Source organism: Ipomoea nil, unplaced genomic scaffold (assembly GCF_001879475.1).
Source record: "Ipomoea nil cultivar Tokyo-kokei standard unplaced genomic scaffold, Asagao_1.1 scaffold1129, whole genome shotgun sequence".
Classification (NCBI taxonomy): domain Eukaryota; kingdom Viridiplantae; phylum Streptophyta; class Magnoliopsida; order Solanales; family Convolvulaceae; genus Ipomoea; species Ipomoea nil.
The window spans coordinates 1,066,043-1,138,131 of NW_017617557.1; the positions used below are offsets into that span (position 1 = coordinate 1,066,043).

The 72,089-nt window shown below is 37.5% G+C and overlaps 3 protein-coding genes, 1 long non-coding RNA gene and 2 pseudogenes across 7 annotated transcripts; 3 read left to right on the plus strand and 3 right to left on the minus strand.

Moving 5' to 3' along the window:
• Positions 1-11,885: 11,885 nt before the first annotated feature.
• Positions 11,886-14,031, plus strand: LOC109183494 (annotated as a pseudogene).
• A 7,987-nt stretch (positions 14,032-22,018) lies between these two features.
• On the plus strand, positions 22,019-22,444 carry LOC109183495 (DELLA protein GAI-like). Its single transcript, XM_019333599.1, has one exon. The coding sequence runs from the start codon at positions 22,019-22,021 to the stop codon at positions 22,442-22,444; it is 426 nt and encodes a 141-aa protein (XP_019189144.1).
• Positions 22,445-26,034: 3,590 nt separating this feature from the next.
• On the minus strand, positions 26,035-29,859 carry LOC109183546 (annotated as a pseudogene).
• Positions 29,860-36,539: 6,680 nt separating this feature from the next.
• On the plus strand, positions 36,540-45,959 carry LOC109183459 (biotin--protein ligase 2-like). The gene is made up of 11 exons (XM_019333557.1): positions 36,540-36,674; positions 36,758-36,950; positions 37,396-37,476; positions 38,357-38,418; positions 38,492-38,640; positions 41,435-41,555; positions 41,990-42,145; positions 43,660-43,705; positions 44,032-44,104; positions 44,291-44,367; positions 45,872-45,959. The coding sequence occupies exons 1-11, from the start codon at positions 36,560-36,562 to the stop codon at positions 45,915-45,917; spliced, it is 1,119 nt and encodes a 372-aa protein (XP_019189102.1). The 5' UTR covers positions 36,540-36,559; the 3' UTR covers positions 45,918-45,959.
• A 565-nt stretch (positions 45,960-46,524) lies between these two features.
• On the minus strand, positions 46,525-49,707 carry LOC109183460. 4 transcript variants are annotated; one of them, XR_002054548.1, is made up of 4 exons: positions 49,392-49,707; positions 48,962-49,298; positions 48,063-48,118; positions 46,525-46,905 (listed from the first exon to the last, which is right to left on the minus strand). It is a non-coding gene; the product is annotated as an uncharacterized LOC109183460 (long non-coding RNA). The 4 variants fall into 4 exon arrangements; XR_002054549.1 differs by having other exon boundaries at positions 48,928-49,298; XR_002054551.1 differs by having other exon boundaries at positions 48,912-49,298.
• A 1,878-nt stretch (positions 49,708-51,585) lies between these two features.
• Positions 51,586-57,085, minus strand: LOC109183508. Its single transcript, XM_019333613.1, has 2 exons — positions 56,924-57,085; positions 51,586-52,241 (listed from the first exon to the last, which is right to left on the minus strand). The coding sequence occupies exons 1-2, from the start codon at positions 56,953-56,955 to the stop codon at positions 51,695-51,697; spliced, it is 579 nt and encodes a 192-aa protein (XP_019189158.1). The 5' UTR covers positions 56,956-57,085; the 3' UTR covers positions 51,586-51,694.
• Between the last annotated feature and the right edge of the window lie 15,004 nt (positions 57,086-72,089).

Genomic DNA, 72,089 nt, shown 5'->3' on the forward strand with positions numbered 1-72,089 from the left:
TTTCCAAAGATCCTCGAATCCGTGTAGAATAAAGGAGACATCATTTTCTTCCAAGAAGAACCAAAGAAGACGATTAGAGTCTAAGGGACATTTCGTATCATAGTTTTGTGCATCCACCCTACGATCGCACGTTCAAAGGAAGTGTAAGGAACACTCTGGTATCCAGACCTCAATTACCCTAAAGATCAAACAAGGAAGTAAAACGACTCGCAAGGATCGTTAAGTCGTTTCATAACAAGAATCGTAACCGACTGCATTTTAAGAAGGAGGGAAGTGTGCTAGGAGCTTTCACTACTGAGAACATCACCAAAAAGGGGCGCAACAAGCCAAATTCCAGGAGGGACACGAAATCTTGCTAAGAACTTCATCTACCAAGGAAGAAATGAAATTTAATAAGACAAAGGAGCCAACCCGAAGTTCCTTGACCCTTAAGGAATCTCAGCAAGAATCGGGAGTTGAGACCCATGGATTAACTTTGCTAACCGACTAGGTCAAGACTTTTGAGCATTTTGGGAAAGTATGCACGGAATTCATCATGGGAATTCCTTCAAAAGCGGTAAAGATGGATAAGAATTTAACTTGGGAAGAAAAGATCAACTGAAATCTTAGAGATAGGCGGTGCCAAGACTAAAAGGGGTCGTCAGTTCGTCGTTACCTCATAATTTAACGAAGCTACAAATAGGAATAATCGCTCGAAGTCAAGAATCCTTAACCCCATTCTAGCCAAATTCATTTCCTTTCTCTGTCTATCGAATACCGTTTCGTTGAGGGACCCATTCTACCATTTCAAAACTCATTCTTGATTCCCTATTTCAAATGATACCATACAAGGTGGCAACCTTACCTCCTAAGTTGCAACTTTTAAAACTTTGATCCTATTTCCTAAATTGACTTTGTCCTCAAGTTTGAAACCCGAATCGTCCACTCTCATTATCCTTCCAACCCAATCCTTCCCAAAACCTAGTATGCGTAGGTATATAATTATATAGATTCTCCCCTGTAGGATATTTTCCCTTTTATAACCACCGTACTAGTTTTGACTCCTTGAGCCACGTTTCCCCAATTAGAAGACCAAACTGCATGACACCTAGGAACGAGGGGAGTGATCTCTGTCTAAGCTTCGGGGACGAAGCTCCTTGTAAGGGGGGAGGGTGTAACATCCCGTGTTACGGCCTCCGTATCCGGACTAATTATGAAATTAATTTCGTTAACATATAATTAAAAGGATTTAATTAGATTAGAATTCCCATTAATTAATTAGTATGGTCCATAATGGATCATGGACCCTTATCCTTAACCAAGTTTTTAATTCTATTAGGAATAGGAAAAGTGGGCCGTTACTACTCAGATTCTAATTAGAAATCCTAGACCTATATACCTGTTAGGAATAGAAAGTATGTCTTTACTATTCAGACTCTGATTAGGATTCCTAAATCTATAAATAGGGGATTAGAAAGCAATTAGAATCCTTAACACCCATAGTTATATTACGCGAAAATATTCCCGGAGATTCCCCACCACCAAGCCTAGGGAGATCAGTCGGATGGAAATCTTAGAGAAGAACCTTAATAGCCAATGGAGGATTAATTAAGGCTAAGAGGTTACCCATGTTTCGACAAAACCTATTTCCCTTGCTATATCTTATTCATTGGCTCCTTTGATAATCGTACATGTAATTATGTGATTGAGTCTTGATAGAGCCTTATTTAGGGTTTATATTGTGTTTATTTGATAATCTTGATGTTCTTGATATTGTGATTGATTATATGTATGTTATTGTATTTTAATTATGTCTAGAGCCCTAGGGTTTATATCGTGAATTTCGTATTATGATGTTCTTGATATATTTGGGTGGGATTATGCATGATCGGGTGTTGAGTCTAGCCTAGGACTTGTTTTTAGGACTTTGCATATAGATTCCTTGATGTTCTTGTGGTTTCGGATGCTCCTGAACCATTATATGATTAATGTTGGGTCTTGGCGTGTTTAGGAATCGTGTTAGAACGTATTCGGTGTGATTCTTGATTTAATTCCGTTAATTAAATCCGTGGTGTTGTCGTTATGTGTTTGAATGTGTCTGGACATGATTTCAGGTTCCACGAGAGATCCCGGGTCCGAAAAGTTGCCTGTGAGTCAGGAGGGGGTAGGGGTGCCCGCTGGCCGTGTACTGTTCCAGCGGGCAGCCGACTGCCTGCCAGGCACCCGCTGGAACAGTGAGTCACTGCCGGCGGGTGGTCTTCCACCCGCTGGAACGGGACACGGGGTCATCCTCCACCCGCCACCCACCCGCTGGAAACCGGTCATAGTTCATGATATTTTTCCCCGTTTGATGTTTCCCCGTGTCCCGTTGTACCCCGTTTGTCGTGTAGGAGTCTCGTTTGATGTTTTGAGTACCGTTCTAGGAATTTATGTGTAGTACGTGTCATTGTTGTTATGTCTTGATTTTTATTAATTGATTATGTGTTGCTTGATTGAATGATGATGAGTATCGTGGTCATTGCGCAATGGCCCGTGTGAATGATGATGATGAGATTGTGATTGGCGGAAATGAATTATTGGCGGTTGGCACCACTTGTAACACCCCGTGTTACGGCCTCTAACCCAAACTAATTATTTAATTACTTACCCTTAAAAGAGAATTAAATTCCCTTAATTAATTAGGAAGGGTCCACCATAGACCATGGACCCTTATCCCTAAACCAAACCCTTAGTCCTATAAGGAATAGAATTAGTAAACCCATAACATTCAGACCCTAATTAGGACTCTTAGATATATACAAGGACATAGGAGGCACCTAGAATTCACACCACAATAGCTTTCACCACACAAGAATTCCCAAGAATTCCCCTATCACCAAACGTAGGAGAAATCGAGAAGAGGAGATCTTAGAGAAAGAACCTTAATAGCCAAGGATTCTAATTAAGGCTAAGAGGTAACCCATGTCTCAACAAAACCTATTTTCCTTGCTATAATCTTCTTCTTTGGCTCCTTTGATATGAATTCCTATGCTTGTGTCTTGATAAATCTTTTATGATATGATCTTGATGTTGATGAGATGATCTTATGTGTTGATCTTGATAATCTTGATGATTATGAGAGGATCTTGATAATTGTGTGTTGTTCTTGATAAATCTTGATGTTCTCGATTTTAAAGATGAAACATGATTTTGTGATTTAAATATGATTAGAGCCCTAGGTTGAATCGTGAATTTCGTATTGTGATATTCTTGGTATATTTGGGTGGGATTTCGCATGTTCGGGTGTTGATTATGTTTAGAAGTCATGTAGGATGTGTTCAATATGATTCTTGGTTTTGATCCATTATTTGACTACGTGGTGTCATCGTTTGTGTGTAAAAGTGTCTAAACATGGTTTTGGGTTCCACGAAAGATCCCGGGACCGGAATATTTCAAAAGTGTCAGTGGGAGGTAGGTGGGCGTAGGGGAACCCGCCACCTACCCGCTGCCCAGCAGTTCGCCGCCGGCGGGTGGTCCTCTACCCGCCGGCCACCCGCTGGAAATTCCCAATGTGGGATGGTGGTTTCTCCGTTTGATGTTTCCCCAACCCCTGAGGTGTCCCAACGGACCCCGTTTGTCGTGCCTGAGTCTAGTGTGATGTTTCGGGTACCATTCGTAGGATAAAAGAGTCTTGTGTATTGCATGCTAGTTGAATTGGTATCCCGTTGGCCTAGGTGAAAGATGTATGAACTCCTTAGGAATATTCCTAGTATGTGGATGACCACGCATAAGTTTATTATACGTTTTGTCCCCCTTCCCAATGTGCTAATATGGGTTGCCTATGCTTGCTATGTGTTATGTGTGCATGATACCCCAATTTGTTTGCGAACAAATTGGCTATACGGGCAGTTGGATGGGCTGAGAACCATCGGCTGTTAACCAGGCCGGTTGCGATCGGTCAGGTATATAAATATTATACAGGGTTGCGGTCCATCGTTTGGGTGCGATAAAATGTTATACATGAGCTGCGACTCATAATCTGGTTGCGATAAGAAATACACTTTTTGGGCTGCGGTCCACCGTTTGGTTGCGATCAAATGTTACGATGAGCTGCAGTTCATCGGTTCGTTGCGATCAACCCCTTCGTATTGCGATACGAGGCAGGGTGCTGCAGAGCCGTGTTAGCGCTATAAGCGCTGACCCTCATGTATGGGCATGCGATTGGTCCTGTGATGCCACCAAAGTGTGCTTATGTGTTGAGATAATGATGGAATAATGATATGAATGATGTGAAATAATCTTGTGACTTTAGGATATATGCTAGTATCTTTAAATGCATGATTATAACTGTTTAATGTGATTGTCCCTACTTGTTGAGTCTATTCTTGGTTTTAAAGCTAGAGTCTCCTAAGTATATATCTTCCGGCTTCAAAATGGTTTTCCTATATATATATATATATATATATATATATATATATATCTGTGTGTGTGTATTCAAATGAGGACAAGTATATTATAGAGGACTGTGAGAACAAATGTAGTGTGTGTCATTATCCGATATGTCGTGTAAATGGTCGATTGTAGTCGTGTGCCACAGTTTGTATGTCGCGTGCTAGATTTGTTAATTTATAGAGCCTGAGTTCGAAACCTGATGGTTACATGTATTCTTGTGTGCCGTTATGTATTAAGTTGTGTGCCTGGTATTAATTTGTTGTATGCCCATATGTATATATATGTATGTATATATATATACACACATATATATATATATATATATATATATATATATATTTATATATATATATATATATATATATATATATATCACTTTGAGAATATGACTTATTAGAAAAGCATGACTAGAATGTGTTGTTTGATCAATGGGATTTGGAGGATTTGGAGTATATTTTGATGATAGAAATATATAGAATATGATATGTTGCAAGTCGAGCGTGATATTGTATTCTTGAGAATTTTATGATCTATATATATGGATTTGAAGCATGTTGTATAGTATTTGGCATTCCAAGTATATCATGTTTCAAAAGTGCATAAATGGCCAACGTGAGCCCTAGTACTAGTTTCAAAACTCATGAGCATGTGGTATATCATTACTTTGTTGCATTGTGAAATTGTTGAGTTGTGGCATGCATAAGTTTGGTGCATGAGAGATATATTTATATATTATCTATATCAGTGAGGTTTTGGAGGACCCCGTTTGGACTATGTCCTCTCGGATGATTTTTTGGACATTGCGGTACCAGTATATGTAACGCGGTGTATTCCCACGTTACGAGGTTGGAAACTGCTCGCTAGGCTTGGAATCCTGGTCAGGGGGTGTGCACGCTAACAGTTCGATACCTGATTCCACAGAGTTTGAGCATAGAACCAAGAGAGTGGTTCGGTGGACGAGCAGAGTATAAGGTCGGCTAAACGCTGTGCCCGGATAGGTTCATTCACACTATGGTGAAGTTCCTACCTCGTCCATTTATAGAGAAAGTAGCGAGTCATTGCGACTCTAAGAAAAGAAAGAAGTGAGTCATTGCGACTCAAAGAAAAGAAAGAAAGAAAGCAAGTCTTTATGACTCAAAGAGAACTCTACAAAAAAGTATTCTATTTTTATAAACGAGTGTATGAGTAGACTTATAGTATTGCACGAGATTTCATATGAGTATAGTATTGCATGAGTTTGCATAATGAGAATGATTAGCCGAGTTTGTTTATTAGTATGATTGCTTAGTTGCATTTTGAAGTCTTGTATATCCTTTTCGCATGATGAAAATTTGAAAGCATGATAATAGTTTTCGTATTGTTTAATATTATGAAATCGCTTGTAAGCATGAGTTCTTTATGAGGGGTTTGTTGTGATATTCATGTGTTGGAGTATTTGTGTTGTTGAGTCATTTGTATTGAAGCATGCCTGTTGATATTATAGGTTGCAAGCATCTAGAAAGTCTGTGATGTAACTATAGTTGCCTACGTGATGAGTTTGTTGATTATGAATGTGAACAAATGTTTTTCAAAAGTATACTCTATAGTACTTTACTGGGTTGAGAGAGGTTATACTTAGCTTCGTGCTAACGAGTGTTTTCCTATTTGTCTATGTGTTGTTTGTAAAACCCCTTTCAGGTGGGCCCAACGTTGAGAGGTGATCGACTTAGACTAGTCTAGTAGTTCTAGTAGTCTAAACTCTTAGTACTTTTATCATGATGTTATTTTGTCGGATTTGTAGACTTGTGTTGTTTGATGATGTAGACATCGGGGAGTGGTTTTTTCCCATTATGACTTTCGATTTAGTTTTATAGATGTTAGTTATTTTATTTTTATTCTAGTTCCATCCTTAGCCTGTGCAATCACCATGGAGTGGTGGTTGTGGCGGTGACATCCCCACTAGTTAACTTATTAAGTTTTTTATCCGCTGCTTAGTTTATGTTAATTATGGTTTAGTATTGTAATTAAGATTTTGAAAAGTGGGGTGTTACAAGTTGGTATCAGAGTGGTACGAACCGCGGGAGACTTAGGAAGTTTGACTCTTAGGATTGAGTATAGAAACTCTAAGTGGAAAACCTAAGAAGGACCGATTAGGAAATGACCTCTAAGTTGGAATCCTAAGTAGGATAAGTTAAGAAGATGAACTTAAATGAAATCATAGGAAGGAAAATATTAGGGAAAGAACCCTAAGTTGTGAATTAAGATGAGAAAGCCTTAAGTTCAGTGACTAAGTGTGAGATTCGATGTTATGAGAAGCTCTAAGTATTAACTAGGAATGCGGTGACGTTGTGAGTTCCTTGCTTTGTTGTAAATTTCTTATGTGTTTTACCAATGTGCTTATTGTGCTTTTGTTATCTGTTGTGAGCAAAGTAGAAAAGTTAAATGTGGGAAGTTGAAAGAGAAAAAACATGTGTTTGAGAGTTAAAGTGTAGAAGAGAAGTTTGCCTGTGAGAAGTTGTTAAAGTAGTAGAGAAGAAGTGCCTTTGTTTGTTTTGTGTGCTTTGCTTGTTGCGAGCTTTATCTTATGAGTAGAAAAGTTAGAATAAGCTAACCCTTAGACGTGCTAACAAGAATGATCTGTTCTGGTCATGTTCAAAGGACATCGCAATGCCGCCGCGAAGAGTTAGTGAGGAATCTCCTCGCTCCTCAGGACCTGGAGCGTCAACATCTACTGACCTGACAGAGAGCCTGCGCCAGCTCACCCAGTTGACTCAGACTATCGGAGCCGCCTTGCTAAATGGAAACAATGGTGGCGGAGATATGTCTAGGAGGATCACGGGACGCAACCCACCGAGTTACTTAGGCCAGGAGGATTCGGAGGTTCTCGAGAGTTGGATTCGTACGTTTGATAAGCTGTTCGATGTGGTAGGTTGCCCGATGGATCAGCGAGTAGAGGCTGCAGTGTACTACCACCAGGGAGAGGCCGATCATTGGTGGGTGATGGAGGGACTGACTGCTCAGGCGAGAGAAGGGTTCGACTGAGAGATGTTCAAGACGGTACTGAGGGAGAGATTATATCCGGAGCATGTTAAAGCTGCTAAGTATGAAGAGTTCTTGCATCTCGAGCAAGGGAGCTCGACTGTCCATGTAACACCCCGTGTTACGACCCCTAAAACCAAATTAATTAATTAATTACTCACCATAAAAAGAGAATTAAAATCCATTAATTAACTAAAAGGGGGTCCACCATAGTCCATGGACCCTTATCCCTAAAACCAACCCCCTTAGTCCTATAAGGAATGGAAGTGGCAAGCCCATACCATTTAGACCCTAATTAGGACTTTTAGATATATAAATAGGGACATAAGAGGCACCTAGAACTCACACCACAATAAACTCTCACCACACAAGAATTCCCGTAGGAGAAATCAAGAAAGAAGAAATCTTCAAGAAAGACCCTTCATAGCCAAGGAAATTAATTAAGGCTAAAAGGTAACCCATGTCTCAACAAAACCTATTTTCCTTGCTATAGTCTCCTTCTTTGGCTCCCTCTATATGCTTGCGTCTTGATGAATTCCTTTATAATAATCATGATATAATCTTATTTGATTGATGTGATAATTTTATATGTGATCTTGATGATCTTGATGTTAAAAAGAGGTTCTTGATGTTTATGTGATAATTCTTGATAAATCTTGACGTTTCTTGGTGTTAGAGACAAAATATGATCTTGGTAATTTGGATGGGAATTAGAGCCCTAGGTTGGATTGGGAATTTGTATTGTGATGTTCTTGATTCATATTTGGGTGGGAATTCGCATGTTCGGGTGTTGTTATGTTTAGAAGTCATGTTAGGATATGTTCAATATGATTCTTGCTTTTGAACCGTTAATTGCCTATGTGGTGTCGTTATTTACGTTTAAAAGTGTCTAAGCATGGTTTCGGGTTCCACAAGGGATCCCGGGACGCGTTATTTGATGAAAGAGTCAGTGGGGGTAGGTGGGGGTAGGGGAACCCGCCACTTACCCGCTGCCCGAGAATCACCGCCACCGCCGACCACCCACTGCCCGGAAGATCGCGGCCGGCGGGCAGTCGGCGGGTGGCCCTCCGCCCACCGGCTACCCGCTGGTGTGTTACCCACCCCGGGTCCTCGGCTTCCCCGTTTGATGTTCCCCATTCTCCATGGTGTCCCAACGGACCCCTTTTGTCGTGCTTGAGTCTAGTTTGATGTTTCGGGTGCCATTCGTAGGATAAAAGAGTCTTAGGAATTGCATGCTAGTGAATCGGTAACCCGTTGGCCTAGGCGGAGGATGCATGAACCCCTTAGGACTACTCTTAGTATGTGAATGATCACACGTAAGTTTATTTATACGTCTCCCCCTTCCCGATGTGCTATTACGTGCTACAAGGTGTTATGTGATGCATGATTCCCCAATTTGGTTGCGATCAAATTGAATGTTCCTGAGCTACGGTTCAGAAGTTGGCTGTAGTCAAATTGGTTACTTATGAGCTGCGGTTCATTTTCCTGGCTGCGGTCAGTGATGCATTTCTTGGGCTACAGCCCACATGGGCCTTATGTGCAGATGGTCCACCGACTGGACGCGCCAGCAGTGTGTAGGGCCACCAGCCTGAGGAAGGTCATAGCCCACCGAATGAGTGATCAGGCGGTGTGTAGGGCTATGGTCGGCTACGATCCACCGAGTAAAGGGCCAGCGGTGTGTAGGGTCGTAGTCTCCGAGGATCATCGCCCACCGACTGAGTCTCTCAGAGGTGTGTAGGGCTTGATTCGCTACGATCCACCGACTGTGCTCGTCAACGGTGTGTAGGGTCGTAGTCCCCAAAAGAGGATCGCAGTCCACCGACTGAGCGCGTCAGCGGTGTGTAGGGCTGTGATCCGCCGTCGAACTATCGGCGGTCTATACGGTTGGTTGCGATCAACCCCTTCATGCTGTGGTATGAGGTAGGGTGCTGCGGGGCTGTGTTAGTGCTATATGCACTAACCCTCATGTTCGGGGCATGCGATTGGTCTCATGGCGCCACCAAAGTGTGCTTGTGAAACTTGAATGATGATTGAATGATGTTGTGAATAAATTGAAATGGAACTGCGACCTTATATGCTCTTTATGATACTATCTCTATGCAGGGATTGAAGAAAAAGAATGAGGGCGTGGATTCACAGTCAAACAAGGGGCACAGGTTCAATCCGACGAGCAGGTTTGACAACCGAGGCGGCGAAAGGAAAAATCTGACGATGAGACAGGGAGTTGGAGCTGGAGGACCACCTAGTGAGAGGGGTACGGTGTGCCCGAGATGTGGCAAGGACCACCCTAGGACCACTTGTGGAGGGATGCCCGTGATTTGTTTCCAGTGTGGAAGGCCGGGCCATAGAGCTGCTACATGTCGATATCCGAGGACGGAGGGATCTCATGGCACGATCCTGAACCAGCCACCTAGAGGTCCGATGAGTTAGGCACCGTATGAAGCAATGGGTCGTGGGTATCCACCGAGAGGAGGTCCGCACAGGAATGGGAATCATGGACGAGGTGGAGCGCAGCAAGGACGTACAGGAGGAGCTGGACCAGGGAGGATCATGGTCATGGGACAGACTCAGGCTGGTGGCCACAATCTTGAGAAAGGTAACACTCTAATTTGGAATGAGTGTGTTGATTCTTGCATGAATGCTTAATTGGGTGTGTATACTTGAGAAAATTGTTGCAAGTTGTTGAAAGTTGTGCTTAGTCTAGATTTTAAGAAAGTTAATTAGGAGTGCTTTAGAGAAAGTATTGACATGAGTACTATGAATAAATGAACAAGAGATTAGAAGAATAAAAATAGGTCTAAGTATGAATGAAATTGTTAGGAAACGATTAAAGTTCAACTAGAAGAGTTGTTTCCCGAAATAGAAGTGAAAACGGGGAAAAGAAAGAAACGACGAGGAAAGATTTGGATAAGAGTCTAATTTAAGTTTGAATTTGGACAAGCAATTCCCGGAAAGGATTTAAAAGTCAAAGGATTGACTAAGAATCTGGGTTTATTAAAGTCGAGGACCATATCCAATTTTGACCCGATTTGAAGATTTGACAAAGTCGGAGGACCGAAAGAAGTTGGGGCCAAATACCCGACCCGGAGGGCGGGTCTAGGCCACGGGCCAGAGCAGGCCCCATTCCGTGTAACGGGATGTGGTCACGGACCACGTTACGGTTCGTAACCTGAGGCCGTATCAGACTCGCTGACAGCGGGCCTCGGACCGGGGCTCATAGTGTCGTGCCCTAGCCCCGGTGGAACCCCCTTTTCCTCCGCTCAGTTTTCCCCTTGCAAGCAAAATTTCATCTCCTTCCTTACGTTGCATTCTGCCTCTACCCCAACAAAAAACCTATCTCCTTCAAAACACCATCATTAATCAAGGGAACTTCAAGAGTTTCTTCCACAAGCTATCCTAAGTGCAAGAAAAATACTAGTTAGGTCATCCACTTCAATTTGAGCAAGTTCAAGTCAAGAAGCTTTAGACTACAATGGCAAAAGGAAAACAACAAGTGGAGGGAACCAGCCAAGAAGGCTCTACCTACTCAGTAATAGGAGGTAAAACTTATTTTCCTGAGCAATTTTCTGAAGATTTTAATAGTATACTGGAGAGTCGGGGTTTATTGAGGAAATTTTTGAGAATTCAAGAAGAAATTTATCCAGATTTGGTGATTGAGTTTTATGAAAACTTGTCCACGAAGTATAAGAAGGGTGTGACTATGATTACCTCTAATGTGAGAGGTACAAAAGTCGAATTAACACCACAGAAGTTGTCCCATTGGTTTGACCTACCATTAGATGGACTGGACATGTATGACCGGGACGATTGGGTTGCCCACAAAGGGTTGACGTATCATGAATATTTGAGATATATGACCGGTAGTAGGGAAGAATTCCCTAAGGAATACCGCCCTGAGAGACCCACGTTGACCGGAGAGAAGAAGTTGTTGGTATTATTGATAGAGGAGTACTTGTTCCCATGTAGGAACAACTCCACAGAGATTGGTAGTTGGACTTGTACGATTGCTTTCATGTTGAGGTTCGGACGTGGGATAAATCTGCCAGTTTTGATCCTTAAGCACATGTCTTACTTTAAATCGGGAAAAATTTGCCCTATGGTATGATGTTGAGTTGGGTTTTTAAGAAGATGAATTTGCCCGAGTTGAGAGAGAGGATACAAAGAACCACCAGGACGGCTTTGAATGCCGCAAATTTGCGATACTATGAGTTGTACCAGACCACTAATAACAAGTACCTGACCCTGGCGGACATTGCCAAGAAGCCTTTGGATGAAAGAATTGCTCTTGTGGTTAGTTTGAATGTGCCACAAAGAAAGTGGTCGAATGTTAGGATTGAATCTGGGCATATAGTTGAGGCTAGTGGTGAAGGGAATGCTATGGGAGCCGATCAAGGAATGGGGATGATAATGAGGGAGCACCAGTTGCAGCCACCCCGTCGGGAACACAAGAGGGATATATGAGTGGACCTCGAGGACCCACTTACGAGGACTTGTATGCCATGATCAATAACGGATTTGACAATCTGAGTGCTCAAGTGAATTATGGATTTGCCAATTTTGATCAAAGGGCAGCTGTGATGGAAGAAAGAATGGAAATTGAAAATGTGCAAAGATGGACTCCCTACGGATGGGATCCTAGGTACATGCCGCCAGGAGGTTCTTCGGGAGGCTTTGATCAAGGCAATTAGTTAAGCTTTTGAGCTCAGTTAATAGATTCGTTATGTGTTTAGTTGCTTAAGTTTTAGCTAAGTAGACGAGAACTCAGAGATTCCTAAATCCTCCAAAAATGTTCCAACAGAAATTCCTAGCCTCTTTGTTGTATCTCCTTCTACCCTTTGAAAATTTGACCTACTCGTTTCTTCTAAGTTTCGGGACGAAACTTCTTTTAAGGGGGATAGAATGTGACAATCCAAAATTTAATTTTATAAATTCAATTTTAAGAAATTCCAAAATAACCATTTGCACTCCATTAAAAAATTTTTGCGATAAATTGGTGTTTGAATAAATTATTTTGAACACATTTTAAATCAATTCAACACCAAAACTTATTTTATTTCCAAAATCCTAAATTTTCGGGTACTTCGTGTACCAAGTTTTAAACTGAGAAACCAATCTGAGTGAGATCGGGAGAATTCTAAGAAGCGTTAAACAAGTGTTCATCTAGAAAAATTTTTGGAAAAATTCCTTTTCAACCCCAATGTATTTTAAATAGCAATTCTAGCCCTTGGTCCATGGAGCATGGTGGACCACTAGACATCCAAAACTCTTCCTGATTCATCTTTTAGCCAAAGGAATTACACTTTTGACATCAACCAATCATATGGGATCAACCTAGGGTTTTGTGCTCCTATAAATTGAACCCTTATCAGACAATTGCCTCTTTGATTCCACTCTTTGCTTCCCATATCTCAGCTTTGCAAATCAAGAGATAACACAGTAAGCTTCTTCATCTTTCTCCATTCAATCCTAGCCTCCCATTTCTCTTAAGCTTTCTTCCTTTCTCTGAGAACTTGGTAGTAAGTTAATGTGTGGTTTGTTTGAGATGTTTAGGAGGTGAAGGAGGGTGTAGCTAGTTTGGGAAGATGGGGAATCCAAGCAAGAAGAAGAAGTCTACAAAAGTATAACCCCATGGACTCCCTCTTTAATTTTTGGCTCTGTGAAGCCTAGTTTCTTGAGTTGAAATGGAGTAAATACCCAAAATGGTCCCTCGACTATAGCTAAATTCACAAATTGGTCCTTGACTATTAATTTTAACCAATTAGTCCTTAACTTTTCAATTTTAACCCAATTAAGTCCTCCGTCTATTTGACCGTTTGTTGACCGTTATATTTAACCCCTACGCTCGACTTTAACAAGTTTTTCTCTGCTTCCTACACCCTCCACTCAGTTCGCTTCGCTGCTCGGCGTCGTCCTTCTCCGAGAAGCACCACATTAGCTGTCCCAAATTGGATGACGTAGTTGAGCTCTTGCTTTTGCCTCTGCAGTTAGTGCTCTTCCCCGGCACAATGCTTCCGCTTCATATCTTCGAGTTTCAATATCGAATCATGATGCACACTCTGCTGCAGACCGATATCCGATTCGGGGCCATTTACTCCGATAGCGCCACCGACGCCACCGAGGTGGGCTACGTCGGGGAAGTGGTGAAGCGCGGGCGCCTCGTCGACGACCGCTTCTTCCTAATCTACAAAGGCCAGGAGCGGTTCCAGGTCACAAAGCTTGTCCGGACCAAGCCGTACTTGGTGGTGGAGGTCACGTGGCTAGAGGACCGACCACGTGACGGGGAGGAGGATCTCGAATCGCTCACCCTCCGAAGTTGAAACGTATATGAAAGACGTGATCTCATTATCCAACAGGCTTAACGGCAAGCCGGAAAAAGAGGTGCAAGATCTGCGGCGGAACCTTTTTCCGATGCCGTTCTCGTTCTTCGTCGGAAGCACGTTGGAAGGCACGCCCAGAGAACAGCAGGCGTTGCTGGAGCTAGAAGACACGGATATACTGCTAAAAAGTGAGAAGGAGCTTTGCAATTACATAAATATCCTCAGAGATAACGGTCTAATGGACGGAGGACTTAATTGGGTCAAAATTGAAAAGTTAAGGACTTAATTTGTTGAAATCAATAGTCGATGACCAATTTGTGAATTTAGTTATAGTCGAGGGACTATTTTAGGTATTTACTTGTAGAAATGGTAGATTTTTGTTGTGTGTGAGCTAGGAAGTGATCTATTACTTGTCTATGATGTGTTGATAATGTTTTGGATGTGTTGGAATTGATTTGCAGATGAAATGGACCATCTGGTGCACAGACAATGTGCACTAGATGAATACAACGGCCCTAGCTAATGACCCATCAAGGGGACCGTTGGCTAGAGTTGTGGCCAGCCGGGCCTAGGGCACAGCCCTAAGAGAGGGCCGTTGCCTAGGCCCGGCGTTGTAGCGGCTTGAGGGGGCGGCTCTTGGTGAGCCCCGCCCCCTGGTCCCTGAGTATGGTCTGTGCAGTGGCCGGGCCCTTGTGGCTCAGCTACGTGTCGTTTCGGGCTAGGTGTCATGGGCCCTTGTGGCTCGGTACCTCGAGGCCGTCTCGACGCACGTTTTGACTTTGATTTCATTGAATTTGGATTAGAAATAAGCATGTTATGATGGATTTATTGATGAATTTGCTTCACAGTATGTATATTTGAAGTTCACTGTAATGAGAAATGCTTTGCTTTGTTTCCCTGATGATTATTTATGTGTTTGAGTAGAGAAGCATGATCACTTTGAGAATATGACTTATTAGAAAAAGCATGACTAGAATGTGTTGTTTGATCAATGGGATTTGGAGTATATTTTGATGATAGAAATATATAGAATATGATATGTTGCAAGTCGAGCGTGATATTGTATTCTTGAGAATTTTATGATCTATATATATGGATTTGAAGCATGTTGTATAGTATTTGGCATTCCAAGTATATCATGTTTCAAAAGTGCATAAATGGCCAACGTGAGCCCTAGTACTAGTTTCAAAACTCATGAGCATGTGGTATATCATTACTTTGTTGCATTGTGAAATTGTTGAGTTGTGGCATGCATAAGTTTGGTGCATGAGAGATATATTTATATATTATCTATATCAGTGAGGTTTTGGAGGACCCCGTTTGGACTATGTCCTCTCGGATGATTTTTTGGACATTGCGGTACCAGTATATGTAACGCGGTGTATTCCCACGTTACGAGGTTGGAAACTGCTCGCTAGGCTTGGAATCCTGGTCAGGGGGTGTGCACGCTAACAGTTCGATACCTGATTCCACAGAGTTTGAGCATAGAACCAAGAGAGTGGTTCGGTGGACGAGCAGAGTATTAGGTCGGCTAAACGCCGTGCCCGAATAGGTTCATTCACACTATGGTGAAGTTCCTACCTCATCCATTTATGGAGAAAGAAGTGAGTCATTGAGACTCTAAGAAAAGAAAGAAGTGAGTCATTGCGACTCAAAGAAAAGAAAGAAAGAAAGCAAGTTTTTATGACTCAAAGAGACCTCCACTGAAAAATATTCTATTTTTATAAACGAGTGTACGTGTAGACTTATAGTATTGCACGAGATTTCATATGAGTATAGTATTGCATGAGTTTGCATAATGAGAATGATTAGTCGAGTTTGTTTATGAGTATGATTGCTTAGTTGCATTTTGAAGTCTTGTATATCCTTTTCGCATGATGAAAATTTGAAAGCATGATGATAGTTTTCGTATTGTTTTAATATTATGAAATCGCTTGTAAGCATGAGTTCTTTATGAGGGGTTTGTTGTGATATTCATGTGTTGGAGTATTTGTGTTGTTGAGTCATTTGTATTGAAGCATGCCTGTTGATATTATAGGTTGCAAGCATATAGAAAGTCTGTGATGTAACTATAGTTGCCTACGTGATGAGTTTGTTGATTATGAATGTGAACAAATGTTTTTCAAAAGTATACTCTATAGTACTTTACAGGGTTGAGTGTGGTTATACTTAGCTTCGTGCTAACGGGTGTTTTCCTATTTCTCTATGTGTTGTTTGTAAAAGCCCTTTCAGGTGGGCCCAGCATTGAGAGGTGATCGAGTTAGACTAGTCTAGTAGTTCTAGTAGTCTAAACTCTTAGTACTTTAATTTTATCATGATGTTATTTTGTCGGATTTGTAGACTTATGTTGTTTGATGATGTAGACATCGGGGAGTGTTTTTTCCCCTTATGACTTTCGATTTAGTTTTATGGATGTTAGTTATTTTATTTTTATTCTAGTTCCATCCTTAGCCTATGCAATCACCACGGAGTGGTGGTTGTGGCGGTGACATCCCCACTAGTTAACTTATTAAGTTGTTTATCCGCTGCTTAGTTTATGTTAATTATGGTTTAGAATTGTAATTAAGATTTTGAAAAGTGAGGTGTTACAAGTTGGTATCAGAGCAGTACGAACCACGGGAGACTTAGGAAGTTTGACTCTTATGATTGAGTATAGAAACTCTAAGTGGAAAACCTAAGAAGGACCGATTAGGAAATGACTTCTATGTTGGAATCCTACGTAGGATAAGTTACAAAGATGAACTTAAATGAAATCATAGGAAGGAAAAGATTAGGGAAAGAACCCTAAGTTGTGAATTAAGATGAGAAAGCCTCAAGTTCAGTGACTAAGTGTGAGATTCGGTGTTAAGAGAAGCTCTACGTATCGATTAGGAACGCGGTGACGTTGTGAGTTCCTTGATTTGTTGTAAATTTCTTATGTGTTTTACCAATGTGCTTATTGTGCTTTTGTTATCTAAAGTAAGCAAAGTAAAAAAAGTTAGAAGTGGGAAGTCGAAAGAGAAAAACCAAGAGTTTGAGAGTTAAAGTGTCGAAGAGAAGTTTGCCTGTGAGAAGTTGTTAAAGTAGTAGAGAAGAAGTGTCTTTGTTTGTTTTGTGTGCTTTGCTTGTTGCGAGCTTTATCTTAAGAGTAGAAAAGTTAGAATCAGCTAACCCTTAGTCGTGCTAACAAGAATGATATGTTCTGGTCATGTTCAAAGGACATCGCAATGGCGCCGCGAAGAGTTAGAGATGAATCTCCTCGCTCCTCAGGACCTGGTCGATTCTCGGCAAGGGAAAGGGATCCTTTGGGCAGGCCTTATTAAGGTCGGTGTAATCGACACACATTCTCCAAGCGGGCGGTTTGGGCACGAGTACCACGTTGGCTAGCCAATCAGGATATTTTACCTCACGAATATGGCCAGCGACCAACAATGTGTCGACTTCCCCTTTTACGAACTCACGCTGGTCGTTAGCCAAGTATCTTTTCTTTTGAATTACGGGTTGGTGGCCGGGATCCACCGCGAGTGCCCACAAATAGCTGCCAGGCCCACGTCTTTTGAGTGTTAGACGAGTCGCCCCCTTCTAGGCCACCAACGATCATGTTAATGACCCGTTTTTGCTTCCACTGCACCTCGTCTTCTGCGGAGGCTGGTCGCTTGCCACGATCCAGGTCGGTTGACCCAGAGGGGTCGTCGTTTACCAGAGTTTGGGAGGATGTTTTCCTCCGCCACTGTTGAGAGGCGGAGTCCCTTGCTGGATGATCCCCTCCATGATTTTCTTCAAGTAATAGCACTCCTCGGTGTTGTGGGTGTACGACTTATGATACCGACAATACTTAGTCGATTTTTCGGGGTCTGTTCCCTCCGGGCAATCACTCGATGGAGACGGCGGCGTCGGTGCGTCGGCCTTAATTTCATGCACCAGACACTAGGGTGGCGATCGATAGGAAGGCGCAGCGATTCTGTCGTAAGAACGTCTTCCCTCTTGGTGACCCGGCCGATCACTCGGATGCCTTTCTCTCACCTCACCATTCGATCGCTTCCCTCCAGAAACTCCGCCGACCTCTCGCTATCGTTTGTACTTAATTGCCTGCTCTGTGTTAGCCCGCTTATTGGCCATATGGATGGCCTCCGCATATGTGGCTGGCCGATTGTCCCGCAGGTCGCGGTACAGCTACCCGGATCGTAGCGACTCGATGAAAAATGTGAGCACGGTTTGATCCTCGACCCCCCCTATGGCATGGATTTCCTTTTGCCATCGGGCCAAATAATTTTAAGCGGTTCCCCCTCGTCTTGGTAGATGTCACCGAGGTGCGTGAGGTCTTTCGGGGCTTGATATTTGCGGCGTATTGGCTCATGAAATGGTCTGCTAGACCCTCAAAACTGCGGATCGATCCTGATGGCAAGGCAATGAACCACCTCTGCGCGGGCCCTTTCAGGGTCGGCAAAAAGGCGCGACACATGACCGGGTCTCTAACGCCCAACACCTACATCTTCGCCTGGTAACTCAAGAGATATTCGTGTGGGTCTCCCGTCCCATCGAAGGTAGCCTGCTCCGGGAACTTGAAGTTACCGGGTATTTTGAACAACATTATCTCTGCTGAGAACGGCAAGGCGGTGAGCAGAGCTCTACCGGGCTTTTAAACTCTGCCTTCCATCTAGTCTTTCAAGTTGCGTATCTCTTGGGCTAAGTAAGCCATCTTGTCTGGGTTTTCGGTACGATTCCCGGTGGACTCAGTGCTCTCCCCCACCTAGGACTCGTCCTGTGGGTTTTCCTCTGTGGCGTGCCTTCCAGCTTGCTAACCCCGAGTTCTGGTTCTTCTGGAACGGGTTTCCCTTTCTCGGGCGATCCCTTGATTCTGTCAACCTGACCGCACTTGGCTGGGTGCTCCTCTACCCAACTATTCTTTTGCCGAACGGCGAGCGACGTTTGGGCCTAGCCTCGAATGCAGAGATCAGGCTGGCGGGTCATCCGCCCTCCAATTCTCTTGCCTATCACCATCAGAATTCTGGGGCGGATGTTGGTTCTATGGCTACGGGTTCGGCGATCGGGAGATCGATGGTTCCCTTGGTTCTCAAGTCTGCGTAGCCACGGCTCGAGCGATGGCGTCAATCTGTGCGGGAGTAAGAGGCATTAACGGCGGAAGCTGATTCCGAGGTGCCGAATCACCTCCCTGACTCTGCGAGTTTTGTTGGTTCAACTGATTTCGTAAGTCTGCCCTTGGTGCGCTGTTATAATCCGAGGCGTGACTTCGATCCTCAGCCATTGCTTCTAGCCTTTACCCCTGGCGGCTTGGCTTTCTGCTTTATCCCTCGACTCTTCTCTCGATCACGGAAGCAAACGTAACTTTTTGTCGTGTCCCCATAGACGACGCCAATGTTGGTTTTAGGGTTTTTGGGCCTAGGGAGGTCCAACACAACCGTGGTTGGTGGATTCACCTTTCAAAGTAAAGCTAAGTGGTCCACAAAGGGACTGAGTAAAATTGCTAAAGTGTTTCTGACTTTTCTGTGATTCTTCCACCTCCAAAAACTTGCCCTTACAGTTTGATTGGGAACCCTTTTTATAGTGGGCTATCCCTTTATTTAAATGCGTTCATAAAGGCCCATAAATAGGCTCATTAACTACTTTGGGGCCGTTGGGCTATCGTTACTGGGCTTCCCAACTGCTCGTTTGACCAAGATTTAAAGAGGCATCTTCAATGCTAACGGCTACCCTTCCGGTCGACCCCCAACTCGCGCCGACTGGAGGCTCGTGCCGACCTGAGACTCGCGCCGACTCCTTTGCCATGTTTGCGCCCGTCTTTTAGGCTTTCCCTCTCTTGGGCCTATCTTTCTTTCCTTCCTTCTCTTCTTGGGTCGTGGGCCCTTGTGGGTCTATATCCCATCAAATATAATTGTCGATTATATTTCTTGTGAAATATTAATATATTCATTTCCTTTTTCCTTAATAAATAATTATAATAATATAATTGCCGATTATATTTTCAGTGAAATGTTAAGCACCTTGTGCTTAGATGGCATGTAGTGACCTTTCTCATATGGGATGTCATGAGATCGAGCCTTAGTGGAGACGTTGTTGGTTCTTTGTGCTTTAATAGGTTGAGAAAGTATGTTTGAACACATACTACAATAGAAAAAAGAATTAGAATCTGAGCCGAGCCGTGTGTAATATTCATTTCCATTCTTTCTCATAAATATGCGTAGGGAAAACTGCATCCTATATTCATTGCTTGTTTTGCTTCTTTCTCATAAATATGCGTAGGGAAAACTGCATCCTATATTCATTTCCATTCATTGCTTGTTTTGCTTCTTTCTCATAAATATGCGTAGGGAAAACTGCATCCTAGAATTTTCTCACAACTGTGTTAGAATAGAACTGCAAAACTGCATCCTATATTCATTTCCATTCATTGCTTGTTTTGCTCCTTTCTCATAAATATGCGTAGGGAAAACTGCATCCTAGAATTTTCTCACAACTGTGTAGAATAGAACTGCAAAACTGCATCCTATATTCATTTCCATTCATTGCTTGTTTTGCTTCTTTCTCATAAATATGCGTAGGGAAAACTGCATCCTAGAATTTTCTCACAACTGTGTTAGAATAGAACTGCAACATATACCTGTAAGTGGTTGTTTTGTGTCTATACAAATTAGTAATAACCACAAAAAAAAAAAATAATAATAATAATAATAATAATCCTGTAAACATGCCCTTCTTTAAATCTCTTCGAATACTTTTGAACATAATTTTTAGGAATATGTGCATGAAGAAAAGTTCCCTGAAATTGAAGTGTAAAAAAATGTAATAAAAACCATATGCATAAACAAAACCTTTTGAAATGAAAAAATATTCACGCGATAGTACAAATACAATACCTCTTCATCGTGGAATATGAACTCTATAGACTTGATTGTTTAAGCACCTATCTTTGGAATCTCATAGGTATGCACCACTCTAACCTTGAATGCATTCCTTTCGTTTCTTGGAGAAATTTCACGATTAAAGTTGAAGCCATGCCTCTAGAGACGCAGAATTTTGTTGGAAGTTTACAACTATATGTAAATATAATAAAGTGTATAAATAGGAAAAAGAATTCATATTTACACAAATAAATTAAGAAATTCATCTTTACGCAAATCAATTAGAAAGGGAATCTTCTATCTTTACGCAAACAAATGAGATTCTAGCTTTATTTACTTTATTAATAAATTAATAAATTATTAATACCCCATTTGTTTCTATTATTTACACACAATCTTCGTTATAAATTTTTTATATCACTGATTCTTTTTCATTTTCCCTTTTTAAGTATTAAATTAATAATATTTTAATTATTAAGCCATGTATAACATTTTGACTTTAATTTGTTGTGCCAATTCATTAGATATTAGTTAATTTTCATATATAATTTTGATACCAATTAAGCTTTATTAATATTTATATTAGAGTAAAAGACATTTTTGGTCCTAGAATTATATATAATGGCACAGACAAGTTTAGCCCTCTTTAAAAAAAATTAGAAATTTGTGGACACTCTTATTGTGACAAGGACAATTTTGGTCCTCCGTCAATATTCCCGTTAGATTCCCCGTTTGGGAGGGGCTAATTGCGTCTTTTCAACATTATTCTCTCTTTGCTTTCTTTAAGCTCACGCCTTCTTCACGAGCACTCTTTTTTTCTCGAATCCACAGAAACTAGAGAAAATAATAATAGTAACCAAATGATTAAGTAACCCCCCAATCTGAAATTGATGCAAAAACCCAGAAATTGAAAAGCTTGGGAACTCACATGAAATGATCTGGCTTTGTTGAGCAGAAATCCACAGTAAATTTCTCAACTTTCTGAAATCACAGAGTAGAATGAAGAGGGAACACGATCGACCCAAGGTGGAGAGGTCGTTAATGGGTAAAGGCAAGATTTGGGAAGAACATCCGCCGGATGCCGGAATGGATGAGCTACTGGCGGTGTTGGGCTACAAGGTAAAGACTTCGAATATGGTGGACGTGGCTCAAAAGCTTGAGCAGCTGGAGATGGCCATGGAAGATGGTAGTAAATATTATCAGCTTTTCCAGCAATAAGCACAACAGAAATGGTAGTAGGAGGATTTGTGATGATATTTGAGGGCGGTTCCAAGCGGCGCTATTTTCGGTAATAGCACTAAGGGGAAAGAATCATCGTCTTCGGAGTCTTATAAAATACAGAAATCCTCAGCCGGATATGATTTTAGCGGTGGAGAATCGCTGGCAGAGATTGGAGGCGGAGCAGTGGCTATAGAGACTCCTCGATCGGTGATGATGGTCGATTATCAAGAAGCCGGTGTTAGGCTTGTCCATGCGCTGATGGCTTGCGCCGAGGCCGTCCAGCAGGAAAACTTCAAGCTAGCCGATGCCCTAGTCAAACACATCAGAATCCTCGCCGTGTCCCAAGCCGGCAGGATGAGAAAAGTGGCGAACTACTTCGCCGAAGCCTTGGCTCGTCGGATTTACAAAATCTACCCTCAAGACACCCTGGAATCCTCCTACACCGACGTCCTCCAGATGCACTTTTACGAGACATGCCCCTACTTGAAATTCGCGCACTTCACGGCTAACCAAGCCATTCTCAAGGCATTCACGGATTGTAGCCGAGTCCACGTCATCGACTTATGCTTGAAGCAAGGGATGCAGTGGCCGGTGCTTATGCAAGCTTTGGCTCTCAGACCCAGCGGCTCAACGGGATAGGCCCTCTCCAGCCGGGTATGAGTTCTCTGTGTATTGAGAGCACTTACTGAAGAGAGTAATGTTGAAAAGACACAATTACCCCCTCTCAGACAGGGCATCTAAACGGGAATATTGACGGAGGACCAAAATTGTTCTCGTCAGAATAAGAGTGTCCACAAATTGTCTGATTTTTTTAAGGAGGACTAAAATTGTCCGCGCCACTATAAGTCTAGGACAAAAAATGTCTTTTATTCTTTATGTTATTATTAGTTTGGGCAAAAAAGTTAATGAGTTTATTAATAGTATAAATTGACAAGTCTTTAAAATTATAAGACATCTACCGATATTTTAAGTACATCAATTCTTCTTATGTAGAATACGTTGTACTATTTAGGACCGTCCCCATCCTACATCTATGGTCATTTAATAATTTTTTTCTCATGACTTGAACTCCAACTTCATCGTCCATTTATTTCTGCTTGGCTTTAATTTAATGACCACCTCAAAGTGTGTCACTACCATAACGTCATGTGTATTAACACCCAACACCAACTCTCTTTGCTCGACTTTAAATGGCCACCAAAGAGTGTGTCACTACCACAATGCCTTGTGTATGAGCTCCAAAAAGCTTGAGCTCATACACACTCACGAGTCACGACTCGAGCAACGATTGTAACTTCAAATGCTATTTCAGATTAAAGTCGGGGTTATGATTTTAAAATAAAAAATTAGTGTTAATTACTTCCAACTCGATCTCTTATGTGTGTGTGTGTGTGTTGGGCAGAAAATTGTTTATACTATGAAAATTTTCTTTTTTTTCTCTACGAGCCAAAAAATTTTCTAAAAAATTATACCAATACTTCCGGTAAAACTCTAAATATTCTACTTTTAATTTGTTCTAATTCGATGAATAGTATATTTGAGTGCGCAAATATACTATTGTAATCCATTATTGTATTTTGGGAAACTGACGCTTCAATTCAACACTTCTAACGCACTCAAGAAAGAGCGAATCAATTTTAAGAAAAGTGTGTTGTCACATTGCGCCATAGATTAATTGAGAAATTAACGAACTAATTTTTTGAATTATTTTTTTTTAATTTCAAATTATTGTGTAAAATTCCCACATCAACACCTAACAACAACTCTTTTTGCTTGACTTTTGATCACTTCAGAGTGTCAACCCACAACGTAACCACAATGCATTGTGTATGAACACCTAACAACTACTCGAGAATCATTTACAGTTATGTGTAAATCATTTCTTGTTCCCCAGTGGATCTTTTTCACAACTAACAAATGAATGCATTAAATAGCTACAATTGATTGATTGCTAACAACTTTAGTTGAAGTCTGCTTCTATTTTATAAACCAATCAAATATTCGAAGTCAATTTACTTATTATTAGAGAATTTTTTTTTTAACTTTTTAGAAAATTAGAGAATTGAAGAACAAAAATTAGAAAACATGTTTATTTGTATAGTTTCTATTTCAAACACTGAAAAGCAGTTTTCCTATTTTCTAGATTTTCAAAAAATTGAAAAATGCTTTTTTTTGTTTTTTTAACTTCAAATGGAAAAATATACCTACACTATAGCTACGTATATTCATTATCATATCATATCATATATATATATATATATATATATATATATATATAGGGAAGGGTTCAGGTGCGGGGATAGCTTCCTGTGCGGTTGTGCAGTTAGATCTTAGCCGTTGATCAAATTTAGATCAACGGTTCAAATCAATGAAAATTTAAAAAAAAAAAAAATTCGTGTCTGGAAGAAAGAAGCATAAGCTAAAAATGGAGCACCTTAAAGTGATAGAAACACGCACCTTAAGTGTTAGATCTTAAGCAGAAACTCACGTACATTAAATACAAAACCCACACACATTAAGCACAACCTCACGCACATTAAGCACAAAACCCACGCACTTTAAATATTAACTCACAGACTTTAAGTTTCAACAACTACTGACATTAAGCACAAACTCACGCACATTAAGTACAAAACTCACGCACATTAAGTACAAAACTCACGCACATTAAGCACAACTTCACGCACATTAAGCACAAAACTCACGCACTTTAATTATTAACTCACATACTTTAAGTTTTAACAACTACTCACATTAAGCACAACCACACGCACATTAAGCACAAACCTCACGCACCTTACGCACAAACCTCACGCATCTTATATACAAAACTCACGCATATTAATCACTGATCCGCTCACCTTAATTTTGACCAAGATGCAAAAATTACAAAATTGCCACCGCGTTTTTTTTTTTAAAATTTTGGTAATCCTGGACGTTGATTTAAGCGAGATGAATGGCCCAGATTAAACCGCACAACCGCACCTGGGCACCTTAACCAAACCAAAACCTAATTTTATATATATATATATATATATATATATATATATATATATATATATATATAGGCTAAAGTGACATCCCGCACTATGAACCTTTTCCGATTATTAATGCCGCACCATGATCTTTAATAAGTGATATTTAGATCCACAAACCATTATTTTTCTTTCGTCTAGAACTTTTTATAGATTTTCCGGTAATCCTGATGACATGGCACGCTAATAAGCTGACGTGGCCTTATTTCTCTGTCCATTAAGCATTTTTAATTAATTAAAAAAAAACTACTCCAATTACAAAGAAGATTTCGTCGACCAGTCTGTCCTCTCCTGGCGATGCTGCCCCCTGCTGTAACGCGTGGACTGTCCGCCGTGGGAGCTAACACCGCTTGACCGAGAAGCAACCATAGCCTCGGGAGAAGGAAGCAGTCCATGCATCGAATCATTGTCATCGGCGCACCATTGACAGCCAACGATGAAGCGACGGAGCGGTATTCCGATTGATTTATAAATGCAGTCATTACTATTTGACTATATTAATTATTTGAGTTAATTCCAGCAATGGTCCTCCGACTATATTGATTTTTCAAAATTAGTCCTTGACTTTTAATTTGGACACTTTAGGTCCCTTGACTTTCAATTTCTTTCCAATTCAGGTCCTTTCGTCAGAATACGGTTAATTGAATTTTAAATGAAGGGGTAAACTCATCATTTCACCCGCCTATGTATTATTCTTAGTATTTCTCCATTGTATACTCGATATATATGAAGATAATCTTAGTCGAAACCCTAAAATGTTCCTCGTCGTTCCCCATTTGCTGACTACTCGTGTGTGCGTTCCTCTATTATTGAGATGTTTACAAGGTATAACAGTGAAATACGAAGGGAGAAATACGAAGAATAATACATAGGCAAGTGAACGGACGAGTTTACCCCTTCATTTAAAGTCTAATGAACCGTATTCTAACGAAAGGACCTCAATTTGAAAGAAATTGAAAGTCAATGGACCTAAAGTGTCCAAATTAAAAGTCGGGGACTAATTTTGGAAAATCACTATAGTCGGAGGACCATTGCTAAAATTTTTAACTACTTCGAATTTGACTATATTAATTATTTTGACTGCTTCGAATTAGACCAAGAGTATTCCGGATTAGGCTTGGTAACTTATCCAATTATCTTGTCACACACATCGTGACAATTTTAAGCATGTATTGAATCCATGCCCGATGGTACAAAATGACAACAGTGGTTCTATAAGAAAGACTGTAAACAACAGGGCCGCCTTAAGATTCATAGTTTATAGTTACAAATGTCTGCAAGAACAAGATACCATTCCCAGTACAAAGAAGACAGGCCTAAAAGATGGCGAAACAGAACACTGGTATCTACAACACACACTGCATAATCATCCCTACCAAAATCTCTTACCATAGATGAACACGAAAATGCAGATTTCTATAAGACTGGAAATAAAATAATATGCTACGGTCGCTTAATAGCCTACAAGAAATTGAAATTTTATGTTACTTAGAATCGAAATGACCTCGTTTGTTCCACAGCGCACTCAGATCAGGGAAGCACCATTCTATCATATATCCAGCTGAATGGAATGGCGGGCGCTTGTTTGGCCCTCCCTTGAGCTCTCTCTTCCAGTCTTCTGATTCTAGGGGGCAACCTGCACACATATTCTTGAGCTTTTCTACCTTCGGATGATAGTCCGGTCAGATCTTCTACTCTCCATCTTCCCACAAGAAACTCCAATATATCTGCGTAATCTTTAGCAGTGTAGACACCGAGACGCTGAGCCACCGCAGAGAAATTGAAAAGGTTGTCATCACGCCCATCGTACATCAAATGCGCTGGCATTGAAATTTTCTTCTTCATCATATCCGCAAAAGCCAATACAGTTCCATCAGGGTCTATCTCAAAAAGCTTTTCTACTATCTTGGTATATGCAGTCTCATGGCGTTTCTCATCTGAAGCTATTGTGCCACAGATTTGGGCCAGTTTCAGGTCTCCATATTCCTTGGCATGTCTGGCTGTATTACCATGAGAGATAAAAGTTGCTCTTTCTTGAAAGGATGTATAGATAAATCCTATGTAAGGATTGTTCTCTGTCCGAGGATCCTATAATGATTATTTGCACAAAACAAAATCATTAAAAAAAAAAAAGGTTAACACGAGAAATTAGTATATGGAAAAGAAATTGTAATTTATGCCCCTCCATAATATGTCAATTATCAATGTCACCCCTGAATTATTAGTGGTGTAAATGTTGCCCCCCAATTTTCAAAACGGTACATATATTGCCCCTCCCGTACCGTACAGGAGGGGAAAATATATGTACTGTTTTGAAAAATAAAAAATGAGAGGCAACATTTACACTACGGGAGAACACTATATGTACCGTTTTGAAAATTGAGGGGCAACACTTACACCACTAATAATTCAGGGGTGACATTGATAATTGGCATATTAGGGAGGGGCATAAATTACAATTTTCTCGAAAAAGAATGATAATGGAATCTGAGGCAGATAAAATCATGAATATTTAAGTAAACATTTATAAAAGAGTGACAGAGCTACCGATATGTTTTCCATCCACAAAAACCCAATAAAAGATTTTGCAGCAGGAATACATTCACACGTGTATACATGCTTATTATTAAGATGGAGAAATGGTTCATGTTTAGATGAATTACCAAAGAACAAAAAGCCTACTAATATTCACTAGAAGACAGACGGGTCAACATAATGTCTCTCGTCATCTACTTCTCTTCACCATTATAAGCACATGTTTAATGAAGCTTCAGAGAGCAAAATTTTGGAAATGGTTTAAATGGACATCAGAAAAATCAGTTAAAGAAAGCCTAAGTGATCAAAAACTTACCATTCCCGATCCAATCAAGTACTGAATTGTCTTCTCAATTGCTCTCATGTCAACTCGCCCAGAAAGGTAGAGATACTTATTAAGGAGGTCGCCATTCCTGTTCTCTTCAGCAGTCCAGGCCCTTGTCCAAATAGCCCAAGAGGTAAGGCTTGCACCTGTTTCATCTCTAACCCCATCCAGGGTGTTAAGAATTGTTTGGTATGTTGGAAGGGCTTCTTCTGTGACCATATCCCCAACTAGAACAATAAAATAATCATCGGGAATTTCCACAGCCCTCTCCCTTAGTTCCTGGACTTGATCGTGAAATCCATCTGAAGCAGGGTCTGGTAGAAAATCATGTGGTTGCCAGCACTTTTCAACTGGTTTCAAAAGAGTCAATATATTTTGGTCAGCCCAATCCTCGAGTGCTCTGAAGATTAAAATTTTCTGTGGCGGCATAGAGTGTGTTACTTGAACATGCACCTCATGTGGAGGAGTAAAAGGCTTCTTCAAGTTCTCAACTTCACTAAAATTCACGACGAGAGATGTAAGGATTTGATACTTGATATGTATACAAAAGAAACGAATGACAAGAAAGCTGATTTAAAACTTTAAAAAAAAAGTAAATTAGGAAGTCAATTCATGCTGAAGTAAATACATCATAACAAGCTGGCTCCATACCTCATCTCACACTTGTCGGTACATGTAGATTCATAACAGTAAACTGTGTATACCTTAAAGTAGCCTTTCTGTACAAGGATATATAACCTACTATAGTCATAAACATTCACCATTTTAAATCGAGTATAATATTTAGCAACAATGGTTATTTCTTTTCTCCCAAGAAACTACTTGAAAACTTTAAATCCCAATTACCACCCTTGAATAACTCAACCAACTCATAATATCAATCCAGTTAGGCTACCGTCCTTGAATAACTATACAGGTACAACACAAGCTAAAGAAGACAAATTCAACTGACACCCAACTAAATGGACAAATGAAATGTTGAGTTACTTGGCTAGTTTTTTATTGACATAGAAAATGCAATTATTAAATCATTTTGAAAAGAAAAATAAGAATTATTAGTGAAAAATCCCCCAAGGTGAACAGATCAGTTAAACAACACTGGTCTAATTCAAAAGGTATCTACATATTCAAACCTATAAGTATAATAAACATAAAGAGGAGGAAAGGATGTTCGATAAAGCATGAGCATTGTATGAAAAATCTTGAAGGCATATAGGAGGCAATACGGCATGCAGTTTTCTCCACAGCATAATAGATTGATTAAATTTCTATAATCAGATAGTGCACCATGTGAAATGAAGTATGCCAAGCCATACTCAAATGAGGATTCTATTTGACATGTGCTCTCATGATCATAGTATTTGATAAACCATACTCAAATGAGGATTCTATTTTACCACTTCACTGAAAAAGACAATTAATGAAATGTCAATCTGTATACCAATCAAACTATACAAACATGATGCATAACCACATTCACCCTTTGTGCTTAAAAACTCAATATGAAGACAAAAGGAATTGCATAAATTGGAATACTTAACTGCACAAAAATGTTGGAAAATGTAAGGCAATTTAGAAAAAGTTAAATTCAAAAAAAAAAAAAAAAAAAAAAAAAAAAAAAAAAAAACAACAACAAGATCAAATAACCCAAACTAGATTGAACCATTTAGAAACCAAATTAGACCAAAGACAAGGAATTCCATATCAAAAATTGTGCAGAATTACAAAGAAACTCCCAAAAAGAGCTCAAATTAACCGAAAAAATCAAACGGGTACTGATGGATTTCAAGAATGAAACAAAAACTTCTGAATATGATTTAAAAAAATAGTAATAAACAAATAACAAGGAGAACTCACTTAGCTCCTGAGCGAAGGGTTGAAGCCATGACAACCTTGGAGGATCTAAAGCTGCTGCTCGCCATTGTTTGTACGCAGAAGTAGAATACTTATGAGATCGCAAACTAAGGGCATTTAGCTTCAGAGCCATGTTTTCCTTTTCTTCTTACAATTTCCCCTAAAATTTCTCTACTTCCTCTTAAACTTGAGAAGATTTTATTAGTGATTTTGAGCCTGTTTCACGTTCGCATTAATGAGAAAGCCGAAAGCGAATAGAAAGATGTATGTGAAATGAGAATAATGAGTTTGCTACATAGAAAACTGGAAAACGAGTTGGGGATCACTGTAACTCAATTTCATAATTCTTCCCAAAACTCAATTTCATAATTAACTTAAGAAAAAGATGTGTCAAAATACGTCATTGTACTTATCATTTTTATATAATTAAGTTACTAAATTTATACTCCTCAAAAAAAAGTGATTACATTTATAAATTATGGAGTTTATTACCGATTTGATCCCTTGACTATTGTTAAATTACCGATTTGATCCTCGACTATATTTCTTACCCAATTAAGTCCTCTAACTATCAAAAAGTTAACCAATTTGGTTTTAGTTGAGTCTGCCGTCAAAAAACTGTTAATTTGGAGGCTAATTTAGGAATTTTCCTTCACCTGCGTCATGAGTGCGCCATTTATACCTGATATGGGTTGCTGAGATTGTGCTCTGTGAACCAAAAGATATGTAAAGTACAGAGCTTGCCGATGTCGAACAAGAGCCCATTGGAATCCGCCCATATCGGAAGATTTTTTCGCTGGAAAACGGAGGAACGGTTAGCTCCGTCTGCTATGGCGAAGCTGGGAGATAACTGAGTGACGTGAAAAACTTCGGCGTCGCCGCTGAAAATAGCGTGGAAGATTCCGAACTCGCGCGCCACGGCGGCCATCCACCCGAAAAAGAAGTACGCTACGACGCAGAGCGGCCGGAGCCCCCCGTTCTTGAATCACATCGGCGAGTAATGTTCTGAAGGCAGGCTCGAGGGAAGGAGAGAGTTCGAGGAGGCATAGCCCGACATCGTAAGAGTGAACGTCGGCGGTCTCGGCGTCCGGCGGGAGCCCGTGCTCTGTTCCGTCGAAGGGTACTTCGAGAAAGCGAATGGAGATGCACTGCAATTTACTCTTTCCAATCTTACTTTAATTTGCAGCAATACAATCTATGTAAACTGGGCAAAGACACCAGCGTAGCATGCTAAAACATCAAAAAAGCATGATAACAATAATACCTGTACAGAGAATCGGTGATGCCACCGCCAATTATCGAAAATTCCCAAATCATGGGATTAAAAGAATCAATTGCCTGCATTATCACACTAAAGTAACGGTGCAGTAGAATTTCAACAGCATAAGATGATAATCTTCCCACCACTCAACGTTCAGTTCCAATTCATGTGCATACCTCGATCTGCTTCAATTTCACAGAAAAGTTTTTTTTTTTTAAAAAAAAGAAATCCCAAAATTTTAGCTGCATTATTTTAAAATAATGCAGTCTGTATTTCAAGTTTTCAACTGATAAACTTCGATTCTTCTATTCAAATCATGGCGTTAAACTTTGTTAGTTGCTTATATCGATTGTGGATGAAAAATAGACATACAATAATGAAGTTAATATTTGAAGGAAAGAAAATGAAGGGGAAGAGGAAGGAAGTACGGACCTTGAGATTTGGGGAATTGTAGAAGGAGAACACAGAGGAGATTGTAGAAGATGCGATGATGGAGCACTGATGGCGCAGGTAAAGGAAAATCCCGAAACTAGCCTTCAAATTAACAGATGTTTGACGGCTAACTCAACTGAAGACCAAATTGGTTAACTTTTTGATAGTTGGAGGACTTAATTGGGTAAGAAATATAGTCCAGGACTAAATCGGTAATTTCGCAATAGTCAAGGGACCAAATCGGTAATAAACTCTAAATTATGTAAGGGAAAATGACACTTTTTTCCCCTGAGTTATATATTTAATGCACTTTTCCCCCTCAATTATTTAGGTAAGCACATTAGCCCCTTCAATTATTCTAAAAGTGGTTGTTTTTCCCCCTAATATATTAAATTGACATTTATACCCTTAAAATAAACATTTTATTTATTTTACTTCTCCAACAAATTATTGCGTATACGTAGGGATGACTACGATTCGGTTCGAACTGAATCGGACACTATAGCAATCGAATTAAAAGTTTCCGATTATGATTCAGATCTAGAACCCAATATTTGGATTTCAATTTATTAAAATTATGAATCAAAAAAATTGGATTCTGAACCGTGAACTGGCGGTTCCGGACCCGATTCGCGATTTTGAACCGTTTTATTTTAAAAATAGTCTAAATTCAACAATAAATGTATTTTATTTTTTCAGTTCGGAACATGAACCGTCCGTTCCGGGATTTTAATAAACTCTAAATATCGAGTTTCGATTCTAAATTGTAATTGGAATATTTCGGTTTGGTTGCTATAGTGTTTATTTGGTTTGAACCAAATTATGGTCATAATTTGTTGGAGAAGAAAAATAAATAAAATATTTATTTTAAGTGTAAATATGTCCATTTAACATTTTAGGGAGAAAAACAGCCACTTGAATAATTGAGGGGGAAAAAGTGCTATAAGTATATAACTCAGGGGGGAAAAAGTGTCATTTTCCCATTATGTAATGTAATTGATCAATCAAACAAGTAAAATCAATTAAAATATTTTTATGATTTCTTTTAATGTAATTTAAGTTAAAAACATTTTAATTTTTACTCCATTTTTAGAACATATCATTTAGTCTCGGATTCTATCGGAAAAAAAATTAGAAAAATTCTAATTGCACATTGCTTGCGTGTTTGATAATTTGATTGCACACTTTTTAAATTTAGTGACCTAATTGCACAAAAATAAAAAAGTATATTGGCTTATTTAACAATTTTTCCATTATCTTATATCCTTCGACATTTTAATATTGTTGGACAGCCAAAAACTTTTCTTTCCTTCTTTTTGGAAAACAAGAGTAAAAAAACAACTAATAAAATTTTGTTATGTAAGTGTCTACTATCGAGTAAACATAAAATTTATTGGCAATTTATATAGCAAACTATATTTATAACATGTTTGGTTCAAGAAATAAATCGAGATTGGAATAACACTCTTGGGAATAGAAATATTACATTGATTGTCTTGGGAATAGTGTTCCTTGAATAAATCGAGTGGCTTGGTATTAGTTATTCTCATAATAGTTTTTGTATTACAATATCAAAAATAGAATTTTCACACATGCTTTTATATATATAGGTCTAGGATCGACGAAAGACTCTCTAGGTGAAAAATGCACATAAATTTCAGCTATTAAATTCATCTAGATTTACTGCTCTTTAAAAAAAATACACTTTGAATTAACAAAAATTGTGCACTTGAAAGAACAAAAACATGCACTTGAAGGCACACAAATGTGCATTTGGTGAAATTTGATTCAAATACATAGGGAGACTGGGATAGAGAGTCATAATTTGATTCAAATACATAGAGTCCTACTCCCCCTCAAACACAGAGTATACTAGTAACTTGTAGCTTGTCTCTAATGAAAGAAAATATAGGACTAAGTAAAGTTTTTGTAACTATGTGAGCATGTTGATCTTTTGTTGAGATAAAATTGACTTGAATGTCTCCAGAAGCAATTTTATCTCTATCAAAGTGATAGTCAATTTCCACGTGCTTGTTACGACATGAAAGATGGGATTTGCACACATATACGTAGCACCAAGATTATCACACCGCAACTTAGGAACAGAAATACATGGCACATTGATTTCATGCAGCAACGAGACTATCCAAATTACCTCAGGACATACATCTGCTAGAGCTTTATATTCTGCCTCAGTAGAAAATCTAGCAACAATTCTTTGTTTCTTGCATTAGCCTATATAAAGAACATCATTGCATTAGCCCATATAAAGGACATCTTCAATCAATATTTAGACAACTAGAAATTTTAGAGAAAACAAGGAGTTGGAGATCTCAACAAAAACCCCACCATTTCCTCTCCATCTTTATTCTCATTCAAACACCTTTGCCTGTTACGTAATCCTGGTTGTCCATATCAAAATCCCTGCGGGGTAATAGTAATATAAAATAAGATTCTTACATTTTGTTTTTTCTTCATTTCATATTTGTTATGAAACCAATGCTCACCACAAATAAGAGCTCTAATAAATTGGGCATTTAATGTAGCACGATATTCATCAATCACCTTTCCCCAACACTAAACATGGCGGGGTTGGCGATGGGGGGTGTGAAATTGGGTTGGACGAGGACCCTATTCCTTGCCTCCTCCCCATTGTCAAGTGGGGGAGAGGTGAGCCACCACCAATGTGGGGGTCAGAATCGCCCACCGTTGGCCAGTGTTCCGCAGGCGTGGGGCCTACTAGCTTCCTCTGACCGCGACATGGTCAGTGCGGGCGGTGTGCCCTATGGCGTTGCCTCGGTTCCCCACCGGCGTGGGGTGGTACCAAGCGTGCATGGGGGAGGTTGTGTGTGGGAAGGAGTTAAGGTACACGTGGATGGTGAGGAAGAAGGGCGGAGAGGAACCGTACATGTGGCAGGCAGTGGGAGGGTATGAGACACTATGGAGGGTGTCTTTCCCCTTGGACATTGTGGCCTGTGCACGACATCTCTCCTTGTTCAGTAGTGCATGTCTGCACTTTCAACCCGACTACCTGGGTTCGATTCCTAGCTATGACATTATTATTTCTGGCCCACTACTTGAGCTACAACTTTATTATTTGGACCATTACCTTAGGCTATTGTACATACTCTTTTGACCTACCGCCCTGAGCAATAATATTACTATTTTCTTACTCCCATTATGTACATTTTTATCCGTTTATGGTGGATCCGGTATTGATAAAATTATCAAATAAAAACAACAATTAATTTAAATATTTAATTATGTATGAGTGTAGTTGCATTTAGTTTAATTATCTTGTATTTTGAATTTTGTGTATGAACAAATTGCACTTTTGGTCCTGTGACTATTAGGATGTTGATAATTTGAGTACGTGACTTTCAAAACTCTCAATTTAGTCCTTTAACTATGCAATTGTTAGCAGATTTGGTCCTGTCGGCCAAATCGCCGGCCAAATGTTGCCGGAAAAATGTAAATGCTATTAAATTGTTTATTAATGAGGGTAAAACGGTCATTTTAGGCACTTCTCCCTAACGCAGCTAGAACTCGCCGCCCTCCTCTGCTCCGTCGGCCTCAAAACCAGCTGCGATCAAATCCACGCCTTGACGGCGCACATGGAGTCTAACGGCAATGGCTCAATCGAGTTCGACGAGCTCGTTAGCTCTATCTTGCCTGACGTTAACAAAGAAGTGCTACTACTCAATCAGGTTTTTTTTTTTTTTTTTTTTTTTTTTAAATAAAATTGATCGATTAACATTGTCGTTTTTTAATCGATTTAAATTTATCCGATGTTGAATCGGGTGGATTATATATACTACGACGGCGACACTTGTGTTCGCCGTAATTTAATCATGGAGAAGCAAAGACCAAAGTGAAAGCTTCGGATTTCATTTTGTCTGGCAACTACAATTGCGAGGACACGCAAAAGCAGAGGCAAAAATTTAGAAATCAAAGGTAATTAGGTTTATTTGCATATGGTTAAAAGATGCGTAAAATAGTTTAGTTTCAATTTTGGGGAAAAAATCAAATGGTGAGAATATTGTATGAGAAAGGAAATGCGATTTCATGGGGCATGTAAACAACGAATCTGAAAGCAATCTTCCTTTGATCAGGAAATTTTTCGCGATATTGTAAATTTTGTGGTTGCCTGGTTGGTGTTCACGCACGGGATTATATAAGGATTCAGCAGATATTTGACTATTGATTGGTGCCTGTGTTGTCACTAGCCTGTTTAAAACCATCTTCCAGTCATCGTTGCAAGAAAGAAGAAGAAGAACGAAACAGAAGGGAGGAGAGCGCACCTGCAATGGAGCAATCTTGCCTTGCAATGACTGTTTTGCCCTCATCAAAAATAAATTCGAACAAAATTACATTTTTCCGGCAATATTTGGCCGGCGATCTGGCCGGCAGGACCAAATCTGCTAACAATTGCATAGTTAAAGGACTAAATTGAGAGTTTTGAAAGTCACGTACTCAAATTATCAACATCCTAAGGGGGCGTTTGGTTCACGGAATCTTGGATTACCCCAGGTATTAGGATTACCTCTTGGAAGGTAATGTGAGATTTTGGGAATGTAAGATTACCTTGTATATTTGATTTGTATGGTGTAATATAATATTACCTTGTTTGGTTCAAGGTTATATTTTAGGTTATATGAATCAATTTACAATAATGTCCTCAATAATATATATATATATATATATATATATATATATATGTATATATATATATATATATATATATATTATGTGTGTGTATTTATTTACATTTATGAATGTATATCAAAGCTTAAATATTAAAAAACTAAATATATAAATATACACATATGTATATTTGATTATATAAACATATATTAATTTCATTATTATTATTATTATTATTATTATTATTATTATTATTATTATTATTATATAAGGACTAGTTAATAAGGGCAAGTTGGAATAATTCAAGGTAATCTAAGATTACCTAGAAAAATGGGAGTAATCACATTACCTTGAAATATTACCGCCACATCAGTTTTAAGGTAATATAACATTACCTGGTAATCTCATAACTTGAACCAAACAAGGTAATATAACATTATAGACTCAGATTACCTAGGTAATCTAAGATGACCTGAACCAAACACTCTTTAATAGTTACAGGACCAAAAGTGTAATTTGTTCTTTTGTATATTTATTTACCCGCAAAAATTGGATGGAGATTCCAATGCCCGAAGTGGAGCGCGCCGCTAATAAGTAATGTGAGTAGAACATGACCCCATTTACTCTCTCCCTTGAGCTGAAGCGGACTATTCAAATTACAAAGCAGGATGATATTGACTAGCCGTTCTCTACTCTCTCACCATCGATCCTCCTCCTGCTTTCGCTCTCTTCCTCAGCTTGCATCTTCTTCTCACTTGGCTTTCCCCACTTCTTCCCCTACATGTGCGTATGTATGTATGTATGTACGATTAATTACTAATACTTTTTAATTTTATACAACTTTAACTTTTGTTTTTGGGGGTTAGATATGGAATCAGAATCATCGGCGCCTTCACTTTTGGTGTTATGCGGGAAATCTGCAGCTGAGAATGAACTGGCCAAGTCATTGAAGAATAACAATGCTATGAAACTCCTTGGGGACGATCAATTCGAAGTTGTTTTGCATCCGGAGGTCGAAGATAACCTCGGAAACGAAGGGTTTCGCATTAGAGATTACTTTAAGGGGCCGTTTGGTTCACGGAATGTTAGATTACCTTAGGGAATGTTATATTGCTGGGAATGTTAGATTACTAGGAATGTTAGTTTCCTGTGTTTGGTTAAAAACTTAAAATTGAGGTATGTAATATAATCATGTTTGGTTTAGGGTTATCTTTTATTTATTTATTTAATAATAATAATAATATTATAATAATAAGCTAACATAAAATATATATCTTTAAATAATTAGAATTAAAATGACAAAATTCATAAATATGCAAGGTTATCTTACATTACCTAACAAAATGAAGGGAATCACATTCCCTTCAAAATCCTATGTGGAGGGAATGTTGCATTCCCTGGGAATGTTATATTCCCTCAGAGAAAATGAACCAAACATAGGAATGTAAGCTCGGGAATGTCACATTCCCTTGGTTATATAATATAACCTGAACCAAACGCCCCCTAAATCCCTTTTGACGATGAGCCTCGGGAGGTTCCTTGTTTACTCTCCTAGATTGCCTTCGACACACGACGTCGTTGCACGGTATGTATGGGTTTAGTAACTATTTATTAGGGTTTTAATCTTTTCTAGTGACCCTTTGTACCAAAAAAATCTAGAAATTCTTTGAAAATGAGAATATTCATTATTTTTTACCTTCAGTTATCACTATTTTTAGAATACTTAAAAAATGATATTTGGATAAATATTTTGTAATCATGTATAGAACAAAAGAGGTTATGTTATTTTGTATTATTGAGTAAATAAATTGTTTGATGGTTATAATAATTGGATAGTTGTTTAGTATTTTTATGAACTAACTAGAGCCAAAAGTAAAAGTAGATTGAATTCCTATTTTAAAGCTCATACTTAGCTTCAATAAAATTGATCCTAGCTGATAACTTTAGGATTTGAAAATTTAAGGGTGCATTTTACCTCAATTATCTAGTTTTCCGTTTTCCATTTTCCACTTTTTGTTTTCCAGTTTTCCCATTCCCTTTATTATATTTTTCAATTTAGAAAATATGTTATGGGCAGCAATTTTTCACATTCGTTTTCCAAACTTAATTTTTTGGGACTATAATGTTATAAAATTAATTACATAAAAAAATTTGTGTGCTTTTTAAGACTCGATATTCAAAATGTTTTCAAATGTGTTTAGTTTGAGTGAAATGTATATACTTTTATTTTGGAGGCTATTCTATGTGACATTTTAACATCTTTTGTTTGGATCAAATTTTTATCCGGATATAACATGACTAGAAGTATTGAAACTAATAACATATACGGTTTATCAAATTTTATAAATCAGTTAAAATTTTGACTTTAAATATGATAAGAATTGGCCCAACCCAAGCATTGCCCCCTGGCCCTGGCCCTGGCCCCTACTACAATTTCACCATTGAAATTATTCTTTGTTAGGCAGAAATTTCTGTGAGCTGCCAGTTGGTGCAGTGTGTGTCGCTGATGTGCAATTCAAGGGGCGAGGTATTATGGGAGTTGTGCTGCAATAAATAGTTTAAGTTTATGATACTTTTTGTCTGATCACTTATCTGTGTAGGTCGTTCAATGAATGTGTGGGAATCACCAAAGGGTTCCCTTCTATTTTCCTTTACCTTACAAATGGAAGATGGACGAATGGTGCCACATGTTCAGTATGTAGTCAGTCTTGCCATGACAGATGCTATTAATGATCTCTGCATGCAATATGTAAGTGCATTGCAAAATTTATTTTCCTAGTCTTGTTGCATTTTGAAATTGTAGGTTGAATGTAATACAGAGAATTCAGTTTAAGATAGAAATTGGATGTGTTGCACCTATTTAACAGCATCAAATCTGGTTAAGTTTTCATAATAAAAAGTGGGAATGCAAGCACCTCTAAATACGGTAAGTAGTGCATGTAAAATAGATGAATGATTATTCTTTAAATGACACTTTTGAGATATTACTTTTGCTTGATACAATGAATATCAAATTACAACTGTAGAACAGTAGTAGGGAAAAGTAGAAATGATGTTTATTCTTCCATATAAAGCTTCAGATTACACACCAAATATATAGGCAAACAAAAGACATTGGAAAAGTACACAATAAATTTTAAACTGCCCAAGAAACCTAATCCTCTTCTCAAAGCACAACAACAAGAGTAAATTTCAGGCTGGCCAAGACAAATGTTTCCAACAAAAAATATTTTCCAACACTCTCCCTCAAGTTGGAGCATATAAATCAAATGCTCCAAGCTTGCTACAAATGTATTCAATCCTAGATCCACGGAGAGATTTGGTGAGAACATTTGACCCAACAAATGTGGTAACAATGTCTCCGGATGCAACCCTCTCTTGTATAAAGTGGCAATCAACCTCAATATGTTTGGTCCTTTCATGGTAGACAGGACTAGATGCAATGTGCAGCACTGCTTGATTATCACATTAATTTCATAGGATCGGTTTTATAGAAATTGGTTTTGTAAGAAGTTGTTTAAACCCAAATTAGCTCACATATTCCAAGTGACATTGCTCGGTATTCTGCTTCTGTGCTTGAACGTGCAACCACATCTTGTTTCTTACTTTTCCAAGAAACAAGATTACCCCCAAATAGAATACAATATCCTGATGTTGATCTCCGTCAATCTGAGTTTGAAATCCTAGATAAATGGTGGAGTTCCCAGCTCCGTCAACCATTGCATGCAGTTGCGTACTACTTGAATCCATATTGCTTTCAGTATAGTGGTGAGACACTGGTTTCTTCTATTGTTAAATCGCCAGAAGTTTTTGCTGGCTTTTATGAGTGTTTGGAGAGGTTGGTTCCAGATCAAGATGTCTATGAGAAAATTGCCGAGGAAGTGTTTACCTGGGAAGCTGGGCGTGGTTTATTTGGCTTGCCAATTGCCAAGAAACAACGTGGTTCTAACCTCTAGGGTCTTACTTCTTAGACAATCTAACTTACAATTTTTATTTATAATCAAAATATTGCAAACCTTGAATAATTTTCAAATTTTACAGTTGATTGGTGGAATTCTTTTGAGAGCTCAACTCCACATTTGAAAGAGTTTGCAATTAAGATTCTTAGTCTCACCACTAGTGTGTCGGGATGTGAAAGAAATTGGAGTGTGTTTGAGCATGTAAGTTAGTCAACTTATCATTTTGAAGTTATTAATTAGCAATTATAACATATTTAAGCACTAAATAATTTTAAATATTTCAGTTGCATTCGAAAAGGATAAGTCGCCTTGAGCACATGCGCCTTAATGATTTGGTTTTCATTAAGTATAATAGAACATTGAGGCGGCAATGGGAAATGCGGGATACTATTGATCCAATTAGTTTGGATCAAATTGATTCTGCTAATGAATGGTTGACAAGTATCCCAGATGATGCTAATGAAGAGTTGGTGTTTGATGATAGAGATGGATTGACTTGGGGAAAATTGTTAAGTTTTCGGGTGCAAATGAAACTCCATATTCTCTTAGGCATGCTTCTAAAGGAAAAGAGAAGGTAGGGAGTTCAAGGTCTAAGGGAAAGGAAAAGGTTCCCGAACGTAGACTAGTGGATGAAGATGACGTTGATGAAGAAGCATTGAAGATGATAGAGTTATTAAGTTTGACAATTTGGGTGATGAAGAAGATGATTTTGAGATGGAGGATTGAATGATTGATTATGAATATTGTATATGTGATATTTTGGTGACAATTTGGCTTGAATGACTTTATTTTGATGACTAAAGTTTGTATTATTATGATATTGTGACTTTATGAGTTCTTATTTATGTTATTTTGCATTACTATTTGAATATATTTGGAGTTTTTTGACTATATATATATATATATATATATATATATATATATATATATATATATATATATATATTTAAAGAGTTGCTTTGCATGAAAAAGTGACGTTTCGCTTTGCACTTTAAAGCAAATCCCAACTCGCTTTAGTGCGCTTTTTCGCTTTAAAAAGTTTGGGCAACACTTATTGAGATAAAACCTCTGAATTATTATGTGATATAAGATTCATCCTGAGGACTCTAGTTTGTTTAAACATACTGCAATTTGCTGTTGCTTGTGGAGAGCCTTTTAGTAGTTTTTCTTATGAATGATGAAAAGGAAAGTTCATGGCGCACATCCAAATCTTTCTAACCTTAAGAGGAGAGAGTCTAATTTTCCCAATCTATAGTAAATGATTTATTCAAAACCTATAATGTTTAAATAATGTGTATCAAGTGACGAAATGAATATATCTCTTACCTTAGGTTTATTGCCATTCAATTTATGAAGTATTTTCCCTAGGTTTCATCAATGATTTTTATATGAAGGAAATTTGAAGCAGTGATATGTAAGTTCTTTATAACTGATTTTTATCCGTTAAAGTTGATTTTGCTGAATTTCCGCTGAGTAATATTTAAATGTATTATAGTTTAATGCTTTAACTCTTCCAAATTTCAATATTTGCTCCTATTGGATTTTGTTTAGTATCATTGTTTTGGATAATGTATTTCATTTCAGGGTATACCACGTCTTGATGTAAGAATAAAGTGGCCAAATGATTTATATTTAGGTGGCCTTAAGGTTGGTGGCATTTTGTGCACTTCAACATATAAGTCACAGAAGTTTAATATCAGTGCTGGTAAACAGTCAGACTTTCTAACAAAAGATTTTCTTATTGAGTTCATTCACTTAATATAATGAACTAACAATAATACTTCTCCTTTTTCTTCAATTTCTCTTCCTCTTGTATTCTCTTTGTGTTTTTCCTTTTGGGGGCAAGGTGGTTAGAGTTTAGGGGAGATGCTTCCTTCTATTAATTTTCTTGATTTCCACATCACAGGAGTTAGTGTGTTGCTAATATTAAAAATAAATCTACTTAAACTTGTCATAATATGGGATCTGTGCATTGGGACTTTTTATAAATTTCTGTTGCTTGCCTTATTGAACTGCTTAAATCTCCAACAAGACTACAAGAGGACTTTGGGATTTTCTTGGTGGTGTATATATTTATCAGTGTGAGGGTTTTAAAAACTTGATTCAATGGTTTTTTGACATCTGACTGTTGTTATGCAGGAATAGGCATAAATGTAGATAATGAAAAGCCCACAACATGCTTGAATACTGTTCTGCAGAAATCAACTTCTGTTCCAAACATATTTAAAAGGGAAGATATTATGGCAGCCTTTTTCAATAAGGTTGAGAGCTTCATTGATGTTTTCTTTAATCAAGGTGAGATATTTTTCCTTTGAATATGAGCAATCGTGGGATAATAAGACACATACTTGCCACTTTTTGAATCCACTTCTTTTTATTTTTATTTTTATGGTTTCTGTGAACAAGAAAGTAAAATCCCATAGTTTTCTCCCATTTTTATGCTGTCTCGAGTTTCTTGATGCTAGTAGGCCCTTTGAGAATAAACAATAGTTACAATACATTATAGTTTTATGGTTTTGGGTAAGGCTTGTTGACCCCAACAAAGACAAGTTAGGAACAAGCAACAGTGTAATTGTTTTTTTCTTGTGATTGCCTCTTTATTTAGTCCTCAACTATAGTGGTTTTCTTGATTTAGTTCTAAAAGTCTTTTTGTGCTTAATTGGGTCCTGAACTTTGATGGTTTTACCTAATGGAGTCCTTGGCTGTTAGAATCAATGACTAAATTGAGAAAAACCACTATAGTTGTGGACTAAATTGGGTATTAATAGAGGGGAAATTACCAAGTTATCCTAACAAAGGACTCAATTAGGTAAACCATTGAAATTCAGGACCCAATTAAGCACAAAAAAGACTTTTTGGACTAAATCGAGAAAAAACCACTATAGTTGATGATTAAATTTGGTATTAACTCAATAACTAAAAGTGTGTGGGGGGGGGCACATAAAGTAGTTTGACATTTTTTTTTTTTACCAAAGAAGTTAAGCTAGGGTACCAAGGTGACTTTCTGAGTTTTTTTATTCTGAGAATTATTTCCACTTCATGTTGTTAAATTCAAAGGGATATTAAATAATGGAAACATACGTCCTGAGTTTTTATCCATCTTGCAATGCTTTATAAAGGTTAGTATGGTTGTAACATTTGCCCTTCTGATTTCTTTTTGTACCTTCTAGCCAGACTGTAATTTCAGATTTCCCTCTTTTACTTCATTTCCTCCGATTTTTGCTCATTTATTCCCTGTTCATCACATGCTTACTTGGAAATCTAGTAAGTACACTGCTTAAGTGTTTATAGAGTTTAGAATGATCGAGTCTTCTACACCCAACTTAATTGCTTTGTTTGTTGTGTTAGGAGATTATATCTGTTGTCCTTTCATTCAGAGGGATTGTAAGTAAAGAAAAATAATTTTTTTTCTTCTTCTTTTCACTCATTTTACAATAATCAAGACTTTATGAAGGCTGATAAAGTTGTATACTCCACCCTTCCAATTTTCCTCTTTGTACCCTGTAACCAGAGAATGTAATGCCTATCTCCCTCCTCCTTTACTTCCATCCCTTTGGTTTTGCCTCATTTATTCCAAGTTTGTCATGATGCCTGGAGATGTGATTATAATAGTGTTCCTAAGATCTTGTTTTTCTTGAACTGATGTTACAAATTTGCTGTTAACAACCTTTAGAATTACAGGTCCATTAATTGTTATACAATCATCTCGATTTTAGTGGTAATGGATCATGCAGTACTAGTCCTATACCTCTACTGTGCGTTAATCATGTCTATCGTTATAGTTCTATTGTAATTTTCAGTCTATGCAGGATTTCAGCCTCTTGAGGAGTTGTACTACAAGACTTGGCTCCACAGGTAAAACATTTGCATTTACTGTGTTTAAAAATGTCTTGCTTCTGGAATTATTTCACTTGGTTTTATGCCCAATGCAAACTTATTATATATATATGACAGTCATCCCTACATATGATTGTGCATCTGTTTAACATAACAATATATGATATAATATGGGAGAGGTTTTTCCACTATTTTGCTTTCAACTCAGTATTTGATTTACATGTTTAAAGGATTGTTTTACTGGATCTGGTTAACAAGTGCTGATATCTGTGAAGTTTAAATGTGCTTGGAATTATTTTCATGGATTTGCTAGTATTCTTTCTTCTGATTTATTTTGACTACAGTGGACAGCGAGTTATTGTACAGGAGAAAACTGAAAACCAGGATCAGTTTGTAGAGAATGTAGTGACCATTCAGGTCAGCTGACTTCTTTAATATTTTCCCTTCAGATAAATATATCGGATGAAAGGGTTTTTACTTTATAAATTCTTATTTGGCCAACTTCTCCAATTTTATTTGGTACCATTGGTGTTATTTCATGAATTGATTTTTTTTTTCTCTGACTTTATGCTTGAGATTTCTAAATTAATTTTCTGTATTCAGGGCTTATCATCGTCAGGTTACTTATTAGCCATAACTGATGATGGTCAAACATGTGAACTTCATCCCGATGGCAACAGGTATATAGGTATCATATACCTGATATTCATTATCAGTCTTGTGTGTGTTTTAAGTAGTGATCAGATTGGGAAATGCTAACATTTCAGCCAGAAAACCCCATTATATGTTTCTGCTTTAGCATACAGCACATTATTGTGCTTCTATTACAAAAGTTATCTTGAGTCTCTGCACAATTAGAGGTATACAAAATCTGGGATGATTTGAAGGTAAATTTCTGAGGTTTCTCTGATGTAACACTAACATCTTTTACGTAAACCAAAAGGCTTGCCCACTCTCTCACTAACCAAATTTGATTAGGGTCTGGGAGAGTGAGTCCTAGGGTGTGGTTGATTGTTTTCTCTTGGATTTGGAGAAAATAACCATTCATACATAATCTCAATCTCTCCAACACCCTGACATCATGTCCTGAGATTGCTTTACATACAATCATTAATCCTCCAACCACGCATAGGATTGTTAGTCCAATCCATCCTTTAAGTCCATCACCTCTCTTTCAACCAATTATACTGTATTACTAATCATGCTCAATAAAAAAAAAAAAAAAAAAAAAAAAAAAAAAAAAAACATTGCTAGTCTGGTTCCATCTTTAGGCCCTATTTGGTAAAATAGTTAGCCTATCAACCAATTTTAGCTTATTTGACTACTATTAGCTATTTGACTTGGTTAAACAATCAATATAGGTGTTTGATTAATTAACTTTTTGTAACAACTTATTGCTCCAAAATGCTAAAATTCAAATAGCTTTTCAAAGTAGTTTTTTCGGTCAATTTTTTGAGAAAGTCATTTTGTATGTAATCAACTAACAACTATTTACCAAACACTTTTCTACTATTAGTTAATGCTATCAACTAGTTAAACCCACTAACCCAATCAGCTAATTGCCATTTACCAAACACCGTCCCTAACAATCACTAGCACAACTTGCCTCATAGTTCTCTTTGCACCAAATTACCCTTGATGTACCACCACGTCTTCAGCTTGACAAGCCTGTTAATAGAAGCTACCCTAGTGATGAAAGATAAAAGCATATGGGATGGTGATTGTTTCACAAAGTATTTATATTTAAGTTTACTAGATATTTATTTAATTTTTATTATATCTTTGCATAAGAAATGCGGATATATCGATGATGATGATGATGATTTTGTTGCTTGTGTACACTTACAGTTGATTGTATGTATCGTGTGCATTAGACACTTGATCGATTTGCTACATACCCAGTATATATGTGCCTGTATGAATGCTTTTGTTATTGTGTGCTTTATTATTTTATAGATGTTTATCAGTAAGGAAAATTTTGTGCTGGAGAGAATGTAGTATATATGTGCTTTCTTGATAATATCACTGGAATTGTATTTTTGAAGGTTATTTTTTTTTTAATTTATAATTATAGTTTTACTTTTTAAAAAATTTGACAGATTATAAACCAATCTTATATTTGAATTTCATTTCAAGTAAATTGTGTTTTTTGACTTAAAAATATTGTAATCATTTTTACTGCAGTTTTGACTTCTTCAAGGGACTTGTGAGAAGGAAATTAAGTCAATAAAGATCTTCCCTGTGTCCATGAATTTAGCCTTATACCCTTCCTGCTTATTCTGGTAAAGCTTCATGGAAGTTTTTATAATTCGCTGAAGAGTGGAAACAAAATTTCAATATTTGTATTTGAAATGAGTTTTTTTTTTAGACTTTGTAGTCTAGTGACCTGAGAATATAGATTAAACCCCACTCTCTTGGGATGTACTAAAAAGAATCTGAATATTTTCTGTAGCCTTGAGCATGGTTATTTTTTTGACGGTGGGTATTATTTATATGATCCAATTTGGAGTTTGAAATCCAAACTAAGCTAGAAAAAGAAGCACTGGGGCATGGGTTATCACCTTCATTGATGAGGATCTACCCCTACCCCAAAGCAGATGCTATGGTGGGCATTATGCTAAGGAAGACCATAGTATATTATAGTGAAGATAATCTCGGAGCAGTGGTTCTACCACCAACAGCCATCGACACCCACCTAGGAGCCATTCATCCAATCAAAAATTTTGGGATAGTAGCGGAATGATTAGTGTGGAAATCCTATCCTATCCTATATATAAAAGAGTCAGATCTTTTTGGGTCCAATTCCCGCCCACAAAAATCGGTGACGTTTGGTTTTGGTTTTTTTTTTTTTTTTTTTTTTTGCTGCTTGGCCAATCAAATTAATGTATACTGCTGCCCATCCGACTTCAGAAACCTATGTTGTCAGGCCTTATTTGTAGGGGAGTGGCCTATTGTCTGTTTACAGAGTTGCCGTGTGATTTCAACCAAACTGGGTATGGGAGTGGTGTACTCTTGGCAGTCCTCAATTCCACGCTTATATATATAGATATATAGAAGATACATGTTTGGAGACTTCAACCTCTACTCAAATACAAACTGAAAAAAACATATTTCATATTTCTACGATCAAAGAAGAAGATGTACGGGCAGTTTATTGTTGGTGCCGCTTCATCCTCAACAGACCACAAAGGTGTGCTGAAGTATGTTGTCACTGAAACCTGGAGATGAAAACACATTAGTCAAGAGTGTGTGTTTGCAGTTTACTATTAGCCATTTGTCATGGTAATGTAATTTTTTTTTTTTTAAATTTTAATTTCTTCTGTGATACTCATGGTATGTTGGTGTTTTTTCATTGAAAAAAAAACAGATATATATATATATATATATATATATATATATATATATATATATATATATATATAATGCATAGACATAATCTGACTAAAGTATAGATTACATACTTGAAAATATTTGATTGTTACTTTGAAAATACAAATGCCATTAATGGAACCTTGAAAATATTTTATATGTATTTGCTTTCTTGATTCAGAAAACCAAAAAATTGTATCAAAAACTAAAACTAAATAACATACTAAAAAAAGCATCAGAGCACTTAATCAGAAAGCAAAAAATACTTGAATCAGAAACAAAAAAGAAAAAAAAATGTTTAAAATTAATTAGAACACTTTAATCAAGAAAAAAGGGCATCACACTCTTTTATCATCACTTGCATGTAATTTTAGATGTTACTATTTGGATTTTGGAACTTATAAGTCTAGAGTATAGTATTTGTGTTATTGATGGTATGTATATATATGTATATAGATGATAAGTTTTTATTTTTATTTTTATTTTTATTGTATTTGTTCTCTTGATATGGTTTCTGATGAACTCCTAATAATAAGCTTATTATACACCAGTTGTATAAGAAGACAATAACTAAAAAAAAAAAAAAAAGGTTTCAGACTCTTTTATCAGCATTTGCATCTAATTGTAGATTGTTAGTAATTGAATTAAAAAATGTAATCATGAAACAAAAACGATGTACTATGTGCTTGAGTAGACTACAAGTTACACACTAACGGATACACACAACATTTTTACTTTACCCCTATATCTAGCCCTACTAGCATGCAGTAACATTGAGTACCCTATTGTAATCCTTGATAGTGGCTTTTGAGTTCTCTAGAAGTTGATATCTATATATATGGCATTTAAGAGAGGAACATGTCTAATGTAAATTCATTTGGAGGGAAAAACTTTTCAAAGTGAATAGTTAACAAATGCAGGCAAAATGAAAATGTTGAACGGGTCAACAAGCACATGTGGAAAGAGAAAACACAATGATGAAGATAAATGTACAATAGAAACATACCTATTGTTTTAAATTCAATCTTTGTTCCTGTTTTGCTTTGGATATGTGTCTCAATTCTGCACCATATTTATAAAACAATTCTCTTAGTACTAGAAAGAAACATGCATGCTGATTAGAAGTTAATATAATGAATAAAGCTTAGTTATTGAATTTGATTTGCATAGTAAATAGTATACAAGTTTAGTTCTTTTATTTTCATTTTCTTAAATTCATATTTAGTGTCATTATTTACTGCTCATTACAATTATTTATCCTTAAACTATTTTTATCTTTCTTAGCATTCTAGGCTTTAAATTTTTTTTCCTTCTTGTGTGATTTAATTTTTACTTAAAATTGTTTTTTTTTTTTTTAACTTACATATATAGTATTAAAAATTTATGAAGTTTTTAGTCTTTTAGATTCTTAAACTGTCAAAGTTCTTTTGTTGAATTCATGCCTATGCTAAAATGTAATTTTATATATATATATATATATATAATGTATGTGTACGTGCAAAAGAATAGCTAACAATTAAAAAAAAAAAAGATTTTTACCTGTTTTTTTGTTTGTGTCTATTTTTGGTGGTTCTACCAATTAATAATTTTTTCAATCAATGAGCAATGTTTAATATTGTGATTTTTGAAGGAAACCTGAATAAAAATAGTGTAAATAATATATTTTTCAGTCCAAATCATAAACCCTAACTTTTTTTTTTTAAATGTTAGATTTTACCTTTCAAATCATAAACCCCAACAAATTCATAATTTTTTTTTTTTTTTATATTTTCCCTTGCGTAGTAATAAATTAAATGAACAAATATAATAGCTAAAATTCACCCAAAACGATATTTCAAACAATAGCACGAACGACCAGATCGGAGTAATACTCAGCAGAAACCAACAGAAAATCGGAAGAACAACAGATGAACAGGAGCTCTGATGTGGTTAACGAGCGAGGAGCTACACTGGTTCTCTCCGACCTCATGTCTGTGGTGTCTCTGGGTGTACTCTTCCTCCACACTGGTCCTTCTATCGCCGCCGAGCATGCTGACCGTCATCCGGTGCCGGAAAATCTAGAACTGTTTGACGGTGGGAAGTGCAGTGAAAGGTGGGATGAATCAAAAGTCAGAGGAGAAAAAGAGTCACCGCCATTTGATGAGGAAAAGGAAGCCCCATTGGCTGAACGGTCCAAAATGATTCGCTAGCTTTCTGTCTCATCAACATCCTCCATCTTCCTCTTGCTTTTTCTTTCCATTTACTAATACAGTGAGCAGACAAAAAAAAATAGAAATTAGGAGGTTGGGGAAAAAATAAATTGGTGCAGGCAGATAAGAATATTCTGGAAACAAACCTCTACCACCTCGCCGGAGAAAAAAATGAAACCATCGGTAGAAGGAAGCAAGAAGGTGTGTAGGGAGGGCTGTGATTGTTAAATTGGTAGAGAGGAGACGATGTAGCAGTTCTCGGACAGAAACAAAGTGAACAATGACTAGGCAGAGAAGATATTCAGACAGGGGTAGTGATGCTGCCTGTTGATAGATTTAGGGTTTGGATTTTGTTTATAATATGTGAGCTGAAATGGGTTTGTAATGTGATTTGTTTTGGGCTTTTGATTTGGACCAAAGAAACAAAATATTATATATTTAAATGTATGTATACTTTGGCCCAGATATTTTTTTTTTGTTTTAAGTAAATAATTATATTTTAAATGTTATGATTTTTATCTTTTTTTTTTTTTTTTTTTTTTTTTTTTAGAATGAAAATGTAAAGAAATTATATTTTTAATGCTATAATTTTTTATCATTTTTTTTGCTTGGAATGAAAATGTTAAGTATGAATTTGTTTTATAAGTGGTAAAATCACTATACTTGGATGATCACAAATAACCTCGAATGACCATATATAACATTAACACTTTTTAGTAATTATCCATCAGAAATATTAATTATTATTTTAATTACATAATTTTATAAATGTACAAATCTCATATTTGCTTTTTTTATATATGAAATTTAATAACATTAATATTTTTAATAACATAACATGATTTTAATATTTTAAATATTTAGTCCGTGCATCGCACGGGTGACATACTAGTTATATCTAATATATTGGGCTTTTTGTGGGAACCAGATACTAGTTTTTTAGCGTAATGAGCCATTGAGTTACTATCTTGGTTTGATAGGGCATAGAGGATGTAAATAACGGTAATTTAGTGACTTGCAGACACGGTCAAATTTCAGTCTGCACAAAGAATTTTCCTATTTTGGATATAATTCTTACGTTGTTGCTGTCAAGTTTCGAACCTTGGTCTCTAGTGTCTTGTGGGTGGGGTATGGGTTGTGGGGGCGGAGGGAATTTTGCCATTTGTGGGTAAGTAGCTATCCAAGTGTCTTATGACCCCAATAATAATATTGAAAGAAGATATTCATATTTGAAATTCACCTCAACCATTCACCCCTTCGCATTTCAACTTTATCTTCCTTCGGAATATCTAAGTGCGCTGACAAATGTCCCTATAATGGCTTTATCTTGCAATCTCTTCATAACAGCCAAACTATGTTCAAAAACCAACGGATGTATTATATCGCAACTCTCTAATATTAACTTTGTTCAATATTAGTCACTTTCATTTTTTTTTTTTTTTTGAGAAGATTCACTTTTATTTTTAATCATTGACAGTGAAGTTAACCATTTTTATTTTCTCAAAATTTTAAAATAAATCATATCTAGTTCAAAATGTCTTAAATATTCTCATGTCATGAATGACAAATTATAATGAAAATGAGAGCATTTTGGACATTTTAATTCAGATTGGATCTTTTAATTTTTTTTTTGTTTTTGGAAAAAGGGTCAAATAGGTCATCGAACTTAACTTAAAAGTCAATTAGGCCCCTAAACTTTTTAAAGGTGCAATTACACCCCTCAACAATTCATTTAAGTGAAATGAAGCCCAAAAACAAATTAATGACCTGCTATCACAGGTCATTAGGGTTCAGGCCACCTTCCGGCGAATTTTCCGGCAAAAAAAAAAAAAAAAAATTGACCGGCGAAATTTCCGACAAAAAAAAAAAAAAAGTGACCAGCGAAATTTTCGGCAAATCCGGGTCAGTTGCTGGTCACTTTTTTTGCCGAAAAATTCGCCGGAAGGTGGCCTGAACCCTAATGACCTGTGATAGCAGGTCATTAACTTGTTTTTGGGCTTCATTGCACCTAAATGAATTGTTGATGGGTGTAATTCCACCTTTAAAAGTTTAGGGGCCTAATTGACTTTTAAGCTAAAGTTCGAGGGCCTATTTGACCCTTTTCCTTTTTTTTTTTTTTTTTTTTTTTTTTTTTTTTAGGAATCAAAAAGTAATTGTATTGATAAATCTTGAATAAAAATAAAAATAAAAATATCTATATAGTTGAAGAATCCAAATATTGTACTCCGTATTGATTGCATCAAAATGAAAGAGGTTAGAAAATATCATTGAATTCACTTACCATGGTACATTTTACAACTTACCATACTCGATCAAGTGGCATAAACTAAAGCACCCACAAAAACCAAACCCCGATTCCAATTGCCCCAATGAAGAAACTTTGAGTTTAGATACCCTCAACTGAATTGGCACATTTTATGCAACCTAAGTACAAGTAATATAATTAAACTCAATCACATTCCTCCTCAGCCAAAATCATTCTACTTAGAGGACTAGGCCCAAGCTTTCTCCTTTTTATGGAACTTCTTCTCCTAATAGCTTCCATCTGGTTCCTCCTCCTAACTTGCCACATTGCTTCTTCTTCAACAACAAATCTCCTCATAAGAACATCATCCGTCAAGGATTTTCCTCGAAAAATTCTCCTTCCCTCCATGCTGATCCTCGCGCTCGGAACCCTAGTTTGGTCTTTTGATGTTGGGGGAGTAATCATTGGCTTTGTTCTTGGATAACTGTTACTTCTCCTCGGGGGGACTTCAGCCGGGAAGACTTCTGTGTATGAAGAAATGGGTGCACATAAACAAACCCTAGTGAAAGAAGTTGCCACCTTCAAGGAGGTGCATTTTCTTAGCTTGTGTCTATTGGAATTAGAGTTGGAAATCTGTGATGATTTTGAGAGTGTTCTCCATAATGTAGCATTTGTTGTTGGAATTTCAGATGGCTTTGCAAAGGCTTTCCATAATGATGCCATGTCCATTGCCTTTTGATACCAAGGTTTCCTAGAAAACATATATATTAAGCAAGAGGGGCATCAAATACATGTAAACAAATCAATGATATTCTTAGTTTCTCATAGTATAATACTCTTAGAATTTGTTAATACACAATTGTCTAATTTTTTCTTAAGTGACTAAATTTAGGAAAACTATACCATGGACCAGAGTTTAACTTGTATTGTGAACCCTCGTCCAAAATGACAGATTATGTGTCTTACAAGTTAAAATTTTATGTGCTTTCAACTAATGGATTATGTGCCTAATAAATTGAAAGTATATAATATTTTAATTGCAGACATATAATTTATTAACTGCAAACATAAATTATGTACCTACTACAATTAACATATTATGTATCTGTAGTTAACATATTATGTTCTTGCAGTTAATAAATTATGTGACTGCAATTAACATATTATGTACCTTAAATTTATTTATAGGCACATAATCTATTAATTGAAAGCACATAATATGTTAACTGCAGACACATTATATAATGTTGTTTTGAATTGGGGTCAACAATGCAAGATGGACCTTGGTCCATGGTATAACAATTGCTAAATTTATTCAAATTAAAAGACATGGACCAAATTTCATAAAATGTAATAATTAAGGGATTAAAAATTTTATATTTAAAAAATAAAAATACACAATAAAATTAAAATTTCGTTTCTTAGAGTAGATATTGTGAAATAATTGTATTAAGTATATGCAGTTTTTACATATAAAGTATTAGGTTTAATAATTGGAAGCCACTCTTAGGTTCTTATCATTTAAACACATTTTGACAGAGGTTTAGATTCTTTATGCTGAAAATGTTTGAGAAAATATAGAACAGATACTTACTTGTAAAGAATTATGAGTATTTTTATTGTTTTTCTTAAAGAACACATTTTGACTGATGCATATGAACTAGTAAATGAATGTCCAACTTCACTCTTGCGTATGCATAACCAGAGTTCAATTTGAAATAAGAACAACAACAACAAAACTTTTAAGAATTATTTAAAAAAAAAAAAATGTTTTTCCTTGTTCTAGTGCTCAAGGCGTATATAGTTATTCCTAGACTTAAATATGATAGGTACACTCTATGGTATTATTGTTAATTGTATTTTAAAATTTGAGTTATTTACACAAATGTCATCATGTCTTTTATTCTCACCTTGCTTTAAAGTCATTAGTTAGGATTTTTCATATCGACATCATACTCTTCATGCAATAGTGGTTTTATTTGATACAAATCATAATCTCCCTAACTCTGTCTCATTTTATGTGTTTGATTTGGTTAACAAAACTTATAATGATTTATAATAACGAAGCTAATGAAGGCGGCAGATTAGACTCAATGGGTTAAGAAATTAAAGAATGGGGTGCGAATTGGGCTAGGATTAAAGGTTGGGGGTATGGGCTAGGCTAATGAGCAAAATTTAGGAGTTGATTGCAAAGGCTGAGGAAATGTGCAATCATTATTGCATGGAACATGGTCTACACATAAAAAGTACATTTTTAATATACTAAGAGTATATTATTTATGTACGTAAGGTACATTTTTGAAAATACATTTTTAATATATTAAGGGTACATTATTTTATATAATGTACCTTCAGTACAAAATAATGTACTTTTAATATATTAAAAATATACCTAATATTAATGGTCCACACAATAATTTACCGAAAATGTGATACAAAGTGCGAATAAGCGGAAATCTTAGAGTTGAAGTGCAAACACTAGATGACGGGGTACAAAGTGCAAAGGGGTGGATAGTTTAGGGGGTTAGAGTGCAAATGATGAGAATAAGGGATAAAAAAAATGCTATAGGGCGGAGAAATTTGAAGGGCACCTACAACTTACGTTCTATATTATCTAATTGTGTTTTTTGCCCAATTTAGCCCCAGATATAGAGTTTTGTGATAGGCCCAATCTAATAAAACCGGCAATTTATATCGTGCATCAAGGCGCGCATTAAATTGCATTGTGCGCCCTGATGCAAAGCGACGTCGTTTCACATAATTGTATAAACAAATACACATAATTGTATAAATAAACATATATAACTGTATAAAAAATACACATAATTGTATAAATAAATACACATAATCACGTCAACTCCCTACCGCACCTCCAAAACGACGTCGTTTTGGGAGGCGCGGGGTGCACTGCACTTTGCGCCATGGTGCAGGGTGTAACGATTGAATAAAACCATGAGTTATATTCACTCTTTAAAGTTAATTTCTACTTTTTAATTTTTTTTTTATTTGTGTATCATTATTGCATTGAATTTTGTTTTCTTTCTATATCCCATTTTCTATATCTTATTTTGATTAATAAGACTTAACTTAAATTATTTAATTAATTTAACTTTTTAGTAACTTACTTTAGTTTTGATAAATAAAAATTATATATTTAAAAGAGTTTTTAAATATATAATTTTTATTTATCAAAAGTCAAAACTAAAGTAAGTTACTAAAAAGTTAAAAATATAAAAAGATGTTAAAGAGAATAAGTAAAACTGGTAATTCGAGATAAAGAGTGTATTTATTACCGTTTAATTTGTTTTAAAATCATAATGGGTGTACCAATTCAATCATTAGTAAACAATAAATATACGCTTAATAAGTGTTTGGGAGAGTGATTATATTAATATTATAAGAGGTGATAATAGCATTTCGCCTCATGTATTTTTTTTTTTTTTGGCGTTGTAACTAATCCTCTCACTGAATTGTAGGCATATCTATTTGGTGAGATAACTGGTTTGAAGATTTAAGATTGCTCCATACCTAAAGTCAAATATCAAACCTTTATTGGTTAAGGATGGATGGATCGTTTCCACTCAATCACACACCCATATTTCTCCTCATGTATTTGTGTATTACTAAAAATGTGGTCCACACACAAATATACGAAGGGTATATCTGGTATGTAGTGAGATTCTATTCAGTAAAGTGCAAAGTATAATAATGATTCTAAAAGGAAAATACTATGTGTACTCCCATTTTGTACTCTCAATTTATATTTCCACTGACAAAATTTTGATGTAGACATTTGTATTGGGACCACATGAAAAAAGTAGCTTATCAGAATGCGCTACATCATGGAGTAAAATTTAGGGAGTAAGATTTGAGAGTCTATATAGTAGAATTTATTCTAAAAATTGGACAGTTAACAGAACAGGAATGCAGGTTTTTTTTAACGGGGTTTTATAAAAAAGATGTTTTTGCACTTTTAGTCCATGTATTTTGTAGAACTCTATTTCCAATCCTACTAGGAGTACAAAAGTAAACCATTAATTATTTTATAATGAATGATAGTTCTAATTTCGATTAGGAAAATACTTGGTGTACTCCCATTTTAAACTCCCAACTTATACTCCCTCTCACATGCTCTTGATGTAGACATTTTTCTGTGGATCCACATGATGAAAATAACCAATCCTGCTTTGCCACCTCAGGGAGTATAAATGAGGGAGTAGAATTTGAGAGTTTATGTAGTAGAACTCTTTAGATTATATAATATTAATTATCTAGCAAACACAATTCAACCAAAATAAGAAGCCCAAACAAAAAATACAAATAAAAAAGAAAAATTAAATTATGTGCAAACATTCTAGTTATATGATGAGGACTGCTTTTATTTATTTATTTATTTATTTTTGTAAAATGTCATGTAAAAATTGTAACCCGTCTTAAAAAAAAAAAAAAAAATTAGAATCAAATGTATGATGAAGAATATATCATAAGTTACTATAAACAATATTGCTATGCAGGCAAAAGCTAACTACTATGGATCATCATTAAAGAGAAACATATTGTAAAACAACATAACCACAAATCAACTTTCTATGTATATATATATATATATATAAAAAGAGTTAATTCCATTTTTTGTCATAAATTTATAGGTGGTAGTCCACTTTTAGTCCTTTTTTTTTTTCAAAACATTCATTTTTTGGTCATAGTATTATTGTGGTATGATCACTTTTTGTTATCTATCAACAAAACAGTTTAAATTTTGTTAAATATAATGGCTTTCGGTCTTCAATTATAAATTTTTTCAAAAAAAAAAAAACATAAAAAACATAGCCGGTGAACCTAGTTTGTATAAAAAGATCGAAATGTCCTTGTATTTAACAACTTTTCAACGATTTTGTTTATGGATGACCAAAAATGGTCATGCCACAATAAATAATACTAGGATCAAATGAGAATGTTCTGATAATAAAGACTAAAAGTAGACTATCACCTATAAATCTAGGACCAAATTAAAAATGAAATTAACTCTAAAAAACAATTAAATTAATCATTCAGATTTCAGACAATGAAACTATCATAAACTTTGACCACCTTATTCACTTCCTATTTATCATTATATAAAATATTGATGATATTGTGTGATGCAGCATTATATTATATTATTTTGCCTCAAATCAACATGCTAAACTTCATGTTTTGTCTTCCCTTTCAGAATGATGAGATCTGAGATTTTACAAATTTTAAGACTGATTTTTTAACATTGAATATCGAGAATATATATAAAATTTATCAACTCAAAGATTGATATTCTTTTAAATTGTACGTTGAAGACTGTAAAATTAAGGTAATTACAAACTAAACACAATCAAGATTTAGAATACTAAATTATATTATTGAAATTAAGGTAAAATAATATAATAATAATAATGTTACCTTGCTTGTGAAGAGGTGTGTGGATCTTGCATGAACAAAGGAGACAAAATAGCCAAAGTGAGATGCAGAGAAGAAGAAGAAGAAGAAGAAGAAGAAGAAGAAGAAGAAGAAGAAGAAGAAGAAGAAGAAGAAAGCTCATCTGGGAATAGAAGAAGAAATGATCCAATGAAATGCACCTTTTGAGTTGAATTAGAGGTAGAGATTAGTAATTAAGTCTAAAAGAAAGATATGGCCCAGCAGGAATATAATGTGTTTCTTTTTCTCTTTATTTTATTTTATTTATTTATTTATTATTATTTTTCTTCTTTCTTTATAACATATATATCTTTACCTTTTGCTTTGGCAGGCATGATTCCCATTAATGTTCAAAATTCAAAGGCCCAAAGTAAATCTGTTGCTTTTTAACAAAATTACCAACTTGACCCTACTCACCCTAACTGGCAAATTTTTTTTTTTATACACCATGGCCCATACAGCTTTGTGGATCATGAATAAAATGTACATTTTTAATATATCAAAAGTACATTATTTATGTATTGAATGTACATGATTTGATAGTATACAAAATAGTGTATCTTTAGCAGTCAAATAATGTACATTAAAAATGTACCTTTTATTTATAGTCTACACAACTATTTGGACCATGATTCATGAAATAATGATTGACACTAGGTAGTCTGCATGGGCAGTTCATTGGTTACGGATGCGAAGTTTGGGAAGAATGATCAGGGATCAAGTTTCACTAGTGGCAGTGTAGGAGCAATCTCTCAAAGTGAGGGGGCTCCTTGTACGCAGTAAGTAAAGGTTTAGCTCTTATTTTTAGTTAAGTTACTATGATTTATATTCTCTCAAATGCTCTGTCGAGCAGGAGTTTGATTCGACCTTTTAGGGAAGAATGATTAACACTAAGGTAGCTAGGAGCTAATGATGTTGTACAATTGCAAACTATATATATATATATATATATATATATATATATATATATGAAGAGTTGAATGACAAAATTGACTTCTTTTCACTACTCAGCTTGGGCTTGTAATGATAGGGATGCATGCACTTTCTACCATGCTATGATTGTGTGTATGTAACAGACTAACATCAGTTGGGGCACTTATTTTTGTACTAAAAGCTAAGCCTGCAGGTTTTACCTCTACTAATTGTGGCTTTGAACAATCATTGTGTGATATAATAATAAGCACCGCCAGATTTTAGGCTGTGCAAGCTAGGCTACCGCACAGGGCCCTCAATTTTAGGGGGCTCCAAATTTTAAAAGCTCAATATTTAATATTTACCTAGCTAGTTTAGAAATAAAAATTAAAAGTTTTCAATTAAACTTAAAAGGTTTCATGAAGAGATGGTAGTAGTGTGTATTTATTGTATTTTTACTTGGAGGTCAAATGTTCGAAACTCGCATAATTATTTATCAGAACAGGGCCACCTAAAATCCGGCCCTGATAATAAGATCAGATATGGCTTCTTTTGGTTGGGGAGTTCTTGAGATTTGAGACTTAGGTAGCGCAAATATAAGAGCGTTTTCATCAGTTTTTTATCGAAAATTTAGAGAAAAGGCGCAGTTCACGCACATATAGCGCCCAGCCAGGCGTGTGTACTGCACGCACCAAGTGTTTTTTTTTTTTTTTTTGGTTGCGTCAAGTTAGCTTTTTTCTTCTTTTTTTTTTTTTTTTTTCTCCTTTTTTTTTTAATTCTTCTTTTTTTTTTTCTCCTCTTTTTTTCTTCTTCTCTCCCCCTCCTCTCTCATACTTGGCTTCCTAAAATGTTGTGCAAAAACCAAATAATTGGAGACGCTCTAAGAAATAGGAATTTTCATATGATACCACCCATTTTATGAAAAGAATCTATTTATATTGTCATATCAGATGGTGAAGAATTTTGGTGAAATTTTTTTATCCTTATAGATAGCTTGATCCATGTAAATTTGTATTTGTAAATACTAGATATTCTTTCTTTAAATATGCATATGTATTAATTGTTTACTAGTTTTTCTATGAGAAATATATTTTTTATTTTTATTTTTTTAAATAGAAAAATCATCTTAAAAGTTAGTTTTTGGGAGAAATCATTTTCAAAATATAAAAACGTTCACCGTTTAGAGTTTTCATATGTGTCATAGTTGTCACTTGAATTGGCATGGATATCATGTTACTGTTACTTTATCATTTTAGAGAAACAACATCCTATGGTATAAGATTAGATCCAAAATACGGGACAACCTCAATCAAATTAATTACTACTCCCAAATTAATTATTTTTTATTATAAATTGTCATATTACTTATATTTATAATTAAATTGTAAATCATTTTATATCACTATTAAACAAAAATATAAAAAATGAACTAAAATTATTTATAAGAGAAAATTTCACTTTTAATATTTGACTATCGTGACATTAATACCTACTCTTTTAATTTTGTTATATTATATCATAACTTTCATTTGTTTGTTATAATCAATTCCGATCCCTGCTTAAATTTCTTTTAACAAAGATAACTAAAATGTAATTTCATCATTCAAACTTCAAACCTCTTGTCCTAAATCCAACCCCGGCCTCTCTCTCTTTTAACTCCATTTAGACATTTCTCTCTTTCTCAATCATGTAAGCTATTTTAATTGGATGGTGAAATTAAACATTTAATCATTCTTGACATAATAGAAATTTATACGTAGGGCTAATTGTGTCAAACAAATAAAAATTAGATTTGTAATGAGACAATTTAAAAAAAAAAAAAAACTAAATGTGACAATGTTACAATAGTCATCGAGAACATTGGAAATTTGTTGAAATTTATAAATAGAGTTAATACCCAAAATCGTCCTCGACTATAGTGGTTTTTCTCAATTTCGTCCTAAACGACTTTGGTGACCTAATATCGTCCCAGACTTTTGTGTTGCTCTCAATTTAGTCCCAGACTTTTGTGTTTTTGCTCAATTTAGTCCTACATTTGTTATTTTGTCCATTTGGTGTTAAATAAATAGACAATTTCGTAATTTTAATATTGGCATCTCTTTACTCATAGACATGTGAACTGCGAAATCTTTTTTTTTTTTACGAATTACTCCCAGAATTACTCCTAAAACTGCAAATATAAAATTTGATTTGCAGGTCCAGGAGTAATTCTGGGTGTAATTCGTACAAGAAAGATGAATTTCGCACTTCACAAGTTGAAAGTAAAGAGAGGTCAAATTGACATTACTGAATTGTCCCTTTATTTAACATCAATTTGACGGAATAACAAATGGAGGACTAAATTGAGCGAAACACAAAAGTCTGGGACGATATTAGGTCACCAAAATCGTTTAGGACGAAATTGAGAAAAACCACTATAGTCGAGGACGATATTAGGTCACCAAAGTCGTTTAGGACGAAATTGAGAAAAACCACTATAGTCGAGGACGATTTTGGGTATTAACTCTTTATAAATATGACACAAACTTTTAATGAATTTATGACAAAAAAAAAAAAACGACTACATTAAAAAAAACAAAAACAAAATGAATCAGATTACTAAAAGAAGAAAAAGAAAAAGAAAAAAAAGAACAAACAAAAAAAAAGGTTAACACCCAAACAAAACTCTAGTTACTTAAAAAACAAAAAAAAAGAAGAAGGAAATACAATGTAAAATTGGCACCTTAGATCAGCTAAACTTCTTTACATATTATACCAAAACTCTAGCTGGAACATCAAATATTTTGCAAATGAATGTCATAATGATACCTTTTATGGTTGTTGTTAAACATTTTTTAATTTATACCAAAAGCTGCCGCAAATACAAAAAGACATCATGATTACCGATGTTGGATTAGGAATTAAGGCTCGTATTACGATAAATAATTTGTTAAGTAGCGCTTAACTTTGAATTTTTTAGGACTATTTTTTTTTAATACTCATGATTCTTTACAAGGTAATAATTGATTTCTAGACTTTTAGGGCAGTCTACCGGTGTGCCAACATAATCAGAAAATACAAAGGGGTTGTCGGAAAATGCCTCGAGTGCTCTCAAACTCTTGTGTATATTAAAAAAGCTTAACCCCTTCTACAGTGCCTTTGCAGGCCTTTTATACAAGTCAGGGTGACCGTTGCACGTACTCGGCCACTCATAATGCATTAAATGAACTAATTAAGACTAATAATGACTATAACTGAGAATTTAATCACTGCTGGCTCATCATCTCCCTCAACAGTATGCCTCATCACTGCCACTAACTCCTCTTTAATTGCTCTTTAATGGTCTAACACCTCAGATCACTTGGATTCTTCCTCTTCCAGTCACGTTCTCCTGACTCCTTCCACCATTCTGCCTTCTTAACCCAACTCCTTCATCCACTTGGTTCCTTCTACCTAGCTCCTCCATACACTCGCCCCCATCTGCCTGATTCCTTCATTTGCTCGGTTCCTTCTGCCAGGCTCATTCATTCACTCCAGTTCGACTTGTTTGGCTCCTCCATCCACTTGACTCCCATTTGCCCGATTCCTTCATTTGCTCAGTCCCGTCTGCCTAGCTCATTCATTCGCTCCGGTTCCGCTTGTCTGGCTCCTCCATCCACTTGGCTCACATCCACCTGATTCCTTCATTCGCTTGACCCGTCTGTCTGGCTCATTCATTCCCTCGATTTCGCCTACTTCGAAGGGTCGTTCGTCCTCTTCACCCAGTCGGGTAATTGATGTAACCCGACCAACTCTTCGGTTGATCTGACTCCCTCTTGATTGGTATCACTACTTATGCTAGCCTGCTCCGCTTTTAGCAGTTCTCTACCTTCTCAGATCGACTCGTTTTCTGATACAACCTACTAGCCCATCATCTTCGATACCGTATCGTTTATTCATCCAGTCTTTGGGCTCATATCCCATCATCTAGGCTCTCACTTTCCGGTACTTGTGCAACTTTAGTACGAGAAAGTATCTATATAGAACTTCTAACTCAAATTTCCTCGGGTAGCCTTACACCTTTTGCACACTCCTTTTACAAGGAGGCACGGTTGACTGTGTGCCGACTCCTTTAACGAGTCTCCAGCCAACCCAATCGACTCCCAGCCTAACACCTTTTGCACATTCCTTTTACAAGGAGGCACGGTTGACTAAGTGCCGACTCCTTTTACAAGCCTATAGCTAATCCAACCGACTCCTAGCCTAACACCTTTTGCACTCCTTTGACAATGAGGCACGATTGGCTGAGTGTCGACTCCTTTTACAGGCCTCTAGCCAACCCAACTGAATTTTTTGCGCACCTTGCCATTAAAAACCCTAATTTATTTCACCTCTTTAGTTTCCCGCCTTTTCCAATTTCGAGATAATTTTGGCTTCCCGCGTACGTTTCACGTCACCTAAATGGTCAACTTACGAGCTCCCACCGTCCGATCCAACACCACGTGTCGCCATCTACTTAGCCCCCTCTTCCTATAAATACTCCACTTTCACCCCCCATTTTTCACTTTCACTCTTTACTGTTTTCCAGTGATAGCTCTACTCTGCATCTCTGATGATCCTCTGATCCGATCAGTCTCCGTCTTTCTGACTCCATCTTTTCTTCGTCTTCTCGTCCCTCTTCTTTTTAGGTTGTTCTTCCCTTCAATTCTTTACCTTTTTAGCTTCTCTCTCATTTTCGTTATGTCATCCACATCCATTCAGTCGGATGACTGGCTATGGGTAACTTCTAATCCCAGCCCCTATACTTCTACTCCAACTGTTCGGATGGAACCTACTTTTTCGGCCCCTCTTAACCCGGTACCCATTCAGGCAGCTTCCGTGCTGCCGGTTGACATTCAACGAGTCCTGGGACTCTTTGAGGACCTAAGGCGTCCGACTGAATGCCACTCTACTATCATTGCCGGCGAGCTAGAGCTCATGCGGGACTTTCTCAACCCGTCTGTCGAGATCAACTCTCCTCACGAGCACTATATTTTTTATCCTTCTGTTGGTGGTCGTATCGAAATTCATTATCACTCGGTTGGCACGGGTTCTGAGTTCTTTTGAGCCCCTTCCTTTCCATCTTTTTCCGATAATATGACATCTTCCCTGGCCAGCTTGTCCCGAACTCCCACCGACTCCTCACCTACTTCCAAACCGTGTGCCATTCACTTGGTTTTCCTCCCTCCATAGACCTTTTGATTCAAATTTTTCTCGTCAACCGAGTCGGTACTAGATCTCCCAAGTACCTCTAAATCTCTCAGAGAGGAGGTGGCAAAATATTTGATAGCCTATCCGACTCCATCAAAACTGGAAGCAGGGATTTTTCTTTGTTCGCCCTGCTCCCAACTCTCTTTCATTCGAATTTCATCTCGCCTAGAGGCCTTTTTTTCTATAAACCTGCCCTAAAGCCTCCTTGCGACGCTGAGATGATTGAGATTGCGACCATCGTCCTAGATATGGGCTCCGTCCATGTCAAGTGCTGGTCTCGGCTAAGGGCCTTGGAGAAGGCTAGCCTTCTTCCTGAGGGAGCCGCTACTACGGTGATGGGTTTTCTCGACACTCTTGTAACACCCCAGATTTTCGAGATATTTAAAACCTTTAAAATAAAGGTGAAATCTCATTAAGTCCCAATCAGAGTACGAGAGTACGGGGTGCTATGCCACACCTGAGCTAGAGAACTCAGGTGCACAGGCTACTAACTAATGTCCCAATAATATAAATGCATAAACATGGCACGCAGGCCGAAAGGGAAACTAACTACTTCTACGCTCCAAGCTCTAGCGCACTCCAGTGACCTATTCTTCTGTGCCTGAAAGCCAAATATATCCGTTCAGCAAGAGATGCTGGTAACCCACTCCAACGCGTTGAAATACAATACATATAGATATATATACATAGATATACGAAAAGTCATTTCGAAGCATGAGGATATATCCTAAGAGACTCTAGCTTTCAAATCAGGGAACCGACTCGACAGATAGGGGTACACACAATCAACAGTCATAATCAAGTATATACAATTCTCGACATAGGGCACAGTTATAAATAAACACAACCAATAATCACAATTAAACATGTATAGTTTACTAGCAAGAATCCTATGGTCACGTTTCCATAACAGTCACAACATAAATCCTTCCTATCTCATCATATAGCACACTTTGTTGGCACCACAGGACCAATCGCATGCCCATACATGAGGGTCAGCGCATATAGCTCTGACATGGCCCCGCAGCACCCTGCCCCGTCTCACATTACGGAGGAGTCGATCGCAACCGACTGATGAACCGCAGTTCTATATAATATTTATATACCTGACCGGTCTTTACCAGCCTGGTTAACAGTTGGGATGGTTCTCAGCCCATTCAACTGCCCGTATAGTGGACCTTTGTCCTATATAATATTTATATACTTGACCGGTCTTTACCAGCCTGGTTAACAGCCGGTATGGTTCTCAGCTCATCCGACTGCCCGTATAGTGGAACTTAGTCCTATATAATATTTATATACCTGATCGGTCTTTACCAGCCTGGTTAACAGCCGGTATGGTTCTCAGCCCATCCGACTGCCCGTATAGCCCGATTGATCTCAACCAAATCGGGGTAACATGCACACATAACACTTAGCAAGCACATGCAGCCCATATTAGCACATTGGGAAGGGGGGAAAACGTATAACGAAACCTATGCGTTGTCATCCACAACTAGGAATACTCCTAAGGGGTTCATACTTCTTATACCTGGGTCAACGGGATACCAATTCAACTAGTATGCAATATATAAGACTCATACAACATACGAACGGTACCCGAAACATCAAACTAGACATAGGCACGATAGACGGAGTCCGTTGGGACACCACGGGGGTCGGGGAAACATAAAACGGGGAAGCCGGGGTCCCAAGTGTGGGAATTTCCAGCGGGTAGCCGGTGGGTGGGGGTTCACCCCCCGGTTGCCCGCCCGCCGGCTGCCCGCTGCCGGAACTGCCCCTTTTTGACCGCGGGTAGGTGGCGGGTCCCCTACCCCCCACTGACTCATTAACACCAAAAACGCCCCGGGAACCTTCGTGGAACCCGAGACCATGCTCAGACACTTTCAAACGCTATTGATAACACACGTAGACAATCAACGGATCAAAATTAAGAAACAAACGGCATATAACCTAACATGCTTCTCTAATCATAATAAACACCCAATCATGCGAATTCCCACCCAATATACCAAGAATAACACCATACAAATTCCACGATACAACCTAGGGTTCTAATTATTTTTAAACCAACCAGAACACAATTCATCTTCCAAAATCAAGATTCGGTAGGAATATCATATAACTATCAAGAACCTCATATAATCATTAAGAACATCAAGAGCACCATGTAATTATCAAGAACGTCATTTAATCATCAAGAACGCCACAATTATCAAGAATTCATCATCGTCAAGATCATCAAGAATAACGATGGAATCATAACACCAATATAACGAATCATCAACATACAATAATATGGGGGATCCTAAGGGGGAATCATAACTATGAAAATAGGTTTTGTTGAGACATGGGTTACCTCTTAGCCTTAATTAATTCCTTGGCTATGAAGGGTTTTTCTTTAAGCTTTCTTGCTTTCTTGATTTCTTCTAGGGGATTCTTGGAGCTCTTTGGGGTGGTGGGGCGTTTATTGTGGTGGGGGGTTTATAGGTGCCTCTTAAGTCCCCTATTTATATATTTAGGAGTCCTAGTTAGGAACTAATATTATGGGCTTGCTAATTCTATCTCTTTTGGGACTAAGGATTGGGTTTAGGGATAAGGGCCCATGGACTATGGTGGGCCTTTCCTAATTAATTATTGTGATTTAATTCTTTCTTTTGGGTAATTGATTAAATGATTTAGTTGATCTTAGGGGTCGTAACACGGGGTGTTACAACTCTTCTTTCCTGAAAATTCAGTGTTCTAACTCTCTTGGGCTTTTTAGGCAACGGGGACTCCGAGTCCTCCTCGGACGAAGACGAGGACGAGGTAGCCGAGCCCCTCATAGTGACGGACGAGCCGATTGCCATCATCTCCTCCTCCGCATTGGATAATATTAAGTTTTTGATATGTGGTGTAACACTAATAACCTAATAGCTAGACTTCCTTTATGATTAGGAGTCTGGTTAGGGTTTAGGAGACCTAATGATATACAACAACAACAATGATGACCAGTGGTTATATAAGGTCACTAGTCCTCTTACTGCTCACATAACATTCATCATAAACCATCTAGAGAGAGCTGAGTAGACGTGAGAGACAAAATACTTACGTAAACTCTGCATCAGTCCGGATCACTCAACCGTCTTTAACACAAAGCTATGGTTGGAGGTTAGCACGATCATTATTGTTACATATTATTGATTACATGTGATACAATTATTCTAATAATTATAACAAATAATATGTTCATTTTCATAAAAATGAACCAAACAGAAAAAATGAAAGATAGTTTTATGAAATTATGTCAGTTAAAAATCATTTATCTAACATATCCGTAGTATCTGTTCAATAACATGATATGTGAACATCCTTGATTAGGATGAGACTCAAACGGTCAAACCTGTGACCTTCCATTTGGAATGGTCACAGTGATGCCATCAAACCACAATGTACTTAGCTAAAAAAAGACGACCATACCTAATTTCGTACTCATAGTTCCTCAGGAAACACTTGCTTTAAAGAACATATGTTTAGGCTAAGATTATCTGTTATGCCCATTCAAGACCAGAGGAGGCCACATACAATGAATAATGAACAAGATGGTGATAGTCAAAATATAGTTGTTGAAGATGGTGTAGGTGGAAGAGAAAACAGGCCAACAAGGATAAGGAAACCTCCAGGGTGGCTTGAAGATTACTTACATTAGAATTATAGAAATTACTTGCATTAGAATTATAGTAAGTAGTTACCTAAGTTGTTTTTGTTTTCCTAAAACAGTAGTGGGAGTAGTACTATATATATATATATATATATATATATATATATATATATATATATATATATATATATATATATATATATATATATATATATATATATATATATATATATATATATATATATATGTATTTCGTTTATAGTTTTCGGCAACATAGTTTTGGAATTAAATAATTCTTCTTCATTATTCTTCTCTCCTCTCTTGTTCTTCTCTAGCTCCTTCCCTTCCCACCTTAAAGTTCTCTTGTTTTTTTTTTTTGGAGTTGCATTTACGTTAAGGGTGTGTCTGGCACTCTTCGTATCAATTGGTGCTTTCATTCATCCTGTAACACCCCAGATTTTCAGGATATTTAAAACTTATGAAACAAAGGTGAAATCTTATTAAATCCCAAAAACAGAATACAAGAGTACGGGGTGCTATGCCACACCTGAGTTAGAGAACTCAGGTGCACAGGCTAACTAACTAATGCCTCACTAATGTAAATGTGTGAACATGGCACGCAGGCCGAAGGGGAGACTAACTACTTTTATGTTCCAAGTTCTAGCGCGCTCCAGTGACTTACTCTTCTGTGCCTGAAAGCCAAATATATCTGTTCAGCGAGAGATGCTGGTAACCCACTCCAACGTGTTGAAATACATTACATATAGAGAGATATATAGATATACGAAAACCATTTTGAAGCATGAAGATATATCCTACGAGACTCTAGCTTTTAAAACCGGGAATGACTCGACAGATAAGGCTAGACACAAGCAACAGTTATAACAGGCGTATACAATCCTCCACAGGCAAGACAGATAGAGCTGAGCACAATTAATAATCATAACCCAATGTAAACAATCCCCAGCATAGATCCCATAGTCACATCCCCCAATATAATCATAAACACACTCATCCATATCTCATCACATAGCACACTTTGTTGGCGCCACAGGACCAATCGCATGCCCATACATGAGGGTCAGCGCATATAGCTCTGACACGGCCCCGCAGCACCCTGCCCCGTCTCACATTACGGAGGAGCCGATCGCAACCGACTAATGAACTGCAGTTCTATATAATATTTATATACCTGACCGGTCTCTACCAGCCTGGTTAACAGTTGGGATGGTTCTCAACCCATTCAACTGCCCGTATAGTGGACCTTTGTCCTATATAATATTTATATACCTGACCGGTCTTTACCAGCCTGGTTAACAGCCGGTATGGTTCTCAGCCCATCCGACTGCCCGTATAGTGGAACTTAGTCCTATATAATATTTATATACCTGACCGGTCTCTACCAGCCTGGTTAACAGCCGGTATGGTTCTCAGCCCACCCGACTGCCCGTATAGCCCGATTGATCTTAACCAATTCGGGGTGACACGCACACATAACACGTAGCAAGCACATGCAACCCACATTAACACATTGGGAAGGGGAGGAAACGTATAACAAAACCTATGCGTGATCCTTCACATGCTAAGAATAGTCCTAAGGGGTTCATACTCCTTTCACCTAGGTCAGCGGGATACCAATTCAACTAGCATGCAATATATAAGACTCATACAACCTACGAACGGTACCCGAAATATCAAACTAGACATAGGCACGATAGACGGAGTCCGTTGGGACACCACGGGGGTCGGGGAAAACATCAAACGGGGAAGCCGAAATCCCGGGTTGGGGTATTTTCCAGCGGGTAGCCGGCGGGTGGACGCCGGCTGCCTGCCGGCGTGCACTGTTCCGGGCAGCAGGTGCCCGGCGGGCAGCTGCCCGCTGCCGGGACTGCCCGACTTGGCCGCGGGTAGGTGGCGGGTCCCCTACCCCCACCTACCCCCCACTGACTCTTTTCATCACAAAAACGCCCCGGGAACCATTGTGGAACCCGAAACCATGCTTAGACACTTTACAACGCAATTAACGATCAACACGTAGTCAATTAACGGATCAAATACGAGAAACGTACGGCACATAACCTATCATGCTTTTCTAACATAATCGACACCCCAAACATGCAATTTCCCACCCGATAAACCAAGAATGATATCATACGATACAACCTAGGGTTCTAATCACTTTTATACCCACAAGAATACGATTCGTCCTCCAATTACAAGATTCGGTACAAATAACACATAAGCATATACAATTATCAAGAATGACATATAAACATCAAGAACTCCACATAATCATCAAGAACATCATAATTATCAAGAATCTCCCAATATCAAGATCACCCATGGAATTATCCCATCAATCATCGATAATAATATCGCAAATCATCAATACACAATAATATGGGGAAATCCTACGGGGGAAATCATAGCTATGAAAATAGGTTTTGTTGAGACATGGGTTACCCCTTAGCCTTAATTAATTCCTTGGCTATGAAGGGTCTTTCTTTAAGCTTTCTTGCTTTCTTGATTTCTTCTAGGGGGATTCTTGGAGCTCTTTGGGGTGGTGGGCGTTATTCTTGTGGTGGGGGGTTTCTAGGTGCCCCTTAAGTCCCCTATTTATATATTTAGGTGTCCTAGTTAGGAACTAATATTATGGGCTTGCTAGTTCTATTTCTTTTGGGACTAAGGATTGGGTTTAGGGATAAGGGCCCGTGGACTATGGTGGGCCTTCCTAATTAATTATTGTGATTTAATTCTTTCTTTTGGGTAATTGATTAAATGATTTAATTGATCTTAGGGGTCGTAACACGGGGTGTTACACATCCGAACCGTAAACACCATGACTACGTCTTCCCGGCCAGTGTCTCCAGATATTTCGGCAGTTCCTCCTGCCTTAACTGAGATCCAAGACCAAATAGATAGAGCAGCTTTCACCAACCTACAATATCAACAACGTACCGATATCTCTATTCAAAATATTGTTGGCACCATGGAGCGGTTGGAACGCATGGTGTCTGGTTTGGCGACAGTTCGGCAACAGCCCCCTATGCCCGGTCTTCTCGGTCCAATTCCCAACCCCCCACAGCCAACCGTAACAATCCCAGATTCGCAAACTACCAGTCACCGCCCCTTCACCATACGACTTGAGTTGCCAAAGTTTGACGGTGATGACCCATGTGGTTGGATATTTCGTGCTACAGAGTTCTTTGATTACCATGAGATACCTGATGCTCAACGCGTTCGTATCTCTGCATTCACCATGGAGGGAAAAGCATCTGAATGGTATCAGTGGATGAAACGCAACAACCTTTTCACCACATGGACAGAATTTTTACGCCAAGTTGAACTACGTTTTGGAGCCTCTGGACTCGAAGACTACCAAGGCAAGCTATCCAAACTGGCACAACTAACGTCAGTGGCAGAATACCAGTCAGAATTTGAGAGTCTCATGAATAGAGTCTCTGGCATCTCTGAATCTATTTTGATTTCTATGTTCGTTGCGGGGTTGAAATCGCATATCCGGCGCGAGGTTCAGCGTACCCGTCCAGTCTCTTTAATGGCGACTTTTTCCTTAGCAAGGGACCTCGAGTCCAATTATGAAGATCTTCAGGTCGAGCTCTCACGAGATAGACGTTTTTCTTCCCGTTGGCCGGCAAAGGGGCCTACACCTATGACATCCTCATCGGTTGTTGCATCTTCCGTTCCAGTGCCACCACAACGTTCGTTGACCTTACCTCCTGCGGCGCCCTTGAACCAACCTAGGGACGCCGGGTCTGCTTCACTGCCTATTCGGCGACTGACGCCACAAGAAATTCGGGAGAAACGGGCGAAAGGATTGTGTTATAATTGCGACCAACGATATACAGCCACCCATCGTTGCCAGAGTAAGTTCTTGTTACTCCTTGGCTCAGATGACATCGACGATGATGAAGGGGATGCCGCCACAGTGGATGCTACGGATGCCAACCCCCCTGATGATTTAGCTCTCTTGGGGGATATTTCCAGCTTAAATTCTATGGCAGCCCGGGCAACCCGCGTTCCTTGCGGTTATGGGGAGCAGTGGGTGACACACGAGTCCAAATCCTCATCGATGGAGGTAGCACTCACAATTTCATTCAACCTAGTATCGCGGAAAAATTGAATTTGACTACGACATCCGTGCCACCCTTCCGGGTATATGTCGGTAATGGTGACTCATTGCCATGCAACTACTGTTGTAAAAATACCACATTAGTTATGCAAGGGTCAGAATTCTCGGTTGATTTATATGTCTTGCCGATTCGTGGCCCCGAGGTGGTGCTAGGCGTACAATGGTTACAAGGACTCGGAAAAGTGGCGCATGATTATGCCAATTTAACAATGGAATTCAAATGGCGTGGCCGCGATGTGGCATTAACTGGGATTCAGTCTTTGGGCCCTCGCCAGGTATCTTTTACGCAATTGCAGGCACTGATGGATAAGGACGATGCTGTGGAACTATATGAACTTTTTATATTACCTACACTAGACACCATAACTCCAGATGAAGAACCCATCAACTTTCCTGATCACTTACACCCAGAAATTTTACAACTTCTGCGCTCCTATGAGCATTTGTTTCAGGTCCCTAAAGGGCTTCCACCCCAGCGATTCCTTAATCACCACATTAGTCTACTACCGGGATCAAAACCAGTCAATGTACGCCCGTATCGTTATCCTCATTTTCAAAAGGGGGAAATTGAGAAACAAGTTAAAGAGATGTTGGAACAAGGCATCATACAACACAGTCAGAGTCCATTCTCTTCCCCAGTCTTACTTGTCAAGAAGAAAGATGGGACTTATCGATTTTGTGTGGATTATTGGGCTTTAAATGCAGTCACAGTTCGTGATAATTTTCCTATACCAACAGCTGACGAACTGTTCGATGAACTGGGAAAGGCACGAGTATTCTCTAAACTCGACCTCCGAGCAGGTTATCACCAGATTCGAATACATGCAGAGGATGTTTACAAAACTGCTTTTCGTACCCACGAAGGCCACTATGAATTCCTAGTCATGCCTTTCGGCTTGACTAATGCTCCGTCGACTTTTCAGGCGACGATGAACAGAATATTCTCCCCTTTCTTGCGTTGCTTTGTCATCATCTTCTTTGATGATATTTTAATTTACAGTGCCAATTTGACTGACCATGTGCGTCACTTACTCCACGTCCTGCAAACCTTAGGAGACAATCACTTTTATATCAAACTCAGCAAGTGCCATTTTTGCCAGGAATCAGTCGAATATCTCGGCCATATCATTGAACAAGGACACGTCCGTCAAGACCCGACTAAAATTGCGGCAATGCTCAGTTGGCTGAAACCTACAACCGTGAAACAACTTCGTGGATTTTTGGGTTTAACGGGTTATTAT

Excerpts from the sequence above, each read along its gene's own strand:
- LOC109183495 (XM_019333599.1), top strand. The coding sequence starts at position 22,019 with ATGGTCGATTATCAAGAAGCCGGTGTTAGGCTTGTCCATGCGCTGATG.
- LOC109183508 (XM_019333613.1), bottom strand. The coding sequence starts at position 56,955 with ATGCAAGATCCACACACCTCTTCACAAGCAAG. Across the intron at positions 52,242-56,923 it reads CACACCTCTTCACAAGCAAG|GAAACCTTGGTATCAAAAGG; the intron begins GTAACATTATTA and ends TATGTTTTCTAG.
- LOC109183459 (XM_019333557.1), top strand. The coding sequence starts at position 36,560 with ATGATATTGACTAGCCGTTCTCTACTCTCTCACCATCGATCCTCCTCC. Across the intron at positions 43,706-44,031 it reads TACAAGACTTGGCTCCACAG|TGGACAGCGAGTTATTGTAC; the intron begins GTAAAACATTTG and ends TTTTGACTACAG. Across the intron at positions 44,105-44,290 it reads AGAATGTAGTGACCATTCAG|GGCTTATCATCGTCAGGTTA; the intron begins GTCAGCTGACTT and ends TTCTGTATTCAG.